Genomic DNA, 60948 nt, shown 5'->3' with positions numbered 1-60948 from the left:
CAAGCCGCTATGCTAACTTAAGCTACCAGAAGTGGTTATTCATTCCTAAACAGCGTTCGTCTTTAACATCGACATCGCAATTTTCATGCAAACCACATGCAATTACATAATTGAAGGCTATACTTTAGACAACGGATACTGAAACACAGAAAACATTTCGATTTGTTCTCCCATTTATCAACTTACCGAGAAAGGTGTCGACAGTCAAACGAAAGTCTACGGAGCCCACTTCCGGATATGGAACTTCTTGAAGTCTACAGGGAGGAGCCATGACACGGAAAATAGACCCCGCCCCTTACCCACGTATGCCAATGGGATATACACAACTCTTTCCTATAGACAGAAATATTCTAGTAAGGGGAGATAGGACATGTACATAGAAATTAACGGTGAAGATTCGTAACACAAATATGGCGTCTACCCGCACATCTCCCGCCTTTCTGGTAACAAGAGCCAATGTGCCTGCCGAGCTGCGTTGCCAGTGATCCAATCATCTGGCTGCATCGGCGCACGCGAAATTATGCACATGCTCAGTTGTGAAAAGCCGTTGCTCTCGTGCTGTTATGGAACTACTGCGCCTGCGCTCTGTCAAAAAAACCGTGAGAAAAGTGGCTCAAAAAGCTTTATTTTGACTCGTATGACACAACCAAGTAGTCTAGATTGATCAGTTTTTCACGGTCGTTTCAACCATATGGTTTTCACAACGGCTGGGTTCCCCTCCGTCCTATACTCAGTTTCCCCATTCATTTTTCCCATTGACTCTCAGATCTGGTCTACTTAATCGCGAAATAGCACCCCGGAGGCGTCACCAAGATGGCCGCCATATGTCCCCTCTCATTCTAAAATCTCTCTCATGACTCTGGTAGTGGACGTCACCGCGCTCTGTTTGCGTACAGCCAATGAGAGCGTACGATATAATGTATCCCACAATTCCAAACCGCAATGTTTTTCTTTTTTTTCTTTTAAAAATACAACGTACATTGCTCTTTTATTTTACGTAAAACAATTGTTTATATACGTTTACCACCCATGTAATGAGCTACAGCTATGGAACTAAAATTAAAAGTACCACTACATTGCTTGGTGACTGGTGAAGTAGGCCTACTGAAAACTCCCACCGTCGTGGTGAAGTTTGTCACGGTGCATAGGTATCCATTGTAGCTCCTTCAAATTGTACTAACACACTAAGAGATATTAACACTTAAGGTGCAGTTAGTATTACCGGAGTGCTCTGTTATTGTATTCACGGTATGGGGGCCCCGCATTTCCAATTCTGGGGCCCCTCGAGAGGTAGTGATCTCATATTTCCTGGACTTGACGGGGCCCCGAAAATGACGGGGCCCCGGGCAATTACCCGACCTTGCCCAATGGTAGAACCGCCCCTGGTTAGAGCTGCACTCTCTGGATTTGGGGAACATGGGAAAGTCGAGTGGAGATATACTGTGCCCAATTATAATTTACACAAATTGCTGTGTAATGCGGACTAGTTAACTCCATAACTGTTCACAAAGTGGAAGATGTCTAAAAAATATATCACAGCAAAATATATGAAATCTTTGGACAGTATAAGCAGGAACGTTACCTTTTAAAAAGCAGACATCCAGCAAATGAAGACTTTTTAGGGGACAGAGGACACACACACATGATAATGCACATGCACACTAGGATTGATCACATGAAGCGAGCGTACCTCAGAGGAGTGTGTTCAATGGCGTAAGTCCTGTCACGCTTGATGACACTACTGCAAGAATAGGGTCAGGCCTAGCTTACCACAAACACTTCCAAGTGCTCATGTGTGAACAGTTGACACTAACAGGCTCTGGGGTAGATAGACACCCTGCATGACACATGGTGTCTGGTACAGTCTGGTCCATCGAGCATGACATTTTGGTGCCTGGTCCGGTCTCGTCCTGACCAAGCATCTTCCCCTAGTGGAGGATATCAGGAACAACATGCCACCTCTTGTGTGGGCCCTGCACTTGTACAAGCATGGAGGTGCCAGGGAAGAGGGCATAATCAGCAACATGCAATATGTGGGTAAATACACAAGTAGCAAATTTGTATGGGAAATATATAATATTGGGAATATTGGGAAAATATTGGGAATGGTCTCCCCCAAAACACATTAAGCATTGGGAAGGGAAGTGTGTGTGTGTGTGTGTGTGTGTGTGTGTGTGTGTGTGTGTGTGTGTGTGTGTGTGTGTGTGTGTGTGCGTGTGTGTGCGTGCGTGCGTGCGTGCGTGCGTGTGTGTGTGTGTGTGTGTGTGAGCGTGAGCGTGAGTTAAACTGTGGGAAAATGAAACAGTGTGACTGAGCACATGTGTCTCAGGGCAGTTTGTGGGTGTAGGTGTAACCCAGGACACGGTGCACTCTGTGGGGGAAACTAGTATTTGCATTGCCAGGCTTGAGTGGTTCTTCTAATCCCAGAATAGAGTAGCACTACTGGCAGATGTTCCCACAAGGTATCAAAAAGGCGGCATTAGTACCATGACTTTTTAGAGAAAGATAGACAACTTGTGTGTATGGAATCATGTATCATAGAAGTAGAACTTAATGTTATGAAGCAAGCATGCAGAAGTATCATAATGCAAATGACACATCTTACATTGTCTATGCATTGTCTTAATGTCATGTGAATTTTAAAAAAAACCCTGCTACTTCTTGGTACTTCTTTCGACCAAAGATGAAAGAAACGTGAAAATACGTCACCTTTAAAGACAAAAACAATGACAACAGGAAGTGTAAAGTAAAGTTTTTTTTATTAAGTAGTACTCAAAATGCTAGAAAACCACAAAGCATTATGCTCTTCAGAATCTCAAATGATATGAAAGAATAACAAAGAGATGATTAAAAAAAACACTCAGTGCTGCAAACACATAGAGAGAGGAAGAGGGGAAGAGTCCCTATCAGCCACACTCTAAATCAGACTGATGGCATAATGACATTAAAGCAGAGCCTAGGAGCAGTCTGATTTCTTCAGGATCTTGGTGACAGTCTGGGAGCCCCGTGTTGCCTGGCAGGTCACTGGGACGTCCTGGGTCCACTCCTGGAGAGGGAGGGTCAGGGTGCTGCTCCAGCTGTACAGGCCGTCCTTCTGTGGGGCCCAGAGACTGGTCTCCCCGCTCCTGCTGCTCCCCGCTACAGACCAGCTCAGGCTCCAGTCGGACGGGAAGCCTCCGTTAGCCAGGCACATGAGCGTGGCCGAACTCCCACTGGTGTCCAGGGGGGGCAGCACTGTCAGCTTGGGAGTGGTGTCACCTGCGGAATAAAGACAAGGGGCACAAAGCGAGATAACAAGGTGATGAGATGACACACATCAAAACCAGAATAATAACGAAGCACAAGAATATTTTTTCAGCCAGTACACCAGATCAATAGTGTTGATGAGCATTAATTACATATAAATGCATACATTATCACAGACTATATCTCATGCAATAAAACAAAATTTAACCATTATGTCCAACCAAGGAGGTCTATATAAGTGTCCAACCATTATGCAACTCATGATGCATATGTCATAAAACAATGTGTGAAGTTGAAAAGCTTTACAATGCTACACATTTTAATACCCCATGCTAAGAGTATCTCACTACCCCCATAAAGTGCTCATGCTGATGTGCTCAAAAGTGCAATGTAAATTAACCGTAGTAGAAATCTTGTATCGTCAATGAAAACTTCTCCGTCCCCCTCAAAACAATATACACCAACTAATAAAAAAGCTATAACCATTCAGTTGACTCTCACATCGACTACTGCTGTGTAGTTCTAGTATTAGCAGCTGTGAAAAAAAACATTGCAGCACAGTCTATGAAGTGAATCACCCTCACATTTTAATAACCCCAGGAAACACATGATTTCACTAACTAGAAAGGTCACTGTATGCCCTAAAACGCAAACAAATCTGAGAAACACAACAAATTTAAGTCCAGTTGTTCATCACCCTATAACAGACTTATAAAATGACATAAGCTCACGCAATTATATCATTTCACCACAGCATAAAAGCCCACTCCATTGTCACATGAACATTGAAACATTGAAACCTGAAATCTAAATTTGGTTATAAGTATTGAAAGCAGTTAACTCACCTCCAACTTCAAGTCTGCTGCCGCCCCCGAAAGTCCACCACAGTGATACAGACTCATAGAGGTGCCGTACAAAAACCTCTTCATGCTACACTGGGCCTGACTGTGAGACTGTGCCGTTACAGGCAGTTGAACATGCAGCAGCAAGTAGTAGTGAAACAGCTTAGTAAATTATTTAATATTCTGGATGCTCATGGATGATTTTAGGATTGATGAGGTCCTTATCATTTTCCATTAAAATGAATTTATTTTCTATTTCTAATTAAAATTCCATGCCTTCCTGACACACACTCAAATATCAAAAAGTGAGGCCATGGTCTCTATCATGTTCGGTTTTAGACAGCATTGTTTTTTCTGACATTTTGACTGGCTATGCAGCATTGGCAGGCTTTAACTAACTGGTCTAGTTTATAACAATGGGCCCCCCCTGTGATAAACATCACTGGTTCTAAGGTTTGGTCCAGGTCAGTTGTGGACTGGATAACCTCTCAGTTTTATTCTTAATGATGTCAGAGCCGGTTCAAACATAAAATTCTCTGGATGTTAGTGTGTTGGCCTAGTCATCATTTCCTCTCATGGCCACCAGGGGATGGAGAACACACTGTGGATGAGAATCTGTGGTGGGAAGGAATGGGTGGTGAAGGTATAACATTTGCATTAGCAAACTGAGAAATGTGTGAATGAGATCTTTATATGAGAGGGAGACGAGGACTGGAGCACTCAACTCTAGAGGACATTATCTGAAGAAAATGACAAACAACATCACATTCATCTGCACTCTCCTGCTCTGTATTACAGGTAATGTAATGAGCAAAGTAGACTATTTAAGCATTCAATTGTAGATATTGTACAAATCAGTGGTGTTCTGTATTTTTATAATTTAATTTCAGTATGCAGAGGCCAGTATACTGTGACTCAGACTCCAGCAGTGAAAGCTGCTCTTGTGGGACAAACCATCACACTCAACTGCAGGACCAGCAGCCCCATCTATAGTGACTACTTCTCCTGGTACCTCCAGAAACCTGGAGAAGCTCCTAAACTGTTAATGTATGGCATAAGCACCCGCTCTGGATCAACTCCCAGTCGCTTTGTTGGTGGAGGATCCAATGGTGGCAGTGACTTCACTCTGACCATCAGTGATGTCCAGGCTGAGGATGCAGGAGTTTACTACTGTCAGAGTGGCCACTTTTCCAACAGTAAATGGGTGTTCACACAGTGATAAAGCGCCGTACAAAAACCTCCCTCAGTCAGGCTCCACATGACTGCACTGCTAACTGCAGCTGGTGCAGTGGTGTGTGTGTGTGTGTGTGTGTGTGTGGGGGTGGGGGTGGGGTTGGGGGGTCGGGCATGTGTGTGTGGGCGCATAAGTGGGCGGCGTGTGCACATGTGTGTGTGTGTGTGTGTGTGCAGGGAAGCTGACAAGGGGGGTCAAAAGGAATCACTTTTCCTGGGCCCAGGGAGAGAGGGGCCCCAGACTTGGATCCTCATTACATTCTATGCAGTGGGACTGGGGCCCTTTCAGATGACTTTGTCCCGGGCCCAACCAAAGCTATCGACGGACCTGTGTGTGTGTGTGGGACAGTCTGGGACAACAACAGTGTCGGCGTAGGAGGCAGTGTAGGAGTTTACTACTGTCAGAGTCTCCACTATCCCAACAGTAAATGGGTGTTCACACAGTGATAAAGCGCCGTACAAAAACCTCCCTCAGTCAGGCTCCACATGACTGCACTGCTGCTGCTGGAGCTCACTGCAAGTGCTGTGCTTTAGTGTGCTTGTGCGTGTGTGTGTGTGTGTGCGTGTGTGTGTGTGTGTGTGTGTGTGTGTGTGTGTGTGTGTGTGTGTGTGTGTGTGTGTGTGTGTGTGTTTATTCAAGACATTTGTGATACAGCATTCCTAACCAATGCATATACTGTATTACCAACGGTGCATCGTAACACATATGAGTATTTAAATACAGTAATACATGCATATATGAATAACATTTCATTAATAACAATCATTATAATAATATTTCTATTGAAATACTCAGAATGAATACTCCAGCCACATTTGAGGTAGTTCACATATCCCAGAATGATGTGTTCCTGTAACAGACATGACTCTCTCTGCACTGGTTTGCCTGAGTGTGTCCGCTGTGCCTCCAATAGGCTTCTCTGGATTATTGGATTACATTCATGATGAAATAATAACTGCTTGTAATGGTATTGGGCTTTGTGTCCCATTATATTTCACATTCTCCAGCACTGCTGCACCTCACATGGTCCATTGCATGTCATGTTACATAAGACACTTCCCATAAGACCCTCAAGACACTGGGTCCCCTTCCATAAGCAGCTTCCATCCCCTCTTAGGCAAGGCAAGGCAAGGCAAGTTTATTTATATAGCGCATTTCATACACAGGTGCAACTCAATGTGCTTCACAAAGTTAACAAATGTAAATGAAAGGAAACAGGGAAGAAAGAAGGAAATGAATTAGAGTCAAAAAACATTTAAAACATTAAGATAAAACATAAGATAAAATGATAGTAATAATAAAACTAGAAATGCATTCTCACAGAAAATGCTGGAAGCGGGCTTGCCTTTTGGGGCAGAGATGAAAAAAAGTACTATTGAGAAAACAAAGCTAAAAGAAATGTTGGGAAAAATCCATCCACCCAGTCAGAAGTTATGGGCCAAACAATTCAGCCATCTTGGATTCAGCCATCTTGAAAGTGCTGTAGCTCTGCGTTTTGGGGATATACTAAATGACATACATGGTATTTTAAGTTGGCTAAGGAACACTGCATATGATATAATTTTGAAAATCGACATGGCTTCGAGCGGGATTAGAACTCACAACCTCCATATCTGTAATCCAACCCCTTTGCCATTGATATTAAATGACATACGATACATGATATTTGAAGTTGTCTAAGGAACACTGCATATGATATCATTTTGAAAATCAACATGGCTTCGACTGGGGTTCGAACCTCCAACCCCCATATCCCTAATTCAGCACATTTGCCATTCATACTAAATGACATACATGGCATTTTAAGTTGGCCAAGGAACACTGCATATGATATACTTTTGAAAATCAACATGGCTTTGACTGGGATTCGAACCCCCAACCTCCATATCTGTAATCCAGCACATTTGCCATGCATACTAAATGACATACATGGCACTTTAAGTTGGCCAAGGAACACTGCATATGATGTAATTTTGAAAATCAACATGGCTTTGACTGGGTTTCGAACCCCCAACCTCAATATCTGTAATTCAGCACATTTGCCATCCATACTAAATGATATACATGTATGGTATTTTAAGTCGACCAAGGAACGCTGCATATGATATAATTTAGAAAATCAACATTGCTTCATGTGGGTTTCGAACCCTCAACCTCCATATCTCTAATGCAGCAGCATGCATTACCACTAAGCCAAGCAGCTAATTGTCATGCATAGTCCAGCAAGACTATATTACATTGCATTGCAGAGCTGAACAATGGACTTCTAGAATGCTTGCTCGCACCTGCTCGTTAAGAATGGAATCTTGAGACAGTGACAGTTGAAATGGAATCCTTCACTGGCTGCACCTGTTGTGATTGACTGAAAGACAGTTAGTATTGAGCCTTTAACAGGGGAGAAAATGAGAATGAGTTTTTTGTCTTTACAACATCGTTGTAAAAAAACTAAAAGGAGTTGGCACGTGTCCTTTTCACAGATCGGAGTCATGCTTGTGATGTCTCTAACAGTCTTTGAATGAAGTTTATAGGTTAAATTTTTCAGGCACAAATGGACCTCCGTGTGGGACATGCGCTGATCTCTTGAAAAATGCACTTTTCCAAAGACTGGGATTCTCCATAGAGCCAGGTCTGTTTTTTTTACAAACCTGCCATTTAAAAAGTATTGGGAGTTGGGAGATGAAACTTTCACAATTTGGAGACATCCCATAGAGCTCGCTAACAACGCGTCAACTAAACTTCTAGGTGAAAGTGTTGATGTTTTATGACCGAAAAAGCCTCCTACACTCTAATCTCTAGAGTGGCGGAACTTTGGTTCATGAAGGTTCCACCATAGTTTTCAATGGAGACCCAGGCTTTCACAAAATCGCCAAAAACGGGAAAATGACAAGAGACACGGAGAAGCCTATAACGAGACGCGATCTCCAAGCCGAGCCGGTCGTTTTAGTGTTTGAACGGTGTCTCTATCTCGAAAGGCCTAGGAGGAGATCCATTTTCTATTTTTACTGCTGCCCTGCACAAGAACGATAATAAGAAACAGGACTTAGAGATTACTATAAACGGGCCTTGCTCTGCAAGAGCTCTGCTCTTGCTCCGCAAGCCCGCTTAATAAAATAAATTGAATAAACATAAAAAAAAAAAAAAAAAAATAATAATAAAAGAATGATATGTAATTTAAGATAGGGGAAAGCATCTGAGAACAGCTTTGTCTTGAGTCTAGATTCTATTGCCTTACACTCTCTCCCTTACACTGTCTCAGAGTACACACTGTAGACCCACATCCATCTCCATGCAATGGCCATTCAAACATCTTGAGTCTTCAACATGTTGAGCAGATATCCCAATAGTATTGCAAAGTAGTAGAGGTGTCTGAGTCTTTAGATTTGGGAGTAAAAGTTTGTTCAATTTTCTATTAAAAATATGTTGAAAATCAAATAAAGGATACTGTACTTTGCATTCATCCATAACACTGCAATTGTTGCTTTAATACCAGCAGTCAGAGTTATTGTGAACTACATTAATCAGTAAAAAATAATCAGCCATCATAGTGGATGCTGCTCTATGGAAATATTTACATGTAGATGCTGATTTGCATGAGTGGATAACGACTCTCATTGGTGACATTTATGTCCTCGTGTGTTCTTATAAGAAGCTCTATAGTGACTGTGTTTGTCATCACTGAGGAGAAATCATCACACAACATGACTCCCATCTTCATGGTCTTCTGGATATTTATATCCTCCTTTACAGGTAAAACATTATCATTTCATATTCAGCTAGAAAGGAGGAATGTTTCTGCGTGATAGAAGTTGATGATGTTTTTGTCTTCTCTACAGAGTCATATGGACAGGTCACTGTGACTCAGACTCCTGCAGTGAAAGCTGTTCAACAGGGAGGATCAGTCACTCTGAGCTGTAGAACCAGCAGTGATGTTAATGATGCAGGGAAGTCAAGTCCAGATTTATCCTGGTACCAACAGAAACCTGGAGCAGCTCCTAAACTCCTCATCTATTATGTAAAAAAACTCCAGTCTGGGACTCCATCCAGATTCAGTGGCAGTGGAGATTACAGTGACTTCACTCTGACCATCAGTGATGTCCAGGCTGAGGATGCAGGAGTTTACTACTGTCAGAGTCACCACTATATCAACAGTAAAAGGGTGTTCACACAGTGATAAAGCGCCGTACAAAAACCTCCCTCAGACAGGCTCCACATGACTGCACTGCTGCTGCTGGAGCTCACTGCAGGTGCTGAGAGTTGTGTGTGTGTGTGTGTGTGTGTGTGTGTGTGTGTGTGTGTGTGTGTGTGTGTGTGTGTGTGTGTGTGTGTGTGTGTGTGTGTGTGTGTGTGTGTGTGTGTGAGAGAGAGAAAGACTCTGTGTGTGCATGAATATGTGTATTTGTGAGCAAAATAGAATACATATCTTCCAAGGGAATTTAAATAATAGTTCATATACATTAAAAGCACAATACCCAGTCTGTAATTTTGGCTGTATTATTGACTGCAACATTAATGTAGACATTAAAAGGGGGATGCAACTGATTGAGCAGTCAAACATCCACTCTTCTTCACAATATAGATAATCTCCAAAGACTGCGCAAGCAAAACACACTTTGAACCATTAAACATAGGCCTAACTCTGCCATCCACCACTGGTCCTCTTGCATCCACAGTTACTCCTGTTGGATGTGGTTCATCCTTCTTGGTGGTATGCAGACATTACCTTGGATACCGTGGCTCTTGATACATAACAAAGACTTGCTGTCAGTCAAAAATGCAACAGTTACACGCACACCAAGAATTTCTCCTTTTTGACCTCTGATATGTCACCCATAATAATGTGTGCATTGCAAAAAAAATAGCAAAACTGTACTCTTTCCCTGCTAAAAGAATCTTCACACTTCACCTTACTGGTGTAATGTGGAATTGATGAAGATTGGACAACAGACTGGTCGTCTTGAGCCATGAAACTTCCCACTCTAAAATGACAAGTGTTTCCATTATTTTGCCCAACCCCTTTACCTAGGGGTTAAAAAAGACTTGAAATGATTACTATTGCAATTTGTCCCAGGTCAAACGTTAGATTAACTGGCCTAGGTGTAGTAGGTGTAGGTGTAGGTATAGGTGCTGTGGTGTGTGTGTGTGTGTGTGTGTGTGTGTGTAGTGTGTAGTGTGTAGGCCTAGTGTGTGTGTGTGCAGGGCTGGACTGGGATCTGAAAAGGGCCCGGGCACTTTTTGACGCCTGAGGGCCCGACACCAATGCCTATCGGTATTTATGACATCGTATATAATATAGCCTACATTAAAAAGCTCACACGAAAAAATGCTTTATCACTACTCACAATAACCTCTTAGGGAGATAGTCGCAGTGTACCCTCATGTTCCCTTCATCCTGCATGTGAAGTTCTGAGTATGTTTGAGGGTAGGAGATAGAGAGGTGGACAACTAACTCTATTTTCCTGATTATTTTCCTGGCCAGTGAATCTCAACATATATAAAATTATTCATACCATTTCCCTTAAGCAAAAACTGAAAACAGGTCCCACAGATACAAACACCTTGTTAAGCAAAGCAATATTTCACTCTCTCACACACACACACACACACACACACACACACACACACACACACACACACACACACACACACACACACACACACACAAACTGCAGAATGGACACCATATACAATAATAATAAAATGTAAATGTTTCAGCTTCAAATTGTTCCAGTCCACAGATAGGCCCACTGTAAGTGAGCTTACTAAATGGCACCCCCCCCCCCCTTCCCAACGCCAAAACGTTTCTAGTTGTTGTCTAACTGTATGCAACTTGACACTGATCAAAAGAGCCCAAGATTGTCATTATGTCAGTGGGGGTTTTCTTCCTTACACTCCCAAAACCAAGTGACCACTTGCTTAGGCTTCCAACAGAGGTTGATGACGTTACGTACAATAGCCTACGCCTTGGAGCGTCCAAACAGCGTCGCCCATGAAGATAGCTATTGAAACATGCATAATGATTAAATGCTTTCCAGAACAAAACGTGTTTGCATGGATACAAAAGCCTATCCGTGAACACCACAGGAAAATTTAACTCACGAAGGCCCTATAAAATATCAGACACACTCCAACAACAAAGTTAAGCTACCATGTTTCATAGCTATTACAATAAAGGGAGCGTGTATCAAGCGATTCACAAACAGCACGGAAAGACGCTTTCTTAGCCATCTATGCAAAGAGGCAGCTCAGGATAACTGTCTTGATAATGACGTGACATGCCATTACAGAAAGACAAGATAGCAAAAATACATTTAGTTTGAAACCATAGTTGCAAAACGTTGGGTTACGGATGTAACCTTGGTTCTGTGAAGGAAAGAAAGGCTGCCAGACGGCTAGCCCAAGGGGCTGGAATATAATCCGCGCATGCGCGAGTTCTGAGGTACACTTATATCAAAACTTCATCACGTGAGTATGCCGCGCTACTGTACACAGTATATAAGTCCCAGCGCGGCATACTTCGTCCTCATAAAAATCCTGAACGCGAAGTCCAGAGCGACGACGAAGTCTGGCAGCCTTTCTTTCCTTCACAGAACCAAGGTTACATCCGTAACCCAACGTTCTGTTTCACTCAAGAAAGGCTGCCAGACGGCTAGCCCAAGGGGCTGGAATATGTATGCCCAAACGTCGCGGCGGACAACCATACGACAATTGAATAAAGACACTGGACAATGCAAGAGTCAAAGACCCTTATTGAATGTCCACATGCCAACAGGGCTAGAGTGACTGGTTAACAGAACTCAAGTTAAACACAGTCGAATATGTGACCATCTGTCACAAGCTTAGAACCGAATTCCCAAAGGATGTGGGAGATAACATGTTGAGGTTATAGAACCTTGTGAAGATCGACGGTGAAGCCCAGCAGGCCACCGGGCAACCTCTTGTAAAAGGACTCCCTTCAGGAGCGACCATGAGGTGGCTCAGAGTTAGGAGGGCGGTAGGAGTCCAACACAATCGCCTGGTTGAGATTCTGTGTTGAAAGAATCTTCGGCATAAAGGCTGTATTAGGGCGTAGGACCACACCGGTGCCTTCTGGCTGAACATGGAAGCAGTCAGGATGAGTGGACAGCGCATGTAGCTCTCCAATACGCTTCGCTGAGGTGATGGCGAGAAGAAAAATCGCCTTCTGAGACAGCCATTTTAGGTTGATACTCCCAACGGGCTCGAATGGGGGCTTCGCCAGAGCACTGAGGACAATGTGGAACTGCCATGGCGGCACAGATTGAAGCCTCCTTGGGCGCAGTCTTTGAGCTCCTCTCATGAATTGGATAGACAGAGGATTAGCTCCGAGCGTTTTGCCATCTACTCGCTTATGGCAGGCGGATATTGCAGAGAGAAAAACCTTTAGCTTTGAAGGGGACTTGCCTTCACCAAGTTTCTTTTGCAAGAATTCCAGGACTGAAGCTAGAGGGCAGGACCGGGGGCACTCATGCCACTGTTCGCACCATGCTTTGAAGGCTGCCCATCTTTAAGAGTACACAGCTCTTGTCGATGGGGCCCTAGCACACTGCAAGGTTCTTGTAACTGAGAATAACAACCCCCGAGCGAGGAGGGTGTCCCTTCTAACGGCCAGACCCACAAATTTAGGGCGGCTGGTGTCAGGTGCCACAACTCTCCCCTTGCGCAATGGGAGTTGCCATGGGGTACTCGAGAGGAGGATCTGAATCTCTGCAAACCATGGCACATGGGGGCGAAATGGAGCCAATAAGACAACTCTCAGGTTCTCCTTCCTGGTCTTCTCCAGGAATCATGGAGAGAGGGGGGAAGATCGTCCACCCCCAGTGGTGCGTCGTCTTGGTTTAAGGAAAACCAGAGTGGACAGTGGGTCGACTCCCTTGAGGCGAAAAGATTGCTGTGTGCCTTCCCAAAATGAACCCAGATCAGATGCATTGTTTCCGGGTGCAATCGCCATTCACTTGGGTGTGGCTTACCCCTTGACAGCAGGTATGCTGCTGTGTTCAGAGTGCCCGGCAGTTGCACTGCTCTGATCGAGTGGAGTCGAGTGCCTGCTTAGAGGAGGAGTTCCCGGGCCATGTTGCGTAACGCCTGGGACCTCAGGCCTCCCTGGCGGTCACATATGCTATGGCCGACATGTTGTCTGTTCGAATTAAGACACTCTTGTTCTGGAGTACTGGCAAAAAGTGCCGGAGGGCAAGATATATCAGTCTCAACTCGAGAATATTTATGTGGACAGTTTTCCAACACTCCTCTGGCTCCTACATCATTCAAGACTGCCCTCCAGCCTGACAGCGATGCGTCTGTGGTCAGAACTTTGCGCTGGTAGATTCTGCCTAGTCGTACACCTCTGCACAAATTCTGGGGTATGGCCCACTATTGGAGGGCTCATAGGCACACAGGTGGCAGAGGGACAGATTTTCCCCTGTCCAGTACTGGGTGTACTTGGGCAGGTACCACTTTGCACTGGACCCATATCTAGAAGGCCAAGGCGTACCACCTAGGATGCAGCAGCCATGAGGCCCAGCAGCCTCTGACACTGGTGAGCATGCACATTCCTCCGTCCCATGAACTGTGACCGGCATTGTTTCAGGGCAATAACCTCCTGATCCGAGAGACATGCCACCATCGTCAGAGTCCAGTTTCACTCCAAGGAAGGTGATTTGTTGTGAGGGAGGCAGTTGGCTCTTGTCTGAATTGAGAGACAGGCCCAACATTTGTAAGTATTCCATTACCATTGCTGTGTCCTGCCCTGCCTGCTGACTCTACTGGGAACATTTTAACCAGTCGTAATTGAGATAGATAATTGACTCTGACGCCCCTCTGACACAGCGGGCTCAAGGCTGTGTCCATGTATTTTGTGAATGGGATAGGCCGAAGGGAAGGACGTTGAACTCGAAAGTTCTGTCCTCTAACGCAATCGGAGAAACTGGCGATGAGCAGGGTGGACTACAATGTGGAAATAGGCACCTCTGAAGCCTATACTCGTGAACCAATCCCCGCACTGAATCGATTGACAGATTTGGGTCAGTGACAGCATTTGAAATGCAACGGGCGTAAATACTGGTTTAGTGGCCTTAGGTCCAGTATTGCACGGAATCCACCATCTAGTTTCGGAACTAGGAAGTAGCTCAAATAAAAGCCACTCCGCCGTTCGTTGCGACTTAACTCCCTTATTGCTCCTTTCCTTAACAGAGTATTTATCTCCTCTGTAAGGCCAGCTGCCGCTCTGGGTCTGGCTGATGAGAAACAAGAACACCCTTGAACATGGGTGGGCGGCGCCTGAACTGTAGCCGGTAACCAAACCTTACCGTTGAAACAACCCAAGAACTGGGAGAACACATTTCCCACACCTCCAATTGAGTGTGGGAGAAAACGTGCGGCAGGGCCACCTTCCCCACAAGAGCTGTAGGAGGGAGGACGAGAGCAGCAATAGTCATCCATCGCAAAATAGTTGCCAAAAACCAACGTTATCTGCTCCGTGGATGTTGGCAAACTGTGCCCACTGTCGCATAGGGGTAGCCGCCTCTGGTTGCTCCCACACAGTCGTCATTTCCCTGACAAAGTCCGGGGGAAGAGGTCTGAGCTCAAATCAGAATGATGGGGAGATATTAAGCCATCTATGTATCCAGCATCAAGGTTATCGGATGCTTGCACTCATAGCAGCTCCACACTATTATCAGCACCTTGTGGGGACAGCTGCTGTGGTGACACCCTTGCAGGCTGCACTGAAGGGGCCATCTGGCGCTCTGTGCCTGATGGCGCAGCCTGGTGCTCGGGCCCTAATGGGGCTGCCAGGTGCCCAGGCCCTAGTGGCGCTGTATGGCGCTCAGCCAGCTGGTGCATCAACCACTGTTGACCGGATGCCAAGGACAAATTCCCCTTCACCAGAGACGCCATTTTATTGCTAGAACATCATAGGTCTCAGACAGTTGCTGAGGAGAGGGTTGAGTAGCTGGTATCGAACCTGAGTCTGTGGACGCCTGGGAGGATGGTGTATTATCTCATGTAGCCCTATTCACCTTACTCAGTAGAGTATGTGATGAGAAGGGGAGACCGCTCTCCCTGCCCTTAAAGCTAGTGCATGATCAGGGCTCAGACATGTCACACACAGTGTATGTCCATCTTTCACTGGCATTCTACTGTTGCAATTAAAACAGTTCTGGAATCCAGGCATCATTTTTTTTTTTTTTTAACCTATATTAAAATATATAAATGTTATTATTAATATTATTATTACTTCATCATTAAGTATCATTATTATTTCAGTCACACCTTGACTTTAGGCATGAACCTGATAGCACTGTTACTGCCTGGTACCAGATATGGTTCCAGCAGAGGTGCAAGAGATGGTGGGCACTAAGTGTCTCACACTCCAGTAGCAGCACTAATCACCCTAGGCAACAATAGTCACCAGCTCTCGGACAGCTAACTGCCAGTAGGCACCTCGTTACCAGTATCAATTCGTACCTTATCAGATCGCGTGAGGGATTAAAGAGGACGAAGTATGCCGCGCTGGGACTTATATACTGTGTACAGTAGCGCGGCATACTCACGTGATGAAGTTTTGATATAAGTGTACCTCAGAACTCGCGCATGCGCGGATTATATTCCAGCCCCTTGGGCTAGCCGTCCGGCAGCATAGAAATAATACAATAGAATGGCCCATGAATGGAGCGGTCAATAGGAACGCTTGCGTCAAACAGGCCGCCATCTTGGAACATGGGAAGCGCCGCGGAGCGCTGCTTTGAAATGAATGAACGTCTATCGGAACCAAGCCAACATGCGGGATTAAATCCGCATAAATTGACATATTTGACCACCGGAGTTTTTTGTTTTTGTTTAATCCTGGTTTGTTACAAAATGTTAGTCATTTACTTACCCTGAAAAATTAATAGTTAAACCATTTTTTGTCAACATAGCCTACATTTACGCTCAACTAATTAGGCCTACCTTTTCCCCATTCATACCAGCTGTACGAGACTTCCTGATGAACAGGGCATAGCCTACCTCGAAAACGTTTACATGGGGGAAAATTAAACATACACATTTCACAAGCAAATAACTAGGCCTACATTATACTTGGACAAAATATTTACAATGAATCATTAGTTTCTTCATTCCCGTCTGTAAAAGGCGTCAGCTAAGAAGAGCAATGTAATGTAATCTAATGTATGAGTATAGCCTACCGTTGTCTACAGGCTATTGGTTACGTTATGGACACTATCTAAATTAGGCTACATTACACTTGAATGTGCCATCATTGTGTAGGGCCTACACGAATGCAATATTTGCACAAGTCACAACAGTGAAGGCTGGTTTATTGTTTGGTGCCTTATAATATTTGAGGGCTGCACTAACCAAGCTACAACAGCACCGTTGTCTTATTTCTGGACATCTCCAATAAGACCAGCAATAAGCCCTATGGGCCCAGTTTCAACAATGTGATCACAGGTTAAATCCATAATTTCCTGAAACCCTTTGATCCTATTCAGCATGTTTACAAATCTACACACATGAAATAAATATTACATAGGCCTACACAGGGTTGGTGAGGTTACTTTTGAAATGTAATAAGCTACAGTATGTCACGAAAGTGAGTACACTTCTCACAGTTTTGCTGATTTTTGAGTATATCTTTTCATAGGAAAGCATTACAGAAATTTCACTTTGACACAATGATTAGTGACCTTTTAACAACATATTTAACCGCTTAAATTTCTTGTTCACTCAGAAAAAAACTGTGTGCGTTTCAACCTTTCTTTGCATTGAACTTTTACATTTTGAGTCTGCATCTGGCTTAAATAGATTGGTGTGAGATTTGAATGCAATCCTATGGAGAATATCAGGATCTGCTTCAGTAGTCACAGTGCATGATGACATGCATGTTTCTTTTAGGTGTATTTCAGATTGCCAATGTTGACAGCATTCATGCATCCCCAAACCATGTCAGTCCCACTACCATGCTTGACTATGGTAAGGATACACTTTTTTTGTAAAACTCACTTGTTTACCACCACACATGCTTGACACCATCTAAAGTATATTTGTTTATCTTGGTCTCTTCAGATCACACGACATGGTTCCAGTGATCCATATCCTTGGTCTGTTCATCTCTCTTGAGACCAAGATAAACATGGCAATCTGAAATACACCTAAAAGAAACATGCATGTCATCATGCACTGTGACTACTGAAGCAGATCCTGATATTCTCCATAGGATTGCATTCAAATCTCACACCAATCTATTTAAGCCAGATGCAGACTCAAAATGTAAAAGTTCAATGCAAAGAAAGGTTGAAACGCACACTGATTACCTCCCTTTTCATCCCTTTTCATTTCGTTTCAATTCGAGACGATTCGAGCCAACACAGCCCCTTCTCTACCGGATTTTAATCTGGGGTGTACTCACTTTTGTGAGTACATGTTCAAACATTATTGGCTGTATTTAGTTTTTTTCTGAGTGAACAAGAAATTTAAGCGGTTAAATATGTTGTTAAAAGGTCACTAATCATTGTGTCAAAGTGAAATTTCTGTAATGCTTTCCTATGAAAAGATATACTCAAAAATCTGCAAAACTGTGAGGGGTGTATTCACTTTCGTGATATACTGTACATATGTTATCAGTAATGTAATCCCATTACCATAATATTTAAGCAATGCAACAGATTGCTTTGACTACTTTATTCCCAAATATTTACAATGGTTTCAGTGAATCGTTAAAAAACAAAAAAAATAGGAAACTTAAAGTTTAACTCCAGCCAATTTCAACATGCTCCCACTAAATAATAATAAAAAAACCCATCTTGATTTATTCCCCAAAACATCCAAAAGGTTATGCAAAATCAGACAACTAGCAAACAGCGATAAACAAAATCTGCCCCCATTAGAATAGCTCAGATCCCGGAAAGGGCTGAGCCGAAAAATGCAGCATCACCAGATAAGTCGAGGGTAGTGTGAGCAATACAACTGCATGTTGAAATTGGCTGGAGTTATCCTTTAAGCAGAGTTTGGCAATGAAAGTACACAGCAAGTCCTGACCACACTTCAATTTATTGAAAAAAGACAACTATATACACAATCAACATCAGAACCCCGCCACAACCATCCATTAACCAATGTACTTCAGACATTTCGATGGTAGGGTCACAGGGATGTTGATGTGACGTGCTTTAAAATCAGTTGACGTTGTTGTGGAGGTGTGCCCTCCCTGTTGATATTGGTCAAACCTCCTGCTGTTAGAGTGGTCATTTTAGGATGGTGGGCCAGGTGTGTTAGAGCACGTATGCCCCCTCATCCCTGGTTTTTGTTCACAGGGATGAGGGGGCATACATGCAGTCACACACCTAGACCACCATCCAAAAAGGATAACTCAGTAGGAAGTGTGACCAACCTGTCAATATTGACAGGGAGGGCACACCTCCATAACAACATCAGCTCATTTCAAAGCACATGACACATCAACATCCCTGTGACCCTACCGTCGAAACATATCTGGTAAAATCCAGAACAGCCTCTGAAGACCTCATTTACCCACCCTTCCTCAGGGGAAGATATCTACCTGATCAGGAAATTAGCTAGAAATATGCTCAAGGCTTACGGTCCTATCATCAGTCCCTTTGGAACAGTTAAATGGCAACACATTGTTGATCTGAATAATGTTCAGGATCCTGAGGGTCTTCATGCAGCAAAAACAAGGTGATCAGAAGGCATGTTGACTTCGATGGCCAGAAGATGAAGGTGTCTGTGGCAGCTCAAACATTGCGTTGATCTGTGGCACTGGCGCTCACTGTGCTGAAGGGCGCAGGATATCAGCAGTTCACAGCCTGTTCTCCAACTGCTGAGCATTTAAAAAACATTCACATTTTAAAAAACATGCCAAACAGTGACATCAACACAGCAAAACTGAGGGCCTCACTTGTTTGTTTCTACAAGCTTATTTGTCAGTCTGTTTTCAAGTAAAACACCCTTGATCTGATAATGGGCCACTTGGTCAAGCTGGTTATCTAGGTGAAACAGTGGTACAAAAAGTAAAAGCAAAGAAACCCTGCCACAGATTCCCTCCAACATAGGTTTGACCTCTCCAAGTAACTGGCTGTGACTCAATATCAGATCAAGAAAATGTCTGTAAAATACTTGTATTGGTAAGAGTTTACAACTAGGTTTTAGGCCTCAAAATTCTAGTTCTACAATTCTAGTGAGTTTTTGGAGGACTGGCGTTCATTTAAGAGTGACATGACTAACTGAGCATTTTTACTTGAAAATAGACAAAAATACGCTTATTGAAATGTGCTGGGCCATCAGTTGTGCCGTGTTGACGTCAGGTGGATAGACAGCTGACATTGCTGTTGGACAACAGCTAGAATTATATTTTTTGGTAAGCACATCTACATGTGTTCATGCACAGTTTTGATGCCCTCCATGTAAATACAAAATGAAAATCCACGAAACATACCGAGAATGCATAAATGAAAAGGTTCGCTTCATTAATACAATTGAAGATTCCAATATAAAACACTAAAAACATCAGAAATCAAATAAGAAAAGTTACCAAGTGTCTGTAGCCCGTCAACTCAATGCTGACTGGAGGGTCACAAACGCAGACAGTCACCCCATGCCCTCCATGAAGAGTGGAACACAGGACTGGAACTACCCTAATAAAAGTTAAAAACAAAACATTAGGAGCCAATATGCATATTATTTACTCAGTTAAAACACAGTACAGTAATCCTTAATTATATGCATGACAGGGGGATCAAGTGATGGTGGCAAATGGCTGCAGCAAGAGAGTGGTAAGAACTTCACAAGTCATGCTTTAAAACTTCCTAGTCAGTCATGCGACTCAGAACAAGTCAAATGATTCAGGGCCCTCATTTATCAAGCGCATCAAACGTGCCTAAATCTACGCACACCCCAGACCATGAGTGCGTTGCAATATGCGACCTTGCCTCCTCCACTTGCGCTTGCCTCCTCGTCCCGCCTCCTGGCCCCTCCTCTGTGGAGAAAACGATAAAGTTTCCCAGCTGTCAGCCTAGCCACAACAACTTTTGAGGGACTGTTTTTCATTCACCATCCCAATTGCAAATGAGAAAAAGACTCTACAATTGAGCTTTTGCAAGATATTGAAATATAATGCTGTTGTCAGTGATGTCATCATGACATATTACTTCCTGGTACGAGGAGAGAAGCAAGTGGAGGAGGCAAGGTCGCATATTGCAACGCACGCCATGCGTGCACCATCCTCCTGTTGAAAGCACCTCCACGGAAATGTCTCCACCTGTGCACTTGCTGCCAGCACTTCATGTGACGCGTGTGTTCATGTGCGAGAGAGAGAGAAACCCAGACAGTGTTGCCAGATATATGATGATTATTGTATTTGTACCATAATTGTCAATTTTGTCCTCACTGATCAAAAAAGCATGATGTACAATCATTTCAGAGTTGTAATTCAGTTCATTTTGATGCCTTGAAACAACAATCTGGGTCTTGTACGATAATCTCCTCCCAAATAGTCCCCAAAAAGGATAATTTAGAGGTTTTGGTAGATAATTCAGCATTTTCCAGCTGGCAACACTGAACCCAGATCCCCACATAGGCAAACACAGTATGACACCATCAAGGTTATCTACTTATAAATGCATACATGATGTTCCTTAGTAGAGCCTGAAAGAACAATTCATGATTAATTATGAGATATCATCACTGGCGCCGACTATGGGGGGGCACGGACCTTTTTGCCCCCCCAATCCTAAAGTTGGGGGGTCAAAAACCCCCCAATAATGACACGTTAAACATAGCTGATTTCACTGATGATTTAAACCCACTAGGCCTATTAGAATGTGAAGAAGTCTGTAGCCTATCCCCTTTCTCACTGTCTCATATATATATATATTTTTTTTAAAAAAACCTCACGGTGAATTCATGAACAAAATTGTGTTTGAACTGTCGGTACGAGCGAGCACGCACAGGGAATAGCCCAGAGTCATGAATAGGAATATTGTTATCAATGGCTCTGGAATAGCCTACATCTGCAGCGTCGGTCATGGCCAATCGGCGGGAGCGTTCATAGCCTACTTGAGTGGCAGAACGCCATCCTCTTTGGGCAGAGAAAGGAGTGGGAATGTTGACCAACATGTTTATTATTTATGAAGACTATAGCGTACATGGACAATGTTGTGTTATGTGTTTGCTTGATTATTGTATTCGCACTGGCGATTTTGTTTGCGATGGTCCAGGAAGTTTAAGGAACTACAAGGTAAAGTGATGGACTGAATAAGTGAAACATTATAATGATCCTCAGAAATGTGTGTATTTAAGCCAGTCCTTAATGAGAGCAAAGGTGATTAGTAGGCTATGGCTTCGCGTTAAACTGCGGTGCAAGCATTGTTCTGGGCTTCGCTGCTGAAGTGTAACAGAGCGAGATTAATTCATTCGAGGTTGGATTCCCGTTGCTGAGAGTTGTCAAATTTGTTTGGTTTGTCGGCCACATGAACATTTATTTTCTGGTGTCCATAAAAAGGCCTAACTATTTTGAATTTAACTCCATCTCAATAACGACTGCTTTGAATGACACGTAGTCTAATCTAAAATATTATGATCAGACATGACCCGTCCCTGTTCAGTTTTCATTGCAATGGGCCTATTCCAATTTTGACAAGTTATTGACAAGTTGAACCCCAGATTACACGCTATGTCTGATTTACTGCGTAGACCCTAATAATTCCACCTGTTTGGTCAAATACAGATGTCCAGTGATAATACAATAGTCCCGCACACATCCACATCTGCGATTCTGATTGTGTGATTGCGCACCGTTTATATAATTTCTGGCGGAAATGGTGGAGACTACGGTTGCAAGATTGAGACAGGTTTGATTCGCAGTTCGCACTAAACATAATCTAATTCTCAAAAATAATCCTTGCATGTTTGTTGGCTATGCACAACATACTAGCCTATCTGAAGTGGCCCATGCGCTTTCTCGTTTGTTAATCAAGGCCAACATTCTGCCAACGTGGAAAATGTGCCGCGCTCCTGCTCTTCGCAATCTGGTGTGTCACGGGAAGGCTGAGTTCAAGGTAGCCTAGACCACTGGAGCGCGTTGGCCGATTTCAAAGTAGGAAAGTTCCCCGGAGCATCTGAGGAAGATTATTCTCTGCTTTTATTTAGAGCCGTGTCAAACTAACGTTTCGAATTTACCACTTCTTCATCGGAGACGAAGAAGTGGCATCCTCGGCACTGCTCAAAATAAAAGCAGAGAATAATCTTCCTCGGATGCTCCAGAGAACTTTCCTACTTTGAAATCTGCCAACGTGCTTGCACTGTATATCTAGTCCTAAACGTCTTTATGGTAACCAAGTAGCCTATTAACTGTCTTAATGTAGGCTATAGGCTATTCAGTAAATAAGGGACCTTCCTAAATGCCGTGCAAATGCGCCACTGAAACACAGAGGTAACGTTGACGTCACGCAATAACCACCCCCCCCCAAAAAAAAAAATCTGCCCCCCCAATGTTGACATGAAGACGGCGCCTATGGATATCATGCAACTAATTGTTTGACTAACCTTGGACAAGTGTTTGGGGAAGTTGAAGTTGAAATTGATGGCTCTCTGAGCCGAACAGTTTGCTCAGGAGGTAAGTGGCAGCATCAGATCAGCATTGTTTTGGCACAAACCTCTCTCTCTCTCTCTTCAAAGCCAGAGCCCATGCCCGCCTCGCTCCTTCTTTTGGGCCATCTGCACAGAACAAGTTGTAGTAGCAATAACCTTATCAACTTTATCCTTCCAGTGCAAAGCAGAATAGCAACATTTGGTGCGAGATGTGTACATGATCCTTATGTTTGTGTAACCACGTTAATTACGTGGCGCTTTCTTGAAAACAAAACTTACCAACAGGGTATAGGCACAAGACATGTTTAATTAATTGTACAACTGAGGTTTAGGGAACGCTGTTATTGACATGTTGCAACAAGCACTGTAACAAGCACGCCTGACAAACTTAAAAGTTATCCTTGCCGTGTTTTAGTCACTTGTATTCTTCCTTGAATGGCTTTTAACAATGAACAAACATGTGGACATCATAGTACATAAAAACAATATTTGATATTCAAGTGTACATCAACTGAGGCACGTACGGAATGTCCGTTGCAACAAACACTGTTGCAACTAGTTAGCTAACTTTAAATGTAGAGATCTATCTGAGATTTTCGCAAGTTCGTCAAACATGGCGCCATAAATATTAATTCACGACTTAAACAAATATCCCAGAATCACCCAAATCATCGTTGACTTTCCTCAGGAAGCGCTTTTGACTAATACCTACAGGTAGTATTAGAACTATAATATGATTCGTACAGGCCAACGTTAGCGTTGCTTGCCTCACAACGTTATTTTCGCCGAACAAAGCGTCAAATATATTGATTCAGGAACAAAAGAAAAGAAAAGAGTCTTAACTATCGCCTTTATTGGGCATGTCAAGTGCCATCATGTCCTACAGTTAAATCGTCCTTGATTTACCTCAGTGGACCAACTGTGAAATGATATTAGCTCTAGGCTAACAACATTGCTCAAGGCAAACACATCATGCCGTTGTTTGTCACAGAAACTTAATATCGATAACATTCAAAATCACAAGATAACACCTTACCTCATGTTACACCTTCTTTGGCTGTTTTTCGTCCTCTCGTTGCTGCAAGCATAGCGGCACAAATATCCTTCAACTTTACAAAGTGATCACCGACTGGCGTGGCCATAATGTTAAATGAACAGATAACTGATTAGAACCCTGTTCCAAGATGGCGGCGGTACAGACGCATGCCCAGAAGCTGATGGGCCATTCTATTGTATTAGTTCTATGGTCTGGCAGCCTTTCTTGAGTGAAACAGAACACACGACAAGCAATAGACTAAAACACGATATGTGTTGGATTTGAGAAAGTGAAAGTGGGGCTGCGCCGTAGCCTAATTAACACGTAATACAAGACGCAGTAGCACAGGTGCATAGCCGTGGGAAGTAGGGGTGCAGGGAGTGCGGCCGCACCCCCTGCTGTGGGAACTAGCGGTGCAATGGGTTACAAGCACAATAACTTTTCTGACCATTTTCAGCCCCCATAGGGTAGCCAGACGTCCGTCATTCGGACACTGATTAAAATGCATTAAAATGCATTAAAATGCAGGAAATTGCATCGAAGACACACATTTTCTTGGGGGAGGACCCCAAAAGCCCCCGTGCAAAAAATGCCTGCACCCCCTGCACCCCTGCACCCCCTGTCACAGACGAGTTCCCACGGCTCTGCACAGGTGGTTGTGACAGACAGCTGACACGTAAAGAGAGATGCAAGATAATGCTCGCGCAACAATACAAAAAAAGTTTAAGAAAATAAATCAATACATATTTGTGACTGATTTGAGCGAGTGGGGAGGGACGACATCTTTAGTTTCAGGCTACATGGGGAAAACGCCGAGGCGGTGTAGCTTATCTGCCTGGCCAGCCAGTGTAGTAATGAGCCTGATCTCGAAGGATTGCGTCTCATTTATCACGCAAACCAAACTCAAAATTGCGTCAATATAAGGACGCATTCTCTTTTATGTCACACATGCGCAGTGGCCACTCTGCTGTCTGGAGCCCCCCTGACATCTTTGTAGCCTAATTTACTGAAAAATAAGCCGTTATTCATGTTGCTCCACATAACCGCGTATTGCAACTTCATAATTAAATCCCCACAACAAAATACTGAGCTTATGGGCTATTTTAGTCACGTTTTAGTTCATAGACAAAAGTCTGTTTTGCTAGGATATTAAAATAACAGAAACTGTTTTATCCTATACGAGAGCATTTGTAGTATTTGTCCAGAAGACTTTTGTGGCTGAAAACCATTCAACCAGTAAGGTTTTTGAAATATTCATTGTAAATAACCCTGATGTACCCCGACTGTTTATGATGATGTCATTTCATCGCGACCTCCATGCATTGGATTGTGGATTTGATTGTACTGCCTGCAGTCTGATGTGGTTTGGCTGAGCTTTATTCATCAATTGGTAAGTTAATCTGATAAATTAGATATTTATGATCTACCCTATTTGAATGCTTGACACAGCGGCACATCGGGATGATCATGCAATTTGTTTATCACACAATTCCCACTTCATTTGTTAAGCTAACTTGGTTTTACGAGCTAGCTGCTTCTACACCCGTATTGTATAGCTCGCGTGATTTGTGATGTTAACAGTTTGTTTAGTCCATAATTTATTATGGTGATTGTTGTTTATATGCGTGCCATCTCAGCCACATCCACCTCTGGTTTGCATGTAACATCAAAATTAGCTGCAAGTTCAGTGTGGTGCAACTAAGTTAGCCTAGCTTTACCAAAGGTGTTGTATGATTGTTCTCCCTTTCCAAGGTCTCTGGCTTTTCCAAATTCGACATTAGCTCATTTTGCATCACTAACTAATCAGTATTAATGTGTATTTTGTGTGCAAAGTGCCATTGAAAATATCTGAAAAAGGAGATCTGAACAGAAATAAGATGAGCTATTAAGTCACACCAACCTAATTGTCTCTTCTAAGCACAATCTTCTCGTTGATTTAATGCATGTTATATTTTCCATCCTCTCCACAGAATATGACAACATTGTCTTCATATGGCTGTTTGTATGCATTATCTAACTGAAGTTGTGTGTGGTTTTTCTGTTGCACATTTAAGAAACTTACTATTTCTTTTGGTCTAAATCTTACTTTACAGTTTTACGTCTCCAGTTTTCCCTGAGGTCCAAAATATTCAGTGGAGTGAAACTGTTGATGGGTAAGTAGTAGTTTCATTTAATTCATATGCTGTGTTTTTTAACTGAAGTACAACACAAATCTCAATCCCTCTTTATCAGATCTCATTCTATCTGGTGACATTAGGATATAATTATCAATATTATAAATGCAGTTTTTAGGCATGTCCTTTGTATGTTCACAAAACCTATGAACGAAAGAGAGGGAAGACTAGGAGGGGCCTAGCAAAACCAAAGAGGCACATTAATACTGTAAAAATGACAATGACAGCATAGACGAGCATCATCATATTGGCTGAGAGGACACTATGATACCTCTTCCTTAAGGGCGGGTTATGCTTCCTACTTGTGCCACAGAGTGAGCTTGTCGCAGCCATGATGCAGTTAATTTTGGTTTATGTCCTGTTTTGAAGCACGGTCTGCGCGATGTCATTCCGCGCTGAAACTGCGTTCAATACAAAGAGTAAACTAGACGTGTCGGTTGTTTTTTAGCATCACAGACTCGACGAGAATGAAAATGAAACATTAAATCTTTATATCACGTGCATGTTTGATCGCACTGGCAGCCACAGTGGTAGTTTGGAACAAAGAAGTGGCTCATTTGTCGAGGACGAAGCGGAATGTTTCCTCGACCTCGGAACCACTGTTCAACTGTCCAAATAACTTCAGCGTCGTAACTTGCAAGCGCATGTGTTGTCTTTGGTTCGTGTAAATAAATCAAACAACAAAGCACGGGCAACTTATTTAATGAAGAGCTCACAGTCCGTAGACCGACGAAGGTTAGAACAAGGAAGTAGCGCTTGTTCTCGACTCGAGGACAGAGCAGGCTGGTCGAGAGGACCAATCAGAGACCTATTTTCGCCCTTTCACGCCGTCGCTCCCTGCGTCGAGACACAATTTCGGGGAGGTGCCCCAGAGTACCTGCGTGATGGGGGGGTCTTCACTCCGTTAACTGCGCGGCTCACTGCATCATGATGCAGTGACGCTGATCTCGAGGCATAAACCACCCTTTACGATGGTGAATAGTAGATGAGCTGGATAAAAGAGGAGTTAGAGTTTATGCAAATAGTCTTCCCTTAAAAATATCTACCCCCTGCAACCTTGTATGGAAATGGTCTCATCTTGAAAATCACTTGTATTGATATCATTAATACAATTGCTGAGGGGGTTAGTAGACTTAAGTCAGTGATGTGTATTTCCATTGCATTGGTTAATGTGCAGTCTGTTCAAAGTAAGATTTAATATCTATTGGTTGTGTTTCTGTCAGAAGTACAGTGCATTACCAGGCGAATACACCGGTGGCGACAAGATCAAGCGACAGAGAATCGCTGGACTGTGCAGCAAGAGTGATAGAAGTATGTCCGTTAAAAGCAGAATGCAAGCAGTCCAACATTCCAATTGGCTGTGGCGACTGTTGCAATACCACATCATAGCTAATTTGAATAATAAGTAAAACTACAAACTGTCGCTCAAGTCGCGCGAATTGCCTCTAGTGGCCCGAATCACTTGTTGCGCGACTCAATGCAAAGTCAATTACTTCCGTCGCTGGAATCGCTGATGTAGTGCTTGGTCTATTTGTGACGGATATGTTGTGGTAGGCTATTCACCTTCTATTCTTGCTATGGTTCATTCTTCTGTTTCAGCAGCAAAATGTAACAAGCTTGTCCTGGAGGACTGCTCTGATGGGGAATGCTGTGGAGGAGAGACAGGCAGACTGTGGTCCATCGTGTGTGCTCCCAGTGCGTTAATACACGGACAGTCCTTTTTAAGTAAGATTTCATATCTCCTGGACCAATAATGAAAATTTGTATTGATCAAACAAAAAAATGAAGGAGGAATAATATCCATTTATATAATCATTCAATGTGTCATTATGCATGTTTTTGTAATTTCACAGTGACACTTGTACATGTAGTTAAACACATTTCATATACAGACAAAAAATGTGCTAGGCTCCAGTGCTTGAGATTGTGACTGACGTAGACTTTGCAGCTGCACATTTAGTCCACCAGATGGCAGGTTTAAGCTTACAAATCAAATAGTTACAATTAACAAAAGGCTTGACCTCAATGGGTGGCTGAACTGGTAGAAACACTTGTAGATGTTATGTTTAGTCATGGGAACTTGTGCCCAAGTCATGGAAAAGTCATGGACATTTGTTGGTTAAAATGTCTTTGAACTCTGATTGGTTGCGTTTCTGTGAAAAGTGGCACATTTAAAAAGATGCATTTCTGCATGTTGCTGTCTTTCTTTAGCCTCCTAGTTTCATAATCAAAAAGCAAGTTCACAGTAAGTAGTTTGGTATTTTGGGCAGGTCTTTGATGTGCAGATTTAATGTAGTGGTGCGCTGCTTTCTTCATCTACACCTTTCTTCATCCACACCTACTGGTGCTATCACAATAACTGATGTACACTTCTATCTGTGTTGTTTTCAGGTGCAACCAGAGGAATAATGTGATTGAGAGGAAGAGTGGCCCCATACATTGCTTGACCTGGAGCCTACCAAAGTCTAAGGTCTCAGGTAGGCAGCAATTGTGGGAATGTTGTTGGAATGTATTGTGTGTTGGCGTTACAGGGCATTCCACTCATTTCTTTGTGGTTAGACGATTCAATGTCATGAATGTCAGCCAAATCACTGGGGTAACATACTGTATGCTTTTAAACTAACCTTCTGTCTAAATTGGAAAAAACACTACTAACATGATGTTTGCCCAAGTATTGACACTACATCTTATGTGACATTTTTATGGTCGCCCTTTTACATGAAACTTAGTATGTTTCATAAGGGGCCAGTGCACAGTATGTTAGCATTTGACCACCACTGTTTGAGGTGCTGAGGAAATATCTTCAACTCCTCAACATGATGCAATTTCAAATGCCTGAATCTGGACTCATGTACCCTCCACAAGCCGTACACAAGTTTTGATGAGCCTGATTGAAATTAAGAGATGAAACTAAGGTGTTCACTCTTAAATTAGAGCTGATACTAATAGTATTACTGATAGTAGATACTAATAGTATTACTATCTCTCACAGTTTGTAATCATAATTTTAGCATTCCTGTTTAATGATGGAATGCTCTTGCTGAGGACTGCTGATTCTGCTGTGTTGTGTTTTGTAGTTGGTGTTAATGTTGGTTTTTTTTTTTATATGGCCATATGCACCGTCATATATTTACTCATGCCCATGCATGTATATTTATTTTGTTTTGCAGGTGTCTCCAGAAGAACACATCCCAATGAAGACCCCAGTCATAGTCATCAACTTGACAGCTCAGCCTGTTACTTGAACTGTGTTCTTAGAGCCAAGTGTAACTGAGGTGTTTCCACACAGTCTGTCCCCCTTGGATCTTGAACTTGCCACCACCTAGTCAACGCATCGGTTCGGGTATGGGAGGCACAGCACGATACCGCTGAGCTAAATGACCAGTCCCATAGCTCAGCGCTGCTGGTACTGTATGAGGCTTCGGGAGGGAGGTTTACTATCCTTCCACGCCACACTCTGCTAGTTGGCCTCCGTTACACAAGCTCGAATAATCCAAGCAGTCAATCCAACTTCTTCAGCACTGCCTTTGAACACTATGAAGAACCACTCAGAACCACTGGTCCTAGAACTAAATGACCACATTATACTGTTAAAGGTCCACTGTGTAGGATGGTGATCAGAGCAGGTATTGCACCTGTGCTGCTCATTGCAACTGTGCTACCTATTGTCCATTTTGACATTTGAATTTTCAAGAATTTTACCAAGTATTTACTAGTATGTACCAATATTTACTAGTATGACCAAAATACAGTACATTATGCAACTAAATTCAAGATGGTGGACAATGGACTCCTTTCATCTTTTCATGAAAAGTGTAATTTTCCCAGTCATAATGAATACTCAGAATTTGATGGTGGTAAGTATTCTGAAAAAGGTTACATTTGTGAATGGCCTGAATGAATTCTGGAAAGAAACTGCTTAAAAATATTACACAGCGTACCTTTTAACATTTCATCTGTAGTAACAGAATGTAGCGTTTCTCAGCTGCGACTCAAACCTAGACCCTCTTTCGTGGTGGTTGTTGTAATGACACACTAAAAGCGATAATATCTACATGAAGCTGCTCAGAAAGTGTCACTGGATATATACCTTGATAAAAGCAACAGAATCTTCAAAGAAGAACAGATACAAAATGGGATGCATGCATCATGACATTCCAACTGGTTGCAGTGATATTCATGGAAATGTCTAATGCCTTTTCACCATTAACTTAAACTTCTTTTATGTTCTGTTCTTGTCTCTTTGTTATGATTGAATTAGGAGTTTTAATTTACACAAAAGCTGACACATGTCCCACCTTTCTGTTAAGACTTGGTCCTAAGTGTTCTGATTTGTTTGCTGTTTTATACCTTGTGAATATTGATGATTTTTTAATGATTTTTTAATAAACTGTTTTGATCATTACATTGCACGTCTTAGTTATTTACAGGATTTTGGTCACAGTCCCTGGAGATGTGTGGGTTTAGGTGCGTTGCACAAGGGCACTTCAGCTGAGGATGTCGGGCGAGGTAAAGCTGGGATTCAAACATGCAACCCTCTGATCTTAAACTCATTTCCTCAAGCATTAGACCACGACTGATCACCTTGTTTTACTGGTGATTTCATGTTTAATGCAATAAATAAAACATCTTAGCATTGATGATGCCCTTAGTAATTACTGTCATTGTCTTTTAAAGTATGATCACCGCGATTTTGGTCATGGTTATAAGGCCAAGTTAGGCTAACACTGACTTGAGGAGTCTTCAGTGCAGCATATTGATAAAGTCCAGACACTGAGTTAGTTGATTCAATACAGTATGGACAATGAGTCTTTTTGGGCTGCATTATGAAAGAGAGCTGGCCCAAAACCTGGTTTAGTATGTGTTGGTGTTGAATACTCAATAGAAATGCAGGAGCAAAGTGAAATGATATCATGCAGTCTTGTACATTCCTTATGATGTTTAAAGACTACATTCACCATTTCTAGCTACCTTCTAGGCCCATAAAATGTGGTAAGCTATGACATGCTGATGTGTGCTTACAACAACTGTAATCCAATCATGGCATGTAGTTCATGGAATTACATATTACTTGGGTCTCGGATTAAAACTATGCATGTGACATAAAATAATGTTACCTAAAACATTTCTGAAATCTAATTGCACTCTGTTGCATCCCTTTTATGATAAGAAAAATACAGCCACATGAAATTACACCATGCAGTCTTTTGTACACCCAGGGGCGCAACTACAGTATATGCGACGAATGCGTTGCAGGGGGGCGCCAGAGAGAGAGGGGCACCAAAGGGAGGGCATTGGAGGGCGCCAAATAATGGGGTTTTTTGGTGTGTGGGGGGGGGGGGGGGGGGGGGGGTTTGGGGGCACCTAATAGTTCTTGCATACCCCCCCCAGAAATGAGTAGTTGTGCCCCTGTGTACATCAGTGATACACATATTTCAAGACTACAAGACCACTAGGATTCTATCACCATTTCCAGATACTTTATAGGCTGGTAGAATGTTGATTATATGCTGCCAGGACATTCTGACATGTCCATACAACAACTCACCCAGGCATGGCCCGTATTCTAAAGAATTGTATTATTTGAACCCAAGATTTAAGCCATGCATGTAACATACAATAATTTCCTGAATTATGCTGTGTAATCTAATTGGAATTTACACACTCACTGGTTCTGTAGCACCACCTTATACACCACATTTTATCCTTAATCCAACAGGGGTTTCATCATTTTCAGTTTGTTTCATCATTTTCAATTTGTGTAATCCCTAACAGTAACATAATGTTCCACGTGCTCATATTTGTTTTCAATAACTGCCCTATAACTCTATTACAGGCTATTCATTATGGAATTCGTGATAATTAGGGTTAGGGTTACCATTTCTAATTTCCTTTTATTGCAGGATGACAAAATTTGGTATGCAACATCAATGTGTAACGAAAAACATGGGATTGGAGTCTGATTGTGGATTACTCATTGTTAAACTCAATAGCGCCCCCTAGGAATTCTTTTTTTTGACATTTTTGGCACCATCTGCTGGCAACATGCAACAATCTGGAAATCTAAAATTTGGCATAGAACATCTTTGTGTCTCCCAGAATAAGTAAGTTAAGTCAAATTACAGATTTCCTAGCCACAGACTCTGTAGCGCCCCCTACAATTTCATGCACTTTCTCTCTTTTTGACAACTTTGGCCCCACCCCCTTGGAATTCAAAAGTACATACAGACTTCATATTGGATATGTCACTTATATAGGTCACACTGAACATGTGAGTGAAGTCAAAATGCAGCCAACACATTTGCAGACTCAATAGCGCCCCCTAGAAATTCTATTTTTTGTCAGTTTTTCCTCATTTTTGACCCAGTCTACAGCCAACACATAAAAAGGTAGAAGCCTGCAATTAGGTATGTTAGATCTATGTGTCACACAGAATAGGAAAAATAAGTTAAATTACAACTTCCATGTTCACTGGCTCTATAGCGCCCCCTAGAAATTCCACATTTTTGATTTTTGGCCCCGCCTCCCAGTCACATACAAGCAGGTAGAGGGCCAATATTTTACAGATATGTTTGTCACTATAGCCTCTATCAAAATATGTGCCAAATGTTGACATTCCATGAAAAAAAAGGTGTTACGCCTACCAAGCTGTAAATGGCTCCTTCGCTTCTTTTAATGGTACCTTTTTAGGATGGCTGTGGGCTAAGCATCGACAGAGCATGGAAATTTGGTGTAATTTTTTTTTTTTTTGCAGATCATGTATTTCTGCATCAAGACAAGTCAAAATAAGAATGTTTTGATGTTTTTTGACCAATTTATTGACTTTTAAGCATTAAAAGTCACAACCGTTGGATGCCAAAATTACACATGGCAAGCATTTCCCTTTCCCCACAGTGGCTACTATTAGTCAAATGCCTGAAAAATGGTTAATATAATTTCAGCACATATCCATTTGTCAATTCAAGTACATATTGGGATGTGTAAGTGGGTAATAAATGATTTATTAACTTAAAATTACCAACCGTCATAGCCGTTTCCTACCAAAATTATGCATTTCCAAGCATCCCAGTTTGCCCCACAGTGGCTACATTGACTCAAATACCTGAAAATTGGTTTATTTCACCACAGCACACATGGCTTTGTCAATCCAAGCACATATGGGGATGTTTAAGTGGGTTTTCAATCATTTATTTACTTATAAGTATCAAAAGTCTTAGTCGCTTGCTGGCACAATTATGTATATATGTATATAGCCTACATATACGTTCCCCCCAGTGGCTACATTGAGTCAAATCATGCTGGATTATTTCTGCAAGGCGTATGTTCACCTATCAATTAAACTAAAATGTGGATATTCAAGTGGGTTTTGAATTAGGCTATGTAAGTTATGTGTGTAGGCAAAACATACCTATTTTTACAGAAAAAAAAACCGAACTGGCAGCATATCCAAAACGGTCTCAGGTTTGACATTGCAAAACTGTTTTTTATTTTTATTTTAGAATGGCACACATCTGGCCTATAAGCACAACTCAAAATACATATTTACAAGTGGGTTTTGAAGGATTCAACAAAATGCCAAAATCAAAATCTGAAATAAAGTTAGGCCAAACTAAATATTTGTTTTGTGTGTAATATTGTTTTGTGTGTAATATTTTTAGTATTATTTCCAGAGTAATACTAATACTACTGCTGCCCATTAACAGATGTTAGGAGACCTTTTTAATGAATACTTACCACCGTCATGAAATTCAAAGTAGGCTATTTGTTATGACCGCCATTTTGAATGTCCAGAAATAGAATTTTTAGCTGCAAAACTTACTGTACTTTGGTCATACTATTAGATATCACTTTAGGCCTATTATTTAGTAATTAATCATGAAAAGATCTAATTTGGCAATGGGCAGCACTGTTTCAATGAGCAGCATAGTTGCAATACTCTGGCCAACATCCTACACAGCGCACCTTTAAGTAGACCTAATATGTAACGACTTGGCCATTGCCATTCTGGTAACAGCTAATTTAGGTCTACAGGGGTAGTGTTTTAAAATGTTACATACACTCTTCTCCATCATCATGCATGGTACAGTAGTTCATATTGTGTTACATATGAATGAGCTGTTTCATTGGCCTGGGCCCACTCATATTCCTCTGACAACCAAATTTCATGTTCAAGTCTTGTTACAACATACATTAATGGTGTATGTGGGCCAACTGTGTAATACACTTTTGAAATGATCCCATGGGCTGCATGAAATTAAGATTTTGCCCCCAGTGTTATGTACAATAAAACTGTAAACAATACGCTACACACAGAGCTATCAAAGTCTAGCCATACCAGACGTTTATTTCACTGAACTCGCATCCCAGCATGCCCTGCACAAATGTTATTATGTCGTCTTCAAGTAGCATCAGGAAATATGAAATATCAGCACAGGCAACAGAGCAGACATAACATTTCCCCCCTCCCCAGGGGAGACCCAGGAACATCATTCATATTGTCAGAGTACATAGTCCCTGAGATGGCCTGGATGGGCCCTTGTACGGGCCGGTCGCCTCCAGGTCTGTTGCAGTAGGCGGCGGCACCTTGCGAACTCGGCGGAAAATGGCGGGACCCAGCTGCTCAGTCACTTGCAGTGGGGCAGAACAGAATGACTTGAGCTTGTGGGCCCCGGGTATGCCTGCGGATCCTCAATCAGTCCAGTGGAGCAAGTGTGGGGCTTTTAACCCTGTGGGAGCGGTCAAAGCACTGTTTCACTCTGCGTTGATGAGTGGCGACCCAGCTGCTCCAGTGTCTGGTGTCGCGCACCATGCGGGGCAGATGGTAGTGGGCCAACAGGGAACTGCAGACGATCCAAAGGTAAAGGCAGTTCGGTCCAGAGACGTGCGGTCAGGGTAGGCAGGGTAGGCAGTGCCTACCCTGGGATAAATGTCTTAAAAATAAAAACTAACACGTGTTTAAAAAAATATTCTTCAGAGTTCACATAGGCCTACACAACAATAACATTGATTCAGCATAAATTATGAGCTGTTTAAAGTACAGTATACACAGGACAACGATCAAAAACCTAAGTAATCGCACGAAGCAAAGCGCTCAGGCTTGGGCAGGTTGCCGTGGCAACGCGCAGTCCCGGCTGGTAGCAGAGACAGGCTGAAAGCAGAGCTTTCGAATGCCAGCCAGGCAGCCCGGTAAGGCTCGCTTTTCCTCTGCCTACCCTGCCTTCAATGCTGTCAATGTAGAAGTTTGCGCATGCGTATTAAGTTGTCACATAGCTTGTCAATGGGACTAAAAGCAGAGCCTTTACTCTGTGGCGGGAGTATGTGAGCCAATCACAGCGCCCAAAATGAAAAATTGTTACAGGTAGTAGCCAATTTCTGCCCTACAGGCAGCTATGATAGCAACAACTAGCAAGGCAAGGCTTGTTCAAATCTCTAGCCATATCGGAAAGAAAACATGGCAGTCTTTGGCTTTTTGTCTTTATTAGGCTATTTTAAAAAATGCGGAGAAGTAGCAAGAAAGACGGTTCAAGTGACAGACAGCTGAGCCGTTTGCAATCGCTGCATTGTGGAAATATTCAACATCAGATGGGTAGCAGCTTCAAGTAGTTTGCACTGGGACAAAATGTCTTCATCATGTCAACCACCCAGGGCTTTTAATGGAACTAGCTTGCATGAAAAACACAGCCTACTTGTGATTCTGCTTTAAGGTAAGATTCATCTAATTATTATGCTGCGGGTAGCCTTTTAACATGAACATGCTCAAGTTTTTTCGTGGTGCCTTTTGTTGTCACCGTTTGTCAGGGTGTTGACATTGAAGATTGGTTGTGCGGTGGTGGACATGAATAGACCGTGTGTGTGTTATTATGGACGCGAGATTGTTTTTTGAGCGTACGACATGACTCCATTTCCCTAATTTATTATGATGATGACTACGCAATGCGTGAGTTGTGTGGAGCCTGTTAGCAAGTGCAGCTGCGTTCTTTTGAAGTGCGCGGTGTGCGAGTCGAGATGAACGTGGAACAGGACGATTGACTGGGGATGGTTTCTCGGAGTGCTTCCGCACTCACAAATTGACTTAATTTGAAACACCTTGCACAACCGTAGCTGAAGTGTTTGAGAATACTATCACGCACAAGAATGAGTCTCAGAAGTGGTTTCGTTGGTTTACTCGATACTGTCTGAATGCACGGGTCATGTTTGCAAGCAATCCGCCCCCTTGCCTACTTTCCTTCTTGTCTGTGAGTGTTTGATTATCAGCACAAAACGCGGCAGTGAAGCAGGAGCTGTTACCTAGGTTGGTTTATTGCTAAATGTAAATCGTTTCCCCCTCACATGCTATGGTGTGATTCACAGTTGGTGAACTAGACATTTTATCTTCAAAAGTAGGCTACACTGTGCCACCCTCCATCCATGTGAAACACCCTGGCATTTGCAACAGAATAAACAGAAGAGCAACAAAATCAACTGCTAAAGCCAAAAGTTAAAGCTTTTCCCCCAAAATGTTGTAGCTTTCTAAATTATCATTGTAAAATGTAGGCCTACAGGTCCTTAAAGGTGTACAAAGTATGGGTCCTGGAGCTAATTTGGCAATTTGGCAAAATAAATAAGTGTAGCTGGCCTTTTCAAGAAATTGAAATTATGTTTTCACTTATTGTTTCAGATTTAGGTCTACTGACAATGTCCAAATGTCTAAATGTGTAGCCTATTTACTTATTTATTAGAGCTGTGGTGGTTAAGCACTGATGGCATCTTATAGCCTACTTTATATTTACAGTATTTAGAGAAACATAGGCCTACTAATGCACATTAAAGACCATATCAACATGTTTATGTGAATAGGCCTATTTGCCTATTCAAACCATACCTTGTGGCATAAGGCCCCCCTCTCTCTCTCACACACACACACACACACACACACACACACACACACACACACACACACACACACACACACACACACACACACACACACACACACACACACACACGTTACATTTCAGATCTGCATGAAAGGGGACTATTTGTTCAAAGTTTTTAGGCTTTTGTAAAAGTTTTTAGCTGATAGTGACTCTCCAGATTTGGTTAAAATGCAGGAAATTGCATCTAAGAAATAAATTTTTTTCTGGGGGAGGACCGAACCCACCGTTAAAAAATAAATAAATAAATATATATATTCTATATTTACTGCCTACCCTACCATACCCTTCACTGCACGTCACTGGTTCGGTCTAAGTTTAATGTGAAGACTAGCAAAAAACACATTCTATTAATTTAACATATACTCAACTCCAAGCTCAAACCTGATAAAGGCATATAGTATATTGACAATTCAGAATTCAAAACAAGGACCAACCAGATGTGTCAATTACGTAAACTTTGACAAAGTTTTGTATAAAAATCACCTGTCACATCGACTTGACTGGTCCCTTGAAGAAGAAATATTACAGACTGTACACAATTCAGAATCGTTGGCAGGCATCATTAATGTATCACAGCTATTCAAACCACCTGAAATAAAATATGACTTATAGTGGATCGTGTAGAATTATACTGTGAGTCTGCATACAGCCTCTGGTCATGCAATGACCAAGTGAAGACGTATGGCAGTTCTTCAGTCACTTGGTCATAATTCGGCATCCTGGGATGGGAGAGAGGAGGGACGATTCGGCATGACAGTCTGGTAGATGAAGATGTTGGCGAGTCTGGAGTTGCGGAAGCAGATACTCCTGTACCTCTACCCGGAGGGCAGCAGGCTGAACAGCTTGTATGCGTTGTGGTATCACTGCCAATAATCAGTCCTTCATAGGTGAAGCAGGTGTTAAATGTCTTGCTTGAGGGGAGTGGGGTCCCAGAAGCCTTGTTGTAGTCTGTGCAGCTTCCACCCCACATAGTGATGATGAATCTACGGAATTCGGTGACACACTGGAAACAACATAAAAAACAGGAGATATATATTTTAAACAAATATATACATTTTTTTAAAGCAGGAGATATATACACAGAAACATATACATAACAATCTCAAATTAAATACAGATTCAGACATTATAATGGCTTTCCACTTGTTGCTGCATTTGGGGAAATGATACATTTTTTTAGTGTACTCATCCCTCTCAACTTTCAAGCAGTTTGTGGAGACTCATCTCGTCTGAGAGAGCTCCCCTACATAACAAAGCATTCATTCCTAATCTGTAATTCATAACCCTATGCACTTACTTTATCCTGCTTACACACGATCAGTAGGTCTTCAGTTTTACAATGGTTTACTTGTATACAGCTGTCCTCTGTGTTCACCCCACACTCTGATCCACATGGATACACATTTGGATAAAGTGTCTGCTAAATGCATTGTAATGTAATATAATGTGATAAAATCACAACACCAAAACAACAACTAAACTGTACTTAAGTTAACCTTCCTCTACTTGGTGGGTTAAAAGATGTCAAGTAGACATATTCTTTTCAGCTTTACAATGTAGAGGGGTGATATTTGTGTGGAGATCTACAAACACAACTGGGAGGTTAGCATGGTCCATTCTGCAGGAGCAGCACTGAGCAATGTGTGCGGTGTGGGGGAGATAATATGGTTAGGTTGAGAAATATGGTTAACTACTTCTACTGTGATCCACCTTCATAGTACACGGACGTAAGACACTTTACCACTGACAGATATTTGGTTGTCTATTGACCCCAAGTGATGGCCTTCAAAAACATCACAGGCAGGATAATGGAGCGCAACTTGAAAAGAATATGCTTTTTCGACAGATAAAGTAAAACATACCTGCAACCAAACTGGCAGCGTGTTCACTCATCATCTCCTTAGCACATACCCATTAGAATCTGTGAAAAGTGTAACATGCAATGAAATTAGAGTTGTCTGCCTGTATTGTGAAACTCAAACATTCTAATGACTAATCTTGCGGAGCGAGTAATTAGTGGTGTGTGTGTGGAGTCAAGTCAGTTATATTGTCATTTTCTTCATATGCACAGGTTATACAAGTAAAATGAAATTCTCACTCTATGCCATGTCAGGACATAGTCTGTAAATGTCAGTTCTGTGTATGTCTGACATTAGTGCAAGACAGGACACGTAACACTAGTAACAATAAAGTAATTAATTAATAAATAATTACAACAAGCAGCGTTGGTGCATTGTATGTTACAGAGGCCAGCAGTTCTTGGTAGTGGAGGTCTGAGGTAGTGCAGGTAAGGTGCAGTCACATGGTGCGGTTCCATAGGAGCTGTCTGTGTGTGTGTATGCGTGTGCGTGTGTGTGTCCTTTCCACGAGGGACAGGATCAACAAGCCGGTATGTACAGTATGATGTCAAACGCAAACAGGTCATTTGAGTAATCTGGGTCTTCACTTTTTCCCTTGGATGCTCATCAGTGTAGGGCCTCTAAAACTTGGTCGAAGTAGACAAATACTGAGGCACTCAAGGTAAAAAAAATGTCTTTTATTATTTGGCTACAATGCCTACGTGTTTCGATCCTTATGTCCCTTCCTCAGGGCATATGTAAAAATTGTAACCTTTAGGAGTTTAGTGCCTCAGCATTTTTCTACCTATGTATGATGTGTTGTATGTTGTTGCAGGGTCCAGACAGTTATTGTTGGGTAGTGTATGAATGGGATAGTGGGGTAGTGTGTTTAGAGGATGCCAAAAATCTGCACATAAGCAGTGTAGTCAGTAGATCCACATCACAAGATGAGATTCTGGGGGGTGAAATGGGATGAATTTGATGTGCAAAATAGAAAGACCACAGCTGACCGACCAGTATGACAAAATGTTCAGTTTGTGTATGCTTACCTGCAAATTAGTCTCTGGAAGTAGGAGGGGGAGGGCTGGATTATCTGACGGAGGCTGGACAGGATGAATTCCATGGGAATGGTTGAAGAGGGCAGTCGGGGTGCCCGGAGTGTCATCACTACCCCTCGCTGCAGCTCCTGGATCAGCTGGGTTGTTGGCACTGCCTGGGCTGAGGAGCTGGATTTCTGTTTTTGCCATGATTGGTAGACCCTTTGAATAACTCGTTACCAGCATGATCTATGTAGGTGGGAACAAGCAAAATCCACAAAGATGGTGTGTATACAGCAGGGGTGAAAGTAGTTTTCATGTCTTACAGGTGCTATACCCCACCCATCCCCACCCTCAACCAAACAAAATAAACATGAGCACTACAGATCTATAACTGACTCTTTCAGGTGTCTTCATAGGACACTTGTCTCAAATGGCAGTGTATGTGTTTTCCACACCTTGCTTTTTCAGATGAGGGTTTTTGTCCAGCATTAACTCTGTTCTCTTACCAGCTATGTGCTGCTGCTGTAAATGTTATACCAGTCATACACACCTGTGCGCAACGGTACACTTTCAGATGCCTAGGAGCGATGCGATGGAGATGCCTAGGGAAATGCAGACATAACATATGATGACCATATGATCACAAGACTACTACTACTACTACTGTAACAAAACAACAACAAAAAACACAAATAACAGTACTAAAAACATTATGGTAAGCTTATTTAGTCACACAGCATCTCATATGCAGTTAAAAAAAACATGAACAAATAAATAAAACAGCCCCACCCAATGAAGTTCGATATAGAGTTGGGGGAATTAGAATATGTAATGGAAATGGGCCATTTTATACAGAGAAGCATTTGAAACAAGGTAGACACAGTTTTGGCTGCAATGCTAGGTTGGGTGCCATGGTCAATAGGACTTTTTTTTTAAAAATTACTATGACATTATACTTTAGCTGACGCTTTAGTCCAAAGCACAGAGTATTGGTTACAGTCCCTGGAGCAGTGTGGGGTTAGGTTACGTGCCTTGCTCAAGGGCACCTCAGCCATGGAGCAAGATAGGGAGTGGAAAAGTGGGATTCTAACCTGCAACCCTCTGATCTGACGCCCGCCTCCTGCTCTAGGCTGCCTACTTCATGTATAGATGCAAATGTAAGTTCAAACACATTTTACCTGCATGTACAGAAAGAATGGAATTTGAACTTGAAACACCTAACCAAACCTGTAGCCTACACACACAAAATGACTGCCCATGTAGCCTACCTGGGACAGAAGCACCAGCTCAGTAGGTTAATGACAGAACCAGTCCGAAGCAGGTACAAAATATCCTGTCACCTGAAAGTTGGGGGGAGAGAGAGAGAGAGAGAGAGAGAGAGAGAGAGAGAGAGAGAGAGAGAGAGAGAGAGAGAGAGAGAGAGAGAGAGAGAGAGAGAGAGAGAGAGAGAGAGAGATAGTGAACCTGTCAAGCAAGTAATCTGCTCAGAATGAGATTTCAGAGTACATATCGCGCTATTTACTCTCTTTAGCAGAACTTTGGCGCATCTGACGTCGTTTTCAAAGTTCTGCTTGCTTGATGAGGCCGAGATACCGCTTGTAAAACCAAACAGTATAAATAATTATGGACAGAATAATTTGCCACGCGAGCAATAATGGGTAGGCTAGGCTAGGCTACACAGTAGAAGCAGCTGGCTGGTAAAACCAACTGTGACAGTCAGAAAAGTTTGGCGACTAAACCAATGATGTGACCTGGAAGATGCATTCAAATATAGCAGTTAATGCACATTCACCTTATCAATTAAATTAACTTACCTCCAGTCCAATACGGTCCAGCTAAACCCAGTACATGGGAATGCAGTCCGTAAAATCCACAATCCAGAGAGTGGTCGCAATAAAATGACATCATTGGTGTAGTAGCAGAGGGAGGGGGTCTGGGGATTTATGAATGAAATATTTGAAACTATTCAAAACGTTGTAGGCCTAGAGGTTGTTGTGCGCAAATCACGCTCTGGACAAATTTATGTCAATGTTTACAGGGTTCGTTTTAATTCAATCAAACAGAAAAAGACTTGCTAAAATCAAAACTTGACTTTAACAGCCCAAAAGAGCTCAGTATTAGTTTGTGGGGACTTAACAGCATATTTATAATGAGTCGTTACGTTAAGCAACGTGAATAATGTTTTGTTTTTGTTATAAATAAGCTAACAATAAAGCCTCCTGGCCTTAAAAGATAGTGCTGGCTACTGCGCATGTGTGACATAAAAGAGAATGCGTCGTTATATCGACGCAATTTTGGTTTTGGTTTGCGTGATAAATGAGACGCAATTCATTCGAGATCACGTTGTATTTATTGGGTAGAGGGCAGAGACTAGCTTCACTTCAACACAGCATCTCGTGACAGCTAAAGGCAAATGGAATATGTCTATGTGCTGGCGCAACATTACAAGACAAGTGCATGGGCATTTATCAAATGGGTACAAATATTCATGACTGAACTGAAAAAGTCAGGATGACAATTTGGTCTAATGAAGGGGGTAGGAAATAACGAAACTCCGAAGCGGCGCATAGCTACAATGCATTGGCTAGCTGGGTGTGTTGAGGGGGCTACCTCTCTCTCCCTGGGTCTCGTCTCGTATCCGTCTGTACCTCCCCTGCTCGAACCATCTCCCGACCCCCCCCCCGCCTCTCCTCCGCCTCATCCTGGACCACCTTGCACTCGTTGATGCACCGGTGGCCCTACTGTCCCAACCTTAGGTCGAGCTGTGTGATGCACCACCTCCCACGGCCACACGAGAGCTACCGGTCCGGAGCTCGAGCTGGTGGTGCTTTTAGCTTTGAACAAGACAGTGATTTAGCACATTTTGCTCCGTTTTCTTTTATTTAGTTTTTGCTTTCGCTTTTCCATGCGCTTTTCATAGCCAGTCCTTTCTTTCTCCATATAGCGTCCTGTATCCTCCGCTCCACCACCAGAGTTTTTATTGACCGAATAGCCACCATCCAAGTCGACGAAACTTCGGATGTTGCTGCTGCTGACTAGTTGGGTCGAGCGATGGCCTGCAGGGAGGGGCGGGCCTTCGATAAACAGTGCATTTCATCGGGCTAGGCCAATGTCCCTCAAGAGAAGCATCCAATGAGCCCCGATGTGTCATTTTTTTTTACCGTCACAGACAAAAAACATAATATATATATTTTTTTATTCTTATTTCGGGGCCTCGAGGGCCCGAAAGACGCGAGGGCCCACAGATGGCCAGTCCAGCCCTGTGTGTGTGTGTGTGTGTGTGTGTGTGTGTGTGTGTGTGTGTGTGTGTGTGTGTGTGTGTGTGTGTGTGTGTGTGTGTGTGTGTGTGTGTGTGAGAGATACTATACTAAGGAATGTGTCAACCAATTTACGTATAATCCAATAGATGGAATTGAAATTAAATTTAGATGAAATCAGATGGCAAGTTGAGCACCTTCTGTATGTGTTTACATGTGTTCACAGTTTACAGGCCTCAGAGGTGGTTTTCAGGCCGACCAGAACGGAGCCAGTGCCCGTGCCCGCACCAGTTACGTTCAGCACTAAAGTGCTTACCTGTGAACAACCGGCGTTCACACTGGGCTCTGAAATTTTCTGCACATGACTGTGTGTTTCCCGGATGGACCTGTTGACGTCACGGTTCGCAGAAAAAAACAAGTATTTTTTGGTTCGCATCACGAACCAACTTTCCGAATCGCCAACACTAAGATCTGCGGCCGGATCGCTATTATGTGCGGGAACAGGCACCTGCATGGTTCTCAGACGGCCTGAATGCTCCAAGATGAAAGCAGCATTGGGAGCTGCAGGGGCTTCAGCACCATGGACAGCGACAGAGGAGAGAGGACAGGTGGAGTAGAGTGGACACAACCAAGAGGAGCCAAAGGGGGCAGTGCTGATCCCAGGACAGCAGTGTGGAGGATGGACTCATCTGGAGCAACAGAGAGAGGAATACATGTGGAAGCACAAAGCCTACTATTGTAGCTCCCCAAACATCTATTGTTATGATAACCCCCACTATGTCCATCTGACGAGAGTCAGATAACTCTTTACCCCCAACACAGGCTGTTAAGTAGTGGCCTTTAACATAACTAAATAAAATATCATCCATATCCCTCGCCTTGCAGCTGCGGTACAGGATCTCCCCCCCAATTACAGTACTTTGCTACACTGACATGTTGGCTTCTCTCTGCTACATGTACAGATAAAGGCAGGCAGCTTCCTATTGGCTCTCAGGGGACAGTGGGGATACAGAGTTACTAGTTAGAGCTCCACTCTCTGGATTTGGGGAACATGAGAAAGTAGAGTGGAGATATACTGTGCCCAATTTTTAATTATTTTACACATTATGCTGTGAAATGTTGACTAGTTAACTCCATTATTGTGGAAGATGTCTTTAAAAAAGAATTGTATCACTGCAAAATATATGAAGCCTTCGGGCAGAATTAGCAGTAGCATTACCTTTAAAAAAGCAAATTAAGACTTTTTAGGGGACAGTATATACTGTTCTAACAGGATAATGCACACACACTAGGATTGATCACATGAGGCGAACGTGCCTCAGAGGAGTGTGTTCAATGCCTTAAGGCCTGTCACACTTGACGCCACTGCAAGAATAAGGTCAGGCCTACATCTCTTACCAAAAATGTAAGTTTGCACTTCCAAGGAGCTAATGTGTGAACATTTGCCACTGACAGTCTGTGGGGTAGACTCCCAGAATGACACATGGTGTCTGGTACAGTCTGGTCCATCCTGCATGACACTTTGGTGCCTGGTCCAGTCTTGTCCTGACCAAGTATCTCCCCCTAGTGGAGGATATCAGGAACAACAGGCAACCTCTTGTGTGGGCTCTGCTCTTGTACAACCATGCAGGTGCCAGGGAAGAGGGCATAATCAGCAATATGCAATATGTGGGGAAAATACAGAGTACACACAAGTAGCAAAGTTATGGGAAAATATATAATATTGGGAATATTGGGAAAATATTGGGAATGGTCTTCCCCACATTTAACATTGGGAAGGGAAGGGAAGTAAGTGTGTGTGTGCGTGTGCGTGTGAGTGTGCGCGTGCGCGCGCGCGTGTGTGTGTGTGTGTGTGTGTGTGTGTGTGTGTGTGTGTGTGTGTGTGTGTGTGTGTGTGAGGGAGAGAGAGAGAGAGAGAGAGAGAGAGAGAGAGAGAGTTAAACTGTGGGAAAATGAAACAGTGTGACTGAGCACATGTGTCTCAGGGCAGTTTGTGACCCAGGAAACAGTGCACTATGTGGGGGAAACTAGTATTTGCATTGCCAGGCTTGAGTGGGTCTGCTAGTCCCAGAATAGAGCAGCAACACTGCCAGATGTTCAAGAGTTCCCACAAGATTTCAAAAAGGCGGCATTAGTATTATGACTTTTTAGAGAATGTGAGATAACTTGTGTCTCGGATGGAATCATGTAGAAGTAGAACTTAATGTTATGAAGCAAGCATGCAGAAGTATCATAATGCAAATGACACATCTTACACTGTCTATGCATTGTCTTAATGTCATGTGAATGAAAAAAAATCTGCTCCTTCTTGGTACTTCTTTCGACCAAAGATGAAAGAAACTTGAACATATTTCACCATTTTAAAGACAAAAACAATGACAACAGTAAGTGTAAAGTAAACTTTTTTATTAAGTGATACTCAAAATGCCAGAAAACCACAAAGCATCAAGCACTTCAGATTCTCAAATGATAGGAAAGAATAACAAAGAGATGATAAAACATCAGTCAGTGCTGCACACACATAGAGGGAGGAAGAGAGGAAGAGTCCCTTTCAGACACACTCTAAATCAGACTAATGGCATAATGACATTAAAGTAGAGCCTAGGAACAGTCTGATTTCTTCAGGATCTTGGTGACAGTCTGGGAGCCCTGTGTTGCCTGGCAGGTCACTGGGACGTCCTGGGTCCACTCCTGGAGAGGGAGGGTCAGGGTGCTGCTCCAGCTGTACAGGCCGTCCTTCTGTGGGGCCCAGAGACTGGTCTCTCCGCTCCTGCTGCTCCCCGCTACAGACCAGCTCAGGCTCCAGTCGGACGGGAAGCCTCCGTTAGCCAGGCACATGAGCGTAGCCGAACTCCCGCCGGTGTCCAGGGGGGGCAGCAATGTCACTTTGGGAGTGTTGTCACCTGGAGAATAAAGACAAGAGGCACAAAACGAGATAAACAAAACATGTGGGAAAATAATGGGGCGTCAGCAAAATGAGCTTCATAAACTTTATTTAGATAGATTAACAAAGAAAGCGGATAAAGTTTGTACTGACACTACCCACCCCCTCTTAGTTAAGTTCCAAACACACCCTTCAGGACGCAGGTATAGATACCCCAATATTAGAACGAATAGAGCAAAGAACTCCTTCATCCCCATGCAATTAACGAATTGAACAAGATGTGGGAGATACATTCATGACATTATGGACTTTCATATTGTGTTAATGGATGCATTTGACCAGTGGTCTGTATTTATTACGTATTTATTTACATAGTAACTATATGTTTAGCTATTTATTGAGTGTATTTGTTGTACTGTATGTGTTTTTTTATTGAAGGCCTATATGTTTTTATGCCATTCATTCTGCTCTGCTGTAAATTAAATCAAATTGCCTTTTTAAAGGACATTAAAGCTTTCAAGTCAAGCCAAACAAGGTGATGAGATGAAATACATCAAAAGCCGTCAGAAACACAAGAGTAGACCCCAATATAGCACATCACTGTCATGTAACACTGTAATAGCCTATAACACACCGAACCCTCTTGAAAATGAGATGTTAATCTCAAGGGGCTATCCTCTAATAAAGCATTTGAATTTGAATTTGAATTACTGTAGCGTTGTACATTGGTTTCCTTTTTAATTTGGGAAAACATATTTAGTAATAAACAGTATGTAGAATATTTCAGAGAACACAAAGTTTTAGGTTGCTGGTTTCGATTTTCAGATATTCATCTAAATACACACAACAGGTAACATAAATTAAGCCCAAACTACCGCTAACACAATAAAATACGATTTTGCTATGGGCTTGCACAATTTTAACCCCTTAAGACGCGGCTTTATAAATTTGTTGTTACCAGTATGCTAATGATCAAGTCGTACTAAAGGGCCTGTGTTGTGTCATAGTATTATAGTGCTATGGTAGTTACATTTCAATGACTATTACAGCGTGCCACTGAAGGTACGGCGCGCATTAAGGGGCTACAACTTATGATGCATAAATGTCACACCACAATGCGCAATGTAAGAGTTCATAGTGCTGTACTCACAAGTGCAAAGTAATTTATCCATACATAGATTTTAAATCATGAATAATCATGCACTCCAAACAATAAAAAAATTGAATAATCCAGCTGCTTCCCACATCATGTTTACTGCCAAATGTGCACCACAATAAATACAATTTGCACCCACACGAAAACCCTTTACCCAAGAAAAAAACACAATTTCACTAACTCCAACTGTTACAACATGCAAGCCACTGTATAGCCTTCAAAGGACAAAGTCATCTGAGAAACACAACAAACTTAAAGTCCAATTTTTGATCAATCTAGAACAGACCCTTAACTAGGCTAGGTAGTAGTAGAATAGAATAGTTTTATTCACAGACAGAATTTTGTCAGTGTAAAAAGCACACATGATTATATTTTGAAATTGAAACCTGAAATTGAATCCTGTTTAAAATGATTAAAAGGGTTTACTTACTTCCAACGTCAAGTCTGCTGCCACCTCCAAACGTGTACCACAGTGATACAGACTCATAGAGGCGCCGTACAAAAACCTCTTCATGCTACACTGGGCCTGACTGTGAGACTGTGCCGTTACAGGGAGGGGAACATAAGCTTAACAACTCATGTAATTTTTTGGGATGTTCATGGATGATTTTAGGGTTGACATCCACATTTGCCATTGAAAGGAAATCATTGCTTTATTTATAATTAACATTCAATGTCTCACTGACACACATGCAAATATCAAAATGCGATGCCATGGTCTCTCTAGTGTTTGGTTTTCTGACATTTTGACTGGCTACAGTATGTAACAATGGCAGGCTTTAACTCGCTGGCCTAGTTTATGTGAGTTTAATAACCACTGAGTCCGATGTCAGTAGGCCTACAAGCCTATGATTAACCTCTACTATGCTATCAAATAGAAGCATTACATTTTTTCTGACTGAGTTCAACAATACCTGTACCTTGTGACATGGTTGATGGTGCATGTTGTGAACTGATTAGGAAACCTGTCCTCTGTCCTGAAGTCTACTGACACATCAGCATGTTTAACTGTTTGGAGTTTTCTCCCAGGAACCATCCTGTACCTAACTCATCCTGCCCTGTGGTAAACATGTTCTATTGATCAACTGATCTACTGATCACTTGTTCACCCTGCCCTGGGATAAGCATGTTAACTGACCTACTTCACTGGTTGATCCAGTTCAGTTGTGGACTGGATAATGTCTCAGTTTTGCTGTTCATGTCAGAGCTATGGCCTAAATACAGTGTGTTAGTGTGTTGGCCTAGTCGTCATATCCTCTCATGCCACCAGGGGATAGAGAACAAACACTGTTGAGAATGTATTCTGGGCATAAGTGGAGGAAGTACCGTGTAGTTTGCATAAACTGAGAAATGCATGTGCAGCTTGACGTCTTTATATGCGAGGGAGATGAGAACAGGATCACACAACTCTAGAGGACATTATCTGAAGAAAATGACAAACAACATCAAATTCATCTGGACTCTCCTCTTCTGTATTAAAGGTAATGTGTTTGTGGAAAGTGGACAATTTTCAAAAGGAAAAATATTCTTTTTTCATAATCGTTCTTGCACAATACTGTATGTGTTCTTATATTTCAGTATGCAGAGGCCAGATTACTGTGACTCAAACTCCAGCAGTGAAAGCTGTTCTTGCGGGACAAACCATCACACTCAACTGCAAGACAAGTGGAACCCTTTCAAGCTGTGGCAACTGTGTCTCCTGGTACCTGCAGAAACCCAGAGAAGTTCCTAAACTGTTGATGTATCTCATCAACTCACGCTATGGATCAACTCCAAATCGCTTTGCTGGTGGAGGATCCAGCGGTAGTACTGACTTCACTCTGACCATCAGTGATGTCCAGGCTGAGGATGCAGGAGTTTACTACTGTCAGACTGCATACCATATCAGCAGTTGGGTGTTCACACAGTGATAAAGCGCCGTACAAAAACCTCCCTCAGTCAGACTCCACATGACTGCACTGCTGCTGCTGGAGCTCACTGCAGGTGCTCTCTCTCTCTCTCTCTCTCTCTCTCTCTCTCTCTCTCTCTCTCTCTCTCTCTCTCTCTCTCTCTCTCTCTCAAACATGTTACAGTATGATTATTAGAATTGTAATGGTTATTTAAATAATACAAACAATTGTAGGCATATATTCCTTCCACAACAAGGGATGTTCAAATATCCCAGCATGTGTGCCTGTAACAGACATGATGGGCTTTAACTCTTTCCTGCCCTGTTGGCTTCAAATAATGTAGAAGTATTGCTCAAATGGTAGTAGAGTAGTAGTAGAGTAACTTTATTGAGCCCCAGGGGGAAAATCAGAATTAGTGATGGGTTTTGGTGGTGTTGTTCTTGGTGAGCTTTGTCTTGTGGGTAGTCCTTCATTGAGTGAACTGTTATTTAAAATTGAAAGCCTTTTGAAAACAAACTCTCAAATCTGAAATAGAAATGGAACGCTTGCTCTGTCAGTTAGGCTACCTCTGTCAGGTACCACTGTTAGCACCAGGGGCCAGGCCCCCCTAAAGATCAAAAGCTAAAACCGCTCCTGTCTCCTATTATATCCCAGGTGAAAAAAAGTGTAGTTAATATATATTTAATAAGTATGTATTTTTGTATTCAAAATATACTTAAAAAGTGTGTATTTAAAGAATGTTATTTTGGGACAACTTATAGTATACTAAAATGCACTTGAAATATGATTAAGTAGATCTTAAATACATTTTAAGTTGACTTTTTTGTACTAAAATCAAACTTTGTGCAAGTGTACTTCATATACTAAAACATACTTAGCTTTAAGTACATTATAAATATACTTACTAATTCACTATACAATATGTTTAATGTGTACTTTAGCATGCAGTGAAGTGTATTTTAAGTATACTACAAATCTATTTCAAGGTCATAATTAAGTACTTTACACTCGCCTCCAAAAGAGTTGTCGCCTACCCATCTGTTTGGAATAACAGCTAATAACCTGACTTTCAATTAATCAATTGGCTTCAGAAGTCACTCATATGAAAGCTACAACCCTCTCGAATGAAAATGTATGTACAAAAATAAATTTCATGCACCAAAGAAAGATTGACCCTTTAATGAACACAGACAGGGCAGATTTTGACAAGACAAAAGTTTTGTCGCCTATCGAACATAATGTGAAAATGAGCAGATAAGTCGCTTCAAAACACTTCAAATACGCAGATCGGGTGTCATACTTAATCACTGGTTCACTCACACCTCTCCAGAAAATCAACTTTGGCCTTAGGTGTATGTTTAGGGTCATTGTAATCATGGAAAGCAACACAATGAAAATCAATGGAGTTCAATGAGAGATGGTGACATATTTGCTATTCGTAGAGCAATAAATGTTTAACTTCATGATGTAATCAATGATAAAAGCCCTCACACACCAGCAGCATGCATGCAGCTCCACATAAGAGCTGTATCCCTCCCATGTTTGACTTTAGGCACCATGTATTTTCTCCAAATTCTTCACCTTTAACACCAAAGAAGTCTCTCCCACTGTCCTGTCTCAAAAAAGCCAGCCAAGAGTATGTCAGGCCTAATTCTGACAACAATGAAGGCTAATGGGACTCATACTCTGAAATCAAGATCCCAAGATCAACCATTTTAGAACTGATAGCATCAGAACTATATGGCGTTGGAGATGAAGAATATGAAAAAAGAGAAATGGTGCATAAAGTGAAACATGGTACAGATACAGCTCTTATGAGGAGCTGCATGCATGCTGCATGTGTTTGAGGGCTTTTGTCATTGATTAAATTATGAAGTTAAACATGTATTGCTCTACGAATAGCGAATATGTCACCATCTCTCATTGTGTTGCATTCCATGATTACAATGACCCTAAACATACCCCTATGGCCAAAGTCGATTTTCTGGAGAGGTGAGAGTGATTCAGTGATTAAGTATGACACCCAATCTGCGTATTTGAAGTGTTTTGAAGTGACTTATCTGCTCATTTTCACATTATGTTCCATAGGCGACAAAACTTTTGTCTTGTGAAAATCTGCCCTGTCTGTGTTCAATAAAGGGTCAATCTGTCTTTGGTGCATGAAATTTATTTTTGTGCATGCATTTTCATTCGGGAGGGTTGTAGCTTTCATATCAGTGACTTCTGAAGCCAAGTGATTAATTGAAAGTCAGGTTATTAGCTGTTATTCCAAACAGATGGATAGGCGACAACTCTTTTGGAGGCGAGTGTATAGTAAACTGCAGAAGTACATACTTAAGTTGTGTTATTTTGGGACAACTTATTGTATACTTAAATGCACTTGAAATAGGATTAAGTAGAGCTTAAACACATTTTAAGTTGACTTTTTGGTACTAAATTCACAGCCTTTACCATTCATATGAACCTTCCTTTCACTTACACTTCAGACAACAACCACTGCCTCAATCGGGGTTTGAACCTGCAATTCACTGATCTTCGTACTTGCGCTCTAACCACTGACCACAACTACCTGTTCTTGGACCTCTTACTTGAAGTAATAGTCTTGAGTAGTGTACTTTAAACATACTTTTATAAACGTAATAATAATACTTAGAAATCAATGGTGGTGGTATGCTTTTATAGCATTAAAGACACGTTTACATGTTTAATAAGTGCACTTCATACACTAATAACAGAACTTAAATACAGACTTCCGTATTATGCTTCAAGTTTAACAGGTAGGCCTTACATGCTTAATTTTTTGTTGGATCTGGTTGTGCTCTTCAATATGATGTTTTCACCATGAAAATAAAATTGAAGGTGTGGTTTGTCTTGGCATTACGTTATTCAATGTTACAAAGCGTTATGAATAAATACGCCTAGGTTAAAATACACTAAATGATGGTTAAAAAAAATTATATACACTTGGAAGTAAGCATATCACATGTAATGTTGATATGTAATATTTAAATTCAGATTGAGCTTTACATCTTAAGTGTACTTTTGTATCTTAAACATACTACAAAAGTGTGTTTTTATGTCGTGTTATTTTGGAACAACTATTACTGTGCTGAGGGACACTTAAATATGCTTAATTAAAACTAGAATTACTAGAAACTAGAACTATCAGAATTTAAGTTTACTTGTTGGTACCAAAATCAAACTTTGTTTAAGTGCATTTAGTGTATCATACTTTACTTTAAGTAGGCCTATAAGTAACCAAAAAAAATAGTAGTCAAAGAAAGTCTAAATCCATGAAGTATATCATGAAGTATAATACATTAAAATAAATAATAGTAATAATATGAGCAATAATAAGTGAACCTGACGAAGCGCAAGGCAAAACGCGTTGTTTACCTAAATAAAAAGCAGCAAAATTAAGTCCACCAGTGTGTGGTGATCCTTCTTCTTTACTGTGGATTACTGATGACTGCACTACACCAGCACCTGGAACCTGGCTGTGCATAGGAGTTTCAGATCTATGAATAATAATAAATTAATCAAGTAAATCAAACAGGAAAATGAGATCTCCCTCCCCACAAATCAAGGTTAAACCCAGTGCTGTTGACATTTTTAAGGTGCACACACACACACACACACACACACACACACACACACACACACACACACACACACACACACACACACACACACACACACACACACACACACACAATCAATAGGATATTACAGTAAGTGCCATCCCTTAAAAAGAAAAATCACAGAAAACCAGTCCAGAGACCTATGTAAGAGCATTAGAATTAAGCAGTCTAATGGCTTCAGGGTACAGGCTATTAGAATGTCTAGTAGTTCATGTCTGTAAGGACCTGTATCTTCTGACTGAGGGCAGCAGTTTGGAACAGGTGGAAAGCAGGGTGGTGACAGTCTTGCAAAATATTTTGCACTCTTCGTAGACAGCGTTTGGTGTAGATGGTACCTATCTCTGGGAGAGGTGTCCCAGTGATTCTCTGCGGTATTTTCACCACACGCTGGAGTGCCTGCTGGTCTGCTTTTGTGGAGCCTGAGTACCACACCAAAGACCCATACATCAGAACGCTGCTGATCGCACAGTTGTAAAAGTTCACCAGCAGCGGTCTGGGGATGTGATAGCCTCTTAACTTTCTCAAGAAGTAAAGTCTTTGCTGGGCCTTACCCACGGCTGAGGCTATCTGTGAACCCCTGGACAGATCTTCAGCTACAGTCACCCCCAGGAATTAAAAGCTGTTGAAGCTCTCCACCACCTCTGAGCCTATAGGTCTATGATTAACCTCTATCATGCTATCATATAAAAGCGCGACATTTTTTCTGGCTAGGTACATGGACGATAATGCATACTGTAAACTGACAGTAGATTTGGCAATGTATCCTCTGTCCTGAAACCTACTGACACATCAGGATATTCAACAGTTTGGAGTTTCCCCCTAAACCATCCAGCACCAAACTCACCATGCCCTGTCATAAATATGATCTACTGATCTCACTGGTTCACCCTGCCCTGGGATAAGCATGGTCGGCGGACCTTCACTAGTTCTAAGGGTTGGCCCAGTTCAGTTGTGGACTGGATAACATCTCTGTTTTACTGTTAATGATGTCAGAGCTAAGGTCCGAATAAACATAAACATCCATGCATGTTAATGTGTTGGCTTAGTGGAAAAAGTACAAGTCCGCACACAGTAGCTCCGCTTTGAAATGTATTTAGGTCATACAACATTTCGATCCATCAGGCTCAACTCCCAGTCGATTTGTTGGAGGATCCAGTGACTTTACTCTGACCTTCAGTGATGTCCAGGCTGAGGATGCAGGAGTTTACTACTGTCAGAGTTTACACTCTCCCAACAGCAAATCTGTGTTCACGCAATGATAAAGCGTCGTACAAAAACCTCCCTCAGTCAGGCTCCACATGACTGCACTGCTGTTGCTGGAGCTCAACGCAGGAAGTCTGCTGGAAGAGAGGGCAGGTGGAGTAGGGTGGACACAACCAAGAGGAGCCAAAGGGGGCAGTGCTGATCCCAGGACAGCAGTGTGGAGGATGGACTGATTTGGAGCAGCAGAGAGAGGAATACATGTGAAAGCACAAAGCCTACTAGCTCCCTAAACACCTATTGTTATGATAACTCCCAGGACACAGGAACTTCAGGATCTTCAGCGCCATGGACAGCAGCAGCATAGAGAGAGGGCAGGTGGAGCCAAAGGGGGCAGTGCTGACCCCAGGACAGCAGAGTAGATGGACTCATTGACCCGTTTAGAAACTATGTCATCATGACTGTGCGCACATTTTTGACTCAAACACACACACACACACACACACACACACACACACACACACACACACACACACACACACACACACAGACAGTGCAGACCCTAAAGGAGAGAAGACCTGCCATCCTAAAGCGTGTACGTTTGTAAAAAATAGAAATCCTAAATGTACACGCTACATTTCCGTCCGAAAGGGAATAGGCTGTTCCAGAAGCATACAGATGTTTGTGGTTACAAGAAATTAAACATACCAACTGGACAAAGGACACCATCAGGAATACCCGTGTGTCTGGCGCCCACTTTATACTTCATCTGAAGTTATTGTGACCATCCAAAACCCTGGCTAGTTTCTTTACAAACATGCGGTACATGGACGATTCTGCTCCAACAATGCGCACGCAGCTCAATGATGTCACCTCTGTGTACAAACAGTGAAGCAGCAGAGAGAGAGAGGGGAGGAATACATGTATGACAATGGTCTCATAACCCTTAATATCAAATAACCCTAAACCAGTAAATTGCCCCATAACAACATTAACCCTTGTAAGGTGTTCGTCTTTTGGTTACATAGAGGGTGTTCGGGTCAATTTGACCCGGGCATATAGAAAATTATGAAAATTGAAAAAAAAATGTAGTTCATCTTCACCCTCATGTTCCCCACACCCTGCCCGTGAATTTCTGTTTATTTATGTTTTTGAGAGTGGGAGATACAGGGAGAGAAAGATAAGGAGACGGTGAAGAAAGAGAGTAAACTCAATCCAAGCTCTCGGATTGAACCACTAGTGCTCTTATCGTGCAAGGTTGAAACATTGACGCACAACTGAAGGACCAAACAATATCTGCACTCTTTTTTCCACATACTTCACTCTTTGCCTTGTCTACTCAACATGTGATCACTGTTGCATCAGAGAGTTTAGAAAATATTGATGTATAAGCCCCCCAAAGTGATACGGGTCAAAATGACAGTTATAGAATGTGGAGTAAGTAGCCGTAACATGCCATGACTGGGTACATTTCAGACAATCCCATATCATACATTTTGAAAGGGATTTAAAAATATGTAGTGGCTCATCCAAAATTCCTTTCTGTAGTTTTCTCTGTTGTGTCCCTGAATGGTTGTTATTACACATAGTTTGATTGTTTTAGTACAGAAGTCCCCCCTCCCTCATCACTTCTGTTCTCCGCTCTCCACCACCTGCAGTGAGCTCCAGCAGCAGCAGTGCAGTCATGTGGAGCCTGACTGAGGGAGGTTTTTGTACGGCGCTTTATCACTGTGTGAACATCACTTTACCGTTGGGATAGTGTAGACTCTGACAGTAGTAAACTCCTGCATCCTCAGCCTGGACATCACTGATGGTCAGAGTGAAGTCGCTGCCAGATCCACTGCCACTGAATCTGGATGGAGTCCCAGTGTGGGCATATTTAGCAGCTTCTATCAGGAGTTTGGGAGCTCCTCCAGACGGCTGCTTGTACCAGTGCAGACATTGATGGCCTGAACCTCCTCCATGGTAACAATAGCCAACAGTGACAGCACTGCTGGTTCTACAGCTGATTGATACCGATTGTCCTGGAAGAACAGCTTTCACTGCTGGAGTCTGAGTCACAGTAATCTGGCCTTCACATCCTGAAACACAGACAAAGGTATTGTATAATGTACAAATGTTAACGTCCAATGACATAGTGATTGATGGAATAGATGTAATCTGTTTTTCTAAAAATGCCTCTAAATCCTTACAGTAACCTTCACATCCTGAAATGAAATCACATGAAATTATATTACAGTTAACTTCATAATCAGTGAAGAAACTGTAATCGTCATGTCTGTGGATATGTATAAAAAACATCTGTAAGTCAGGTCAAGAGAATAACGTGTGTGGTACCTTGGCAGTAGAGAGTGAGTGTCCAGATGAGGATGAGAGCTAAAGCCATCTTGTTGTCCATTCAGATGTGACAGTCTGAAGTCAGACATGTGCACTACTGAGGCTGCAGTATAAACACTCCGAGGGAACTGAGGCGCCCAGCACTCATGCAAACCACCATCTGTAGGCAAATCATGCTCACAATGACACACACATGATGAACTACTTAGAGGTGCAGGGTATGGAGATCAGTGCAAAGTGATTAATTCTATCAATTATTATATCCCCGAAACGCGGAGCGTCGGGGATGTAATGGTTTTGCCTGCGCCGTAAGGTCTTTCGTGTTAACGCGATAACTTTTGAACGGATGTTTGGATTTGTCCCAGATTTTTTGGGTGAATGCTCTAGGGCGGGTTCATGAACTTATTAGAGTTTGGAGGTTAACACTTTCAAGATGGCTGAATTCAAGATGGCCGAATTTTTGTTTGGCCCATAACTTCTGACTGGGTGTATGGATTTCTCCCAGATTTGGTGTGTTAATGCTCTAGGGTAGGTTCATGAACTTATTCGAGTTTGGAGGCCAACACTTTCAAGATGGCTGAATTCAAGATGGCCGAATTTTTGTTTGGCTCATAACCTCTGACCAGTCGGATGGATTTGTCCCAGATTTGGTCTGTTAATGCTCTAGGGTAGGTTCATGAACTGATTTGAGTTTGGAGGTCAACAGTTTCAAAATGGCGGAATTTTTATTTGGCCCATAGCCTAACTTCTGACTGGGTGGATTGATTTGCCCGGTACCACCTTATTTTAACAGTTCACCATTTCAGTGAATCTACCATATTAGGTACAGTGTAACAATATTTAATACCATGTAATACTAGTGTAATACCAGTGTAACAATATGCAATACCAGGTACAGTGTAATAACCAGTGTACAATATTTAATACCATGTAATACTAGTGTAATACCAGTGTAACAATATGCAATGCCATGTAATACCACTTACACAAAAATACATGATGTAGTACAAAATTGGTACATGGTGTTACACTGGTATTACATGGTATTAGATATTGTTACAATGGTTATTACACTGTACCTAATATGGTATATTCACTGTAATAGTGAACCATTAAAACAGTGTTACCATTTGCCCCATTTTTTGCTTCATTTTCACAATAGTCATTTGGTTTTAAGCCTATGCATGTCATTAATCTATGTATAGATATTAAATATATTTCTTTAATATTTTGTATTTATCATATACGTTTATGAAAAGGTGGACGGGAGTGGTAGGAATGATGGGGGACTGGAAGCGTTGCGTTTCGGGGATATACCTTAAGCAGTCGAAGGCGACTGCACAGGCAGTCTAGTTATAATTCCATTCATTGCAATTCCATTTAGGTTGATCTTTATGCCTTTTGTTTTGGATATGCTAGCCTATGCCATCATTATTATTACCTCCGCCAAGGAGGTAATGTTTTCGGTCGCATTGGTTTGTCTGTCTGTTTGTCTGTCTGTCTGTTTGTTTATCAGCAGGATAACTCAGAAACTTATCAACGGATTTGGTTGAAACTTTGTGGAGTTGTTGGTAATGGCCCAAGCAACAAGTGATTACGAACCGGACCACGAACCAGAACCAGGACCTTTTTAAAGATTCTGTCAGCAGGATAACTCAATAAACTAATCAACGGATTTGGAGTTGTTGGGAGTGACGCAAGGAATGAGTGATTAAATTTTGGTGCTGATCCGGACCACGAACCAGAACCAGGACCTTTTTAAAGATTCTTCACCATTGCTGGCCTATACGACGCCCCTGGTGACCGCAAATTGAATTGCGGGCCAGGCCAAAGTCTCTAACTCAACAAAAGAAGGCAGAAAGAGAGGGTGTGACATAGTAGTCTAGTCGTGATTTCATGAACCCGGAAATGTTGAGTACCCTAAAGTTTTATTGCAGAAATGTCATCTATAGGTCAAATGAAGGGGATTTAGCTTGGTTGCCCAAAGTTGCACTTTGGGTAATTTGCATAATTAGCATAAATATATTGTTAATGTAAGGATTACTACTGGTGAATAGGCTTGAAAAATGAAATCGTAGATATCACCTTGAAACTTTCTCAGTTGATTACTGACGATAAAAGAAGAAAAAAAAATGTATTGGATGTTTTTTGTATTTTGATGTTTAGATATGCAAATGAGGGCATGCATCATTAATTATGCACTAATTTGCATTCATGAAATCAGCTTTGCATGGTAAAACCAGACACAAAATTGTTTTTCTGTGGGTAAAATGTGTGTATTTCAGGGTTGAATTAGTGAAAAGCCTCTGAGGAACCTGGTCAAGAAGATGTTTTGACATGGATAGATTATAGTGGAGTCTGTTAAGGGTTTTACCGTTACGGAAGTGACAAAAGCACCAGACTTTGCATGGTGTTTATATGTAGTAATTCTAGCCTAGGAGCCCTCTGAAAAAAACTTTCTAACATGTCATATGAGTGAGTCTGTGCTTACATGCTTGACAGCAAATGTAACATTGTGAACAATTTGAGAAGATTCATACTTGGCCTGAATTAAAATGAGTATTTCCCACACTAAAACTAAGGTGAGAATAGACTGATGCGAATGCTCACTCAGCAGCATACTGAATGGGGAGGTGTCCAAGGTAGCAGCTTCTCCATCCTCTTATTTTCATAACATAGATATTTTTATTTGCATGAGATAGAGTAGGGGACAAGACCTCTCCATGTGTGTGAATAACCCATAACATCACCAAATTCTACATCTTCACAGGTAGTATTGTGCATATAGAGAGTGCATTTAAGACATTGTTTAAGAATGGCATTATAGATTACTCGATGTATATCTTCAGTTGAAATGAAATAAAGAAAATAATTTCTAAGTAGGTGTTCAGTAAGTAGACAGAGGTAAATGGATTTCTTTTTTCAGAATTTGCAAACAAGTCCTCACCTAGTAGCCTACTTGTGTTGTATTACCGTTACCTCAGTGATCATTGAGTACCTCAATTGCTACTTCAAAACTGACAGCTCATGGACAACATGAACCGTAGGTCTTTGCCACCCTTACCTATAGGAGAAATATCAATATAAAGCAACAATTCTCATATGGCATATACTATAAAGGTGAACCATTACTCATTTTCTTGATATGCAAGGCACACACATAGTCCAGGAGGAAGGATGGCCAACCATGCACCACAATACAATAGTACAGTAGCATACAGTACAGTGCAGTAGAGTATAGTACAGTAGAGTACAGTACAGTACAGTACACTAGAGTAGAGTAGAGTAGAGTAGAGTACAGTATAGTACAGTACAGTATAGTACACTAGAGTACAGTACAGTAGAGTACAGTACAGTACAGTAGACTACAGTACAGTACAGTACACTAGAGTGCAGTATAGTACAGTATGGTAAACTAGAGTAGAATACAGTATGGTATATTACAGTACAGTACAGTAGAGTACAGTGCAGCAGAGTACATTGCAGTACAGTACAGTACACTAGAGTATAGTACAGTATGGTACACTAGAGTAGAATACAGTATGGTATATTACAGTACAGTACAGTAGAGTACAGTGCAGTGCAGCAGAGTACTTGCAGTACAGTACAGTATATTATACGAAAAAAGCAACAACAAAAAAAGCATAGCAACCCAAGCACTGCTGTGCGCCCTGACCATCATTATCGATCCTGCTACATGCAGAGCACTGTGCGCCACATGGAGGAGAAACTGTAAACAAACTCCTCACTTGTTAAAAAAAAAAAATGAAATAAAAAATACTAGCGTTAATAAAAGATGTCACGACAGCGGCCGGCTGACAGTGACAGTTTGCTTTCTTGGAACGGCAACACTCGGACATGTTGCTGATGAACCCTGATGGGCTACCACTCGGCCTTTTATTAGGCCTATTAAAAAAACTGTTATTATTAACTTCGTCAGGATGACATAACTGTTACAATGAATCGCTGAATGAGACTTCCATTGTTGTTGCAATTCGTCTTGAGACGTTTGAGAAGTGGTTGGTTACCGGAGCATCAGTGGGCCACCAGCAGCGTGCGCTAATCGCGCTGCTGCCATACTGTATTATTAGGTGGGCATTACGTAAGGGTTAACGTTCGGCCAGAAGGTCGCTACCGTGGAATAGCAGCACGACAGAGAGAATCTTTAGACCCCGACGCGGAGCGGAGGGGTCTTGTTCTCTCTGAAGTGCTGCTATTCCACAAAGCGACCGACTCGCCGAAAGTTAACCCGCTTATTATATGGATATACTTAAATGATTCACACATGGCGGGGACATTTCTTTAGGCCTATTTAATGTTAAGATTGTTGCTGCGCAAAACAAAACAGTGCCGTTGTGGAACACCGCTAGGCAACAGCTAGCCAGGACAACAGGTGTTGTCCATCACAGCAGCTGATTAGAGTCTTGTTGAAAAGTCGCTTTAGCAGTGAAAAGTCTTGTTGCCATTGACAGTGGTCTGTTATAGACCAACCCGTCCGTTATCGAAAAATAACAGACGTGCGAACGTTGAGGAGTCCCGTTAAAATGAATGGAGCATTCGACCGATGACGTCACACCATATAATAAAGAAAAGTAGTGACCACCGAACGTTGGGTCCGCCCATTGAAAGTGAATGGGAGCTC

At 42.1% G+C, this 60948-nt stretch overlaps 3 long non-coding RNA genes and 3 gene segments (V, D, J or C); 1 reads left to right on the top strand and 5 right to left on the bottom strand.

Annotated features, from left to right (window-relative positions):
- Positions 1–2871: 2871 nt before the first annotated feature.
- LOC134464813 (Ig lambda chain C region-like) lies at positions 2872–5075 on the bottom strand. The segment is given in 3 exon segments: positions 2872–3258; positions 4092–4143; positions 5043–5075. Coding segments are annotated over 3 exon segments (387 nt in total).
- Positions 5076–18365: 13290 nt separating this feature from the next.
- LOC134464430 (uncharacterized) lies at positions 18366–24142 on the bottom strand. The gene is made up of 4 exons (XR_010037895.1): positions 23975–24142; positions 22894–23064; positions 19883–19985; positions 18366–19171 (listed from the first exon to the last, which is right to left on the bottom strand). It is a non-coding gene; the product is annotated as an uncharacterized LOC134464430 (long non-coding RNA).
- A 1130-nt stretch (positions 24143–25272) lies between these two features.
- Positions 25273–30553, top strand: LOC134464429 (uncharacterized). Of its 4 annotated transcripts, XR_010037893.1 has the most exons (6): positions 25273–25364; positions 26068–26127; positions 27375–27459; positions 27748–27873; positions 28540–28625; positions 29319–30553. It is a non-coding gene; the product is annotated as an uncharacterized LOC134464429 (long non-coding RNA). The 4 variants fall into 4 exon arrangements; XR_010037894.1 differs by lacking the exon at positions 27375–27459 and having other exon boundaries at positions 27751–27873; XR_010037892.1 differs by lacking the exon at positions 27375–27459 and having other exon boundaries at positions 25274–25364.
- A 6819-nt stretch (positions 30554–37372) lies between these two features.
- LOC134464428 (uncharacterized) lies at positions 37373–42085 on the bottom strand. Of its 2 annotated transcripts, XR_010037890.1 has the most exons (7): positions 41757–42085; positions 41211–41282; positions 41034–41120; positions 40493–40544; positions 39952–40188; positions 38927–38985; positions 37373–38067 (listed from the first exon to the last, which is right to left on the bottom strand). It is a non-coding gene; the product is annotated as an uncharacterized LOC134464428 (long non-coding RNA). The 2 variants fall into 2 exon arrangements; XR_010037889.1 differs by lacking the exon at positions 41034–41120 and having other exon boundaries at positions 41757–42084.
- Positions 42086–45631: 3546 nt separating this feature from the next.
- On the bottom strand, positions 45632–46096 carry LOC134463759 (immunoglobulin kappa constant-like). The segment is given in 1 exon segment: positions 45632–46096. A coding segment is annotated over 1 exon segment (237 nt).
- A 7956-nt stretch (positions 46097–54052) lies between these two features.
- LOC134464812 (Ig kappa chain V-III region PC 2485/PC 4039-like) lies at positions 54053–56533 on the bottom strand. The segment is given in 3 exon segments: positions 54053–54201; positions 55718–56050; positions 56307–56533. Coding segments are annotated over 3 exon segments (543 nt in total).
- Positions 56534–60948: the final 4415 nt, after the last annotated feature.

This window comes from Engraulis encrasicolus, chromosome 15 (genome assembly GCF_034702125.1).
Source record: "Engraulis encrasicolus isolate BLACKSEA-1 chromosome 15, IST_EnEncr_1.0, whole genome shotgun sequence".
NCBI lineage: Eukaryota > Metazoa > Chordata > Actinopteri > Clupeiformes > Engraulidae > Engraulis > Engraulis encrasicolus.
Note: the sequence above shows the minus strand (reverse complement) of the source record. Positions and strands in the feature narration are given on the sequence as shown.